At 39.9% G+C, this 64,472-nt stretch overlaps 2 protein-coding genes across 4 annotated transcripts; one reads left to right on the top strand and one right to left on the bottom strand.

The window, feature by feature from the left end:
* Nucleotides 1-10,927: 10,927 nt before the first annotated feature.
* On the bottom strand, nucleotides 10,928-57,697 carry EIF2A (eukaryotic translation initiation factor 2A). 3 transcript variants are annotated; one of them, XM_053599362.1, is made up of 14 exons: nucleotides 57,542-57,696; nucleotides 51,062-51,131; nucleotides 42,926-43,000; nucleotides 39,028-39,146; nucleotides 37,696-37,795; nucleotides 37,216-37,298; nucleotides 34,367-34,440; nucleotides 34,103-34,247; nucleotides 33,848-33,964; nucleotides 26,026-26,597; nucleotides 22,695-22,808; nucleotides 13,942-14,070; nucleotides 11,888-11,953; nucleotides 10,928-11,313 (listed from the first exon to the last, which is right to left on the bottom strand). In XM_053599362.1, the coding sequence occupies exons 1-14, from the start codon at nucleotides 57,591-57,593 to the stop codon at nucleotides 11,248-11,250; spliced, it is 1,782 nt and encodes a 593-aa protein (XP_053455337.1). In that variant the 5' UTR covers nucleotides 57,594-57,696; the 3' UTR covers nucleotides 10,928-11,247. The 3 variants fall into 3 exon arrangements, with proteins under 3 accessions (XP_053455337.1, XP_053455338.1, XP_053455339.1); XM_053599363.1 differs by lacking the exon at nucleotides 13,942-14,070 and having other exon boundaries at nucleotides 57,542-57,697; XM_053599364.1 differs by lacking the exon at nucleotides 39,028-39,146 and having other exon boundaries at nucleotides 57,542-57,658.
* A 168-nt stretch (nucleotides 57,698-57,865) lies between these two features.
* On the top strand, nucleotides 57,866-60,179 carry SERP1 (stress associated endoplasmic reticulum protein 1). Its single transcript, XM_053599642.1, has 3 exons — nucleotides 57,866-58,321; nucleotides 58,605-58,680; nucleotides 59,905-60,179. The coding sequence occupies exons 1-3, from the start codon at nucleotides 58,238-58,240 to the stop codon at nucleotides 59,943-59,945; spliced, it is 201 nt and encodes a 66-aa protein (XP_053455617.1). The 5' UTR covers nucleotides 57,866-58,237; the 3' UTR covers nucleotides 59,946-60,179.
* Nucleotides 60,180-64,472: the final 4,293 nt, after the last annotated feature.

The following is a 64,472-nucleotide window of genomic DNA, read 5'->3' as shown; positions in this document are numbered from 1 at the left end:
GAAAAAAGAACAGACGCAGCAGAGCAGAGGGATGGTGATCACAGTTTTTTTTGGCCAGGGTTGGGTCTCAGGGCTGGGTCTGAACACGCCACTTCCAGAATATGGGGCTGGCGCTGAAAGACTTGGGGCAGAACCCCCCACTCAGCCCGGAGCTCTGACCACCCCAATCAACCGCAAGAGTCGTCTCTTGATGCAAAAACGCAAGAGGATTTTTATTCCTGTATACGGGGACTTGATTCACAACTCTTTTAGGAGCCGAGAAATCAAGTCCCCCACAGCAGTTTTTTACAAGCTTATAAAGGCAAAAACTACAAAGTAGGCGGGAATAGCAGACATGCCAGGGACTCTAACAAAGTAAGAGAGAATACACACACCTGGGATTCTAATTAGATAAGGAGAACTCTAGTTCACTATTCAACTGTCTTAAGACAAGACTAATAGTCAAATATTTACTTAATAGTAAACATTTGCTGAAGCTCCTGGGGCTATCTCCTGGAACAGTTACAAAAGGTCACATTCCTATGGTAGGGAGCGAGAAGTGGTCACATTCTCGTGGTAATATTTTCTTTCAGCGCCCTACTCCTTTGAGCCACAGGCGCCACCTGTGATCAAGGTTTTGAAGCCAGATCTTCTACTCTTGCTAGCCACGTGGCTGTGAGTTTCTTCACAGTTTTAATAAGTGTTCAAGTAAATAAAATAATAGATGTAAAAATTTAGCCTCATGCCTTAGTAAGTGAAAGTGACTGATTATTGCTTTGTCTAAAGTACTAAGGGGTTGAATAAGGGAGGATAATAACAGTAAAGAGAAAAAAGGCACAGCTAAGAGGCTTTTCAAGGCAAATACAGCTATATGGTGACTGCTGGTAAGGAATCCAGATGAGTCGGATGACTCAATCATTTTTTTTTTTTTTTGTAGAGACAGAGTCTCACTTTATGGCCCTCGGTAGAGTGCCGGGGCCTCACACAGCTCACAGCAACCTCCAACTCCTGGGCTTAAGCGATTCTCTTGCCTCAGCCTCCCAAGTAGCTGGGACTACAGGCGCCCGCCACAACGCCCGGCAAGATGACTCAATCATTATTACTTTAGTGCAGGTGTTCTGATTTAATTGATGTAGGCTGGGGGCTGGGCTGTACTTGAAACATTCCTCGGATAATTCCAGTGTGCAGCTAGTGCACTGCACCTTGAGAGTACAGACTGGGTCTTATTATTATTATTTTTTTTTAAGAGATGGGGTCTTCCTTTGTTGCCCAGGCTGGTCTGGGGCCAAGCAATCCTCCTCAGTCTCCAGAGTAGCTGGGACTGCAGACGTGCACCACCACACCCAACTCCAACTTAAGTCTTATTTGTCTTCTAGTCCCCAGAGAACCTACTACATTTCTGTGAACTATGGAAATTACATAAACTTTCATTGCAATAAATGATAATAACAAATTGAAAGGCAGTAATAGAAGATAATTTGGGCTCGGTGCCTGTAGATAAAGCAGGTAGGGCGCCAGCCACACACACTGGAGCTGGCTGGTTCGAATCCAGCCTGGGCCCGCCAAACAATGACAACTATAACCAAAAAATAGCTGGGCGTTGTGGCAGACACCTGTAGTCCCAGCTACTTGGGAGGCTGAGGCAAGAGGATTGTTTAAGCCCGAGAGTTTGAGGTTGCTGTGAGCTGTGACGCGAAGGCACTCTACCCAGGGTGATAGGTTGAGACTCTGTCTCAAAATAATTATAATAATAATTTGATTGTCAGCATGTTAAATTTCAGCTTTTCACTAGATACTCAAGAACACCTGTGCTCAAAGATAACTGGTAATATGGGATAGACCATTTAAATGTATGTGGTTGCTAAAATCTATGAAAGAACATCTAAAATGTAGTTATACAATATTCAGGATTCCTCAACTAAAAGCATAAGGTGCAAAATAAGCTAATACGATCAGTTAAAATTGAATTTAAAAATGTATCCAGAGAATATAACCTGTATAGAAAAACAATATTTGATCAAATACATCCATTTCACTATCAAAAGTAACAAATAAAATACTCTGTAGAAAAATTGATCAATGGGCAAGTTCAATTGGCAAGTTCAGTCCTGTGGCAGCTTCTTCACAGTATTAACGAAGTGGATATATTTTGTTTTTCTTCCCAGCATCTCTTAGTTTTCCTTCTGGTAATGGCATCATGGTTTCCCTTTGGGGGATCAGCCAGACTCCGCTGCACAGTCTTGGACTGTTGATTGAGACGCCCCAAATTTTCCCCAGAGGTGTGCCTGTGTCCAAAGCCAAAAACTACTGAAGCTGACTAATTCTGGTAGAACAACTCTGAGGAGAGCTCCAGACCCAGCCTACTCTGGTTCTTGTCTTCTCCAGGACCTCATTCTTCATCTTTTCCTTTGATTCTATGAGCTACCACATGTTTTGTTTGCAAACCAAGAACCCTAATTTACATCCAGGTATCATCTTTTTTTCCTTTGTTTAAGTCCACCTTGATTTTTTAACTGCTTCTATTCCTACCCCAAATCTTTTTTTAGAGACACAGTCTCACTTTATCGCCCTCAGTAGAATGCCGTGGCATCACAGCTCATGCAGAGGTCCTCAGACTTTTTAAACAGGGGGCCAGTTCACTGTCCCTCAGATCACTGGAGGGCCGGACTATAGTTTAAAAAAAAATGAACAAATTCCTATTCACACTGCACATATCTTATTTTATAGTAAAATAACAAAACAGGAACAAATACAATCACACCGCCTCATGTGTAGTTTGAGGACCCCTGCCAGCAACCTCCAACTCCTGGGCTTAGGCGATTCTCCTGCCTCAGCCACCCAAGTAGCTGGGACTACAAGGCACCCACCACAATGCCCGGCTATTTTTTTGTTGCAGTTTGGCCGGGACTGGGTTCGAACCCGCCACCCTTAGTATATGGGGCTGGCGCCCTACTCACTGAGCCACAGGCGCCACCCCCTACCCCAACTCTTTTTTTTTTTTTTGTAGAGACAGAGTTTTACTTTATGGCCCTAGGTAGAGTGCTGTGGCATCACACAGCTCACAGCAACCTCCAACTGGGCTTAAGCAATTCTCTTGCCTCAGCCTCCTGAGTAGCTGGGACTACAGGCGCCCGCCACAACACCCAGCTATTTTTTTGTTGCAGTTTGGCCGGGGCCGAGTTTGAACCTGCCACCCTCGGCATATGGGGCCGGCACCTTACCAACTGAGCCACAGGTGCCGTCCCCTACCCCAACTCTTAAACATAGAATTATAAACAGATGAGACTTGCGAGTTCAGACAGGAGACTGTCAGTGTCTGAAGGCCACTATGCAGATGGGATAACCCTAGTCAGCGGGCTGATTAGCCCACCAAACTCAGAAGCAAGGCCAGACCTCTGCACCAGGAAGGGGCTAGAAGAGTAAGAGGCCTCGTATACAAATTCTCAGAACAGAGACTTTAGACATCCAGTGATTTAAAAGTACAAGGCTCAAATAGAAGAGCAAGCAGCACTAACAGTAGTAGCACTTGGGCAAGCACACTCAGACACTGATGCACAGACTACTCTTTGCTCTTCCATGGTGACACAGAAATGTGCCTGGTAGTTAGATGCCCAGCTACAGACAATATTCCCTGCCCCCTTGCAGATAGCTGTGGCCATGTGACTAAGCTGCAACTCTTGTTCAACAGTCCCTTTCTGTGGACCTCCACTTTTTCCCCTTCTCTGCTGAAATGGTAATGGCAAAAACAACCTTAGAGACCTCATGCTGAAGAGGCCTTGTTGTGCCCAGGACGCGGGGTACCCCTCATAAATCACACGAAGAACAAGTCCGATGCAAAAGCAAGAGATAGTTTATTCACAAGCTCGGGCTTGGGCTTCTCCGTTCCTGACGCAGCAGGAGAGCAGAGAAGCCCCAACCGCAGAGGGAAGAGCAGTTTTAAGGATACAGAAAGGAAAAAGGGAGGGGGGATAGGGGCTTAGGGAACTGGACAATGTTTGATGTGGGCTGATTAGCCTAGGGGAAGGATTTACTATTACTGGGGCCGAGGGTGGGTGCCGTTATCTTGGGGCAGACTGGAGCCGGGGGTGGGGGAGGAAGCAGCTTGCCTATCACCTTTGGTATGCAGCTGCAAATTGAAGGCTGTGGGGCCAAGTGGGGTCAGTGAAGGCTGTGAGACAAAATGGAGTTAGTTTTAACAAAATGGAGTTAGCTTGGTCCTTTCAGTCTGGGTCCCTGAAAAACTGAGTGGGGACCTGCCCTCCACTCTGAAACATTCATCTTAGAGCTCTTCTGTGAAATAAACTTTATTCTTTAAGTCTCTGGGTTTTGCATACAGCAGCTTAGACTATGCAAATATGCAATGAGAACAAGAGGGCCTCCAATCAACTGGGGGTAGGAAAAGGAAAGAAAGCTAGCACAGCAGGTCTGCAAGGGAATCTGGAGCCATGATTGACCCTTGGCTGAGCCATGGGAATGTGTTCCTCAGAGTGCTAGTGATTGACGATTTTATTAGTATACCTGCAGCAATGGACCATGCCACACCAGCTTGTCAGGGGTGATGGTTAATTTTATGTGTCAATCTGACTGGATTAAGGCATGCCCAGATAGCTAGTAAAGTAATATTTCTAGGTGTATCTGTGAGAATGTTTCAGGAGATTAGCATTTATATTGGAACACTACAAAAGATCACCCTCACCAAGGTGGGTAGGCATCATTTAATATGTTGAGGGCTTGAATAGAACAAAAATGTGGAGAAAGGGCCAGGTGCAGTGGCTCATGCCTGTAATCCCAGCACTCTGGGATTGGATCTCCTGAGCTCAGGAGTTTGAGATTCAGCCTGAGCAAGAACGAGAACCCCATCTCTATTAAAAATAGAAAAAACTAGCAGGGCATGGTGGTGAGCGCCTATAGTCCCAGCTACTCAGGAGGCTGAGGCAGGAGGATCTCTTGAACCCAAGAGTTGGAGGTTGCTATGATGACACCATGACACTCTACCCAGGGCAACAGTGTGAGACTCTGCTTAAAAAAATAAAAGAAAAAAAAATATGGAGGAAGGGTGAATTTACTCTTCTGAGAGGTGATTTTTTTTTTTTGTAGAGACAGAGTCTCACTGTACTGCTCTCGGGTAGAGTGCCGTGGCGTCACACAGCTCACAGCAAGAGAGGTGATTTTTTTTTTTTGAGACAGTCTCCAGCTGTTGCCCTGGGTAGAGTGCCATGGAGTCACAGCTCAGTGTCACAGCTCACTGAGACAATTCTCTTGCCTCAGCCTCTCAAGTAGCTGGGACTACAGGCGTCCCCCCACCCCCCACAATGCCTGGCTATTTTTCGTTGCAGTTGTCATTGTTGTTTGGCAGGCCTCGGCTGGATTTGAACTGGTCAGCTTTGGTGTATGTGGCTGGTGCCCTAGCCACTGAGCCAGTGATGATCTTTTTATTGTGAGAGTAACATTTGTATCTTTAAAATTTTGTTCTGTTGTCACGTAATACTTATTCGAAAGGTAAATAAACATGTTAGAATGCAATGAAAAATAAAATTCTCAAAATATAGGGGCCGCGCCTGTGGCTCAATGAGTAGGGCGCCGGCCCCATATGCCGAAGGTGGCGGGTTCAAACCCAGCCCCGGCCAAACTGCAACAAAAACAAAAATATAGCCGGGCGTTGTGGCGGGTGCCTGTAGTCCCAGCTGCTCGGGAGGCTGAGGCAAGAGAATCGCTTAAGCCCAGGAGTTGGAGGTTGCTGTGAGCCGTGTGACGCCCCGGCACTCTACCTGAGGGCGGTACAGTGAGACTCCGTCTCTACAAAAAAAATAAATAAATAAAAATTGGTTTATAAAACAGAAAAATTACTACATTTTTATCTACATATTTTTTAAGCACATAAAAAGGAAGATATGGACTGAACTGTTTTGTTTGGCTATATTTTCTACGTTAAATGTATATTACTTTGGTAATAAGAAAAAAAGATAAACAAAACAAGCAAAAATCTCCTCTTTCCTCAGAGGCTCCCAACCCAAAGACTGCCAGCAGTCTTGGTAGGGCTGGCCACTGCCTTTTCCTCCTCTAGGGAACAAGGGGGTGTCCTGGAACAAACCAAAGAGCTTCTTATAAGTCAGAGGGACTTACAAGTTCAGTAGTTTGTCAGCAAAGTTGGCTTTATGGGTCATACAGGGCCCAGTAGTTGGTTTCTGTAACCATTTTGAAATTCTTGATAATTTTGAACATAGACCTTTGTATTTTTATTTTGCACTGGGCACTGCAAATTATGCAGCTGGTTCTGTATCTATGCCCAGGACAGATCACTTCTATACCACCATCAGTATCAACAAATTCTCCACTTGAAATTCCTTGAAAAAGTCTTTCACTGGCTCAGCACCTGTATCTCAAGTGGCTAAGGTGCCAGACCATATACCAGAGCTGGGGGGTTCGAATCCAGCCTGGGCCTGCCAAACAACGACAACTACAACCAAAAAATAGCCCAGCATTGTGGTGGGCACCTGTAGTCCCAGCTACTTGGGAGGCTGAAGCAAGATAATCGCTTAAGCCCAGGAGTTGGAGGTTGCTGTGAGCTGTGATGCCATGGTACTCTACCCAGGGCGACAGCTTGAGGCTCTGTCTCAACAAAAAAAAAAAAAGAAAGAAAGAAAGAAAAAACAAAGTCTTTATTTTTTTTTTAATTTTAATTTAATTTAATTTATTTATTTTTTTGTAGAGACAGAGTCTCACTTTATCACCCTCGGTAGAATGCCATGGCATCACACAGCTCACAGCAACCTCCAACTCCTGGGCTTAAGCGATTCTCTTGCCTCAGCCTCCCGAGTAGCTGGGACAACAGGCACCTGCCACAACGCCCAGCTATTTTTTGGTTTGCAGTTCAGCCGGGGCCAGGTTAGAACCCGCCACCCTCGGTATATGGGGCCGGCGCCCTACCGACTGAGCCACAGGCGCCGCCCCATATTTTTATTTTATTTTTTTTGTGGTTTTTGGCCGGGGCTGGGTTTGAACCCACCACCTCCGGCATATGGGACTGGCACCCTACTTCTTGAGCTACAGGCGCCGCCCGAAAAAACAAAGTCTTTCACCACCAGTGTTTACAATGCAACTATCTGCTTGAGTTTTGTGATTGAAATGTATTATGTTGGCTCGGTGCCTGCCACATACACCTGAGCTGGTGGGTTCGAATCCAGCCTGGGCCTGCCAAACAACAATGATGGCTGCAACCAAAAAACAGCTGGGTGTTTTGGCAGGCGCCTGTAGTCCTAGCTACTTGGGAGGCAGAGGCAAGAGAATCACCCGAGCCCAGGAGTTGGAGGTTGCCATGAGCTGTGATGCCATGGTGCTCTACCCAGGGCGACAGCTTGAGGCTCTGTCTCAAAAAAAAAAAACAGAAAGAAAGAAATGTATGAGGCTATTTTAGTTAAGTTTTTTTATATAAGTAGAACTCTATACAATGTTAACAAGTATAGTAAAATAAACATATAACCAATGACACAACTGTTTATCAGTATTAGCACTATTATTTACTATAAATAACTAATGGGCTATACTGTCATATGACTGGCAGCACCGGTCTGTTTACATTGGCATCACCACAGAGGGATGTGCTTCACCAGGCTGTTACAACCACTAAGGGCAATAGGAATTTTTCAGCTCCATTATGATCTTACAGAACCACTGTGGCCTGTTACTTACTGAAATGTTATGCGGCATGTGATTATAGCTAATTAGAACACTAGCTGTGGCATTGTAAGGCATTGACCTTCTCCACCACCCGTCCCCAGAACAAATGATTGCAGAAGTTCCTTTGTTTGGAGTCCTGCAAATTGCTTTTCTTTTTCTTTTGTAGAGACAGAGTCTCACTGTACCGCCCTCGGGTAGAGTGCCGTGGCGTCACATGGCTCACAGCAACCTCTAACTCTTGGGCTTACGCGATTCTCTTGCCTCAGCCTCCCGAGCAGCTGGGACTACAGGCGCCCGCCACAACGCCCGGCTATTTTTGTTGTTGTTGTTGTTGTTGCAGTTTGGCTGGGGCTGGGTTTGAACCCGCCACTCTCGGCATATGGGGCCAGTGCCCTATTCACTGAGCCACAGGCGCTGCCCTGCAAATTGCTTTTCAAGGATGGCTTGGAGTCAGTACTGATTCAGATCTCTTCAAAGTCCTAAAGAGTGAAAGAAATCTCTACTATCAGAGGTAGAAGAAAGCATTTACATGGAAACTATGGGGTCCCCTGCTATCCTGTCACTACACCAACAGGTCACCTGCCTGTTAACAGGACCAGGCGTAATTAAGCCTCCTCCTGCATGGGGGAGGCTTTCAGCATGAACAGACTTCACAACCGCAGTGCGGCCAATGCCTGCTGCCAGACCTCATCCACTGCAGGGCAGAGCTGTTCCTGTAGAGCTGAAATCTTTATGGGCCCATGATTGACCACTGACTTGATAGTCTCAGCAGGTCTATGGCTGTTAATGGATTGTGTCTCTAGGCAGAATGCTGAAGAGTCAAGAATAAAAGGCTCACCATCTTACCTTTTTCACAGGTTTTTGGATTGAAACACAAACATCACAGACCTTCTGATAAAAAAGTTCTTCTGGAACTTAAGCATGTTATTTTTTATGGCAATAGGTAGAAATTTAGGAAGTGATCAGTTAAAAAATGATACAACAATTTGAAGCAGATCGGTGGCATGATCTCCTTTCATTATTATTATTATTGTTTTTTGATACAGAGTCTTGCTCTGTTGCCCAGGCTAGGGTGCTATGGCTGTGGCATCAGCTTAGCTCACAGTAACCTCAAACTCCTGGATTCAAGCAATCCTCCTGCCTCAGCCTTCTGAGTAGCTGGGACTACAGGTGCCCACCATGATGTCTGGCTAATTTTTCTATTTTTAGTAAAGACGGGGTCTCACTCTCGTTCAGAACTCCTGAGCTCAAGCTTTCCCCCTGCCTCAGACTCCTCGAATGCTAGGATTACAGGCATGAGCCACTGTGTGTCCCTAATTCATGTCCTTCTCACAGGCAAAACACATTTATTTTGCCTAAGCCATTCTGTGTGAAGCTAGTTAAATCATCTTTCACTCAACATATCATTACAAAAAAACAGAAATACAGGAGATGTACTGATGTAGAATGAGCTCCGAATTATCTTAGGAGGAAAAAAGGGTATAGAACACGGTATATATGCCATTATTTTATTTTATTTATTTATTTATTTTTGGCCAGGGCTGGGTTTGAACCCACCACCTCTGGCATATGGGACCGGCGCCCTACTCCTTGAGCCACAGGCGCCACCCCATTATTTGTTTCTTAAAAAAATGTATGTATATGTATACTTGAAAACACACATACTATCTATCTTTATAAAGATACACCAAAAAAACATGGTAATTGTTGCTCTGGAACAGAGGATGGAGACTTGCTTTTCACTGTATGTCTTTTCACACTGTTTTATTTATTTTTTGTAGAGACAGAGTCTCACTTTATGGCCCTTGGTAGAGTGCCATGGCCTCACAAAGCTCACAGCAACCTCCAACTCCTGGGCTTAAGCGATTCTCTTGCCTCAGCCTCCCGGGTAACTGGGACCACAAGCCCCCGCCACAAGGCCCGGCTATTTTTTGGTTGCAGTTTGGCAGGGGCCGGGTTTGAACCCGCCACCCTCGGTATATGGGGCCAGCGCCTTACCGACTGAGCCACAGGCGCTGCCCTTTTCACACTGTTTTAATCGTTTAAAAAATCCTGTGCATGTATTTTCTACTTTTTTTGGGGGGGGGGGTGTGCAGAGTCTCACTCTGTCAACCTGGGTAGAGTGCAGTGGTGTCAAGCTCACAGCAACCTCAAACCCCTGGGCTCAAGTGATCCTCACACCTCAGCCTCCCAGTAGCTGGGATTACAGGCTAGTTTTTCTATTTTACTAGAGATGGGGTCAGGTCTCACTCTTGCTCAGATGGTCTCAAACTCCTGAGCTCAGGAGATCCACCTGCTTTAGCCTCCCAGAGTGGTACGATTACAGGGCTGCACCACTGCACTGGCCTATAATTCTTTTTTTTTAAAGGATTTTATGTGTTACCACTTAAGACCTTCTTACAAACTAATAAGAAAGTCAAACAGGGCGGCGCCTGTGGCTCAGTCGGTAAGGTGCCGGCCCCATATACCAAGGGTGGCGGGTTCAAACCCGCCCCGGCTGAACTGCAACCAAAAAACAGCTGGGCGTTGTGGCGGGCACCTATAGTCCCAGCTACTCGGGAGGCTGAGGCAAGAGAATCACTTAAGCCCAGGAGTTGGAGGTTGCTGTTGAGCTGTGTGAGGCCACGGCACTCTACCGAGGGCCATAAAGTGAGACTCTGTCTCTACAAAAAAAAAAAAAAAAAGAAAGTCAAACAACCAAATAGATAAATGGGCAGAAGAAAAGGAAGAAACTCAAACAACTGTCAAATATGGAAAAGTACATAACCCTTCTCTAATAAAAAGAAATGTATATAACAATAAATTGTCATTTTCCAATTATCAAGGTGACAAAAATTCAAAAGCTTTAGAACTTTTGATACTGGTAAGAGCATGGAAAACTTCCACTGGTAGAAATAAAAGCCTTGAAAGAGGGCAATTTGGCAGCATTCATGAAAATTTAAATGTGCACAGTTTATGATCCAGCAGTTACACCTACAGAGCTCTATCTTTCAGCAACACTAAATGGGGCACTCTGCTTCGTGCTACCTAAAGGTACAGAAGCAATGGATCATAGTGACCTAGAGCACAGGCTCTGGGATCAGACTGCCTATTCAAATCACATTTCCTAGCTCTGAGACACTGGCAAACTTTTATGGCCTTAGTTTCTGCATTTATAAAATATAATAGTATCTACCTCATGGAGTCTTATGACAAATAATTTAATATACGCCTTATAAATTAGTAAGGGACTTTCTAACTAAGGAACTTGTAACCAAGGCAAAATGATTATATTTATAATGTCTTTATTCATATATGGTAAATACTGTCCCCTACCAAAAAACAATGACATTTGTATTTCAACCTGTCAAGTTTAGCCAAAAAATCCATGCATCCTTTTCTATATCACACACTGACATGATATAAGAGGCAGGATGTAAACATCAATTTGCTAGACATTATTAAGTAACTTTCCAAGAATGCAGAATCTTGGATGAATGGTTAAAATGACAGATTAAGTAGGAGCATATGGATACTCTGCACACACAAATGGTTTTAACAGAAGATGTGTCTGTACTGATTTCAGGTCAGCAACTTGCTTTCTTTGAATCTTTAAATACCCAATTCCAAATCTTCTAGCTCTTGAAGAAGGGCTGTCTCTTTTTGAATTTTTTCCAACTACAATAGAAAAAGTTAAAATAACGAAATTATTAAATGAAATAATAATTGGATTGGCAACTAAAATAGCATATGACAAATTTAGAGAAAGAATATTTGATACTTTATCAGATCCACTGGTAAACACAAATTTAAAAATACCAGATTTGTTGTCTTGTGTTAATGGGGGAAGGGGGTAAAGAACAGATACTATTTTACTGCATCCCTTTGGGCCCACTGAGTTCTCCATTCTATATTTAGGCTTAAAAGTGCTGAAGAAAAAAGGAGGGGAAAGGCAAATAGGGAATGCAACCTGAGATATGGGAAGGAAGAGATGTAAAAAACTGCCGTTGTTTTCAGCAACAGCAGCATACTATGACTCTCAGGAACAGTGACTCTGTCACCATGATCATCATATCTTCCCCTACTCAAGTTTAAAAATGTTTAACAGTAAAAACATCAAAAAGAATATGGCATGTGGTTTTCAAAATACATTTATAAAATCTTCGTGCTCTTTTCCCTAATTAAATAATTGCTCACAATAGATAAATGGGCAGTGTTTCCTACCAGCTCAAATGAAAAATGCAGAAAATACCTGATTTTTTTCTAGCTGTTTTCCAGTTGCTGCTTGTTCTTTCAATTGTTCAATTGCTTTCAGTTTCTGCAAGTATCAAATGAATCAAGAGAAAGGGGGAAAAAAATTATTTCTTTTTTTTTTTTTGTAGAGACAGTGTCACTTTATGGCCCTCGGGTAGAGTGCCATGGCATCACACAGCTCAGAGCAACCTCCAACTCCTGGGCTTAAGCGATTCTCTTACCTCAGCCTCCCAAGTAGCTGGGACTACAGGCGCCCGCCACAACGCCCAGCTATTTTTTGGTTGCAGTTCAGCCGGGGCCGGCGCCTTACCGACTGAGCCATAGGCGCCGCCGAAAAAAATTATTTCTAATGCAAATTTTCTTACTAAAAACTCAACATACATGAAACCTGAATAAGGAGCATCAATCATCTTACATTTGTATTTAGAATGGTCTGTTAAAATGCTAGTGTAAACTATTTTGTAAAGCTACATGTAACACTGTATATATCCAAACATAGGATTTTTCAGAAGATTTTCCTAGAAGGAAAAAAAAATAGGCTTTGACAAAATATTTTTCTTAACTTTTAATTAATTTTATCATATATGTATATATACGTATGTAAACATACCACTAATTTCACAATTTATTTCAATGCCCTACTAGACCAGGATGATGATGTTGGCTTTAAGAGAAACCTCAAAACGCAGCTGGGAAGAGCCTTAGAGACCTGTAATACCACCACAAACTGGCTGCAATATTATAAGTTAATAAACTTCTTTACTGCCGCTCTTTCTTTAGTTTAAAAAAACTTATTGCAGAGATGGAGGTCTTGTTATGTTGCCCTCACTGGTCTCAAACTGTTGGCCTCAAGTGATCCCCCTGACTTGACTTTCCAAAGCACTGGGACCACAGGCATGAACCTCTGTGGCTGGCCTGTTTCTTCCCCTTTGAAACTAAGATAAATATCTGTTCCCACTACGTCACAGTTATCTAATGGTAATGCTGGGTATAAGTGTTCAGCTAACTTCTATATGAATGCATATCATTTTTTATTTCTTTAAAAATCAATAATAAAAGTTCTCATGGCCGTTAGACACTTGTGAATAGAACTAAAACCAGTACCATTCCTAAGTTACAGTATTTGACATAGTGAGAAAGCAATAAGGACTGCTACTGTAGGACAGAGCACAGGGCTAAAAGTACCAGGCACTAGGGACAGAGTAATTGGGGGAAAAGCCAAGAATCACTGCTGACCATGAGTACTGAAAACAGGACTCACTAGACACCGCATACTGTCTCACCCTAAATCATTTATTAGCAATGATAAAATTAAGGCAAGATAGAAGTGCAGTAAACAGAAGCTTTTAAGAATTCCATCATGGCTCAGCGTCCATAGCACAGTGGTTACGGGGCCAGCCACATACACCGAGGGTGGCAGATTTGAACCCAGCCCAGGCCAGCTAAACAACAATGACAATTGCAACAAAAAATAGCCGGGCATTGTGGCAGGTGCCTGTAGAATCGCTTAAGCCCAAGAGTTTGAGTTTGAGGTTGCTATGAGCTGTGATGCCACAGCATTCTTTTTTTTTTTTTTTTTTTTTTGTGGTTTTTGGCTGGGTCTGGGTTTGAACCCGCCACCTCCAGCATATGGGACCGGCGCCCTACTCCTTGAGCCACAGGCGCCGCCCAATGCCACAGCATTCTACCAAGGGCCACATAGTGAGACTCTGTCACAAAAAAAAGAAAAAAAGAAAATTCAATCATGCAGTTAAAGAAAAACTACTTGTTTTTTAATCTTGACTCTCTCTTTGAAGCTTTCCACTTGCTGTATTTTCTCATATCTGAGATTTCAGTAAAAGCTAGTGAGGAAAACTACAAGGGTGACACCCTTGTCTCTCCTTGCAAAGGGTTTCTCTGGGTCCCCCAGTTCAATGCAAATGGACTGAGTAGGTGTTACTCATTGCGTGGAGTCACACTGATATGCTACAAACTTCTTAGGCATCCAAGTACTGCCACATTTATATAAGTCTCATGGACTCCTTTCAATATACGCATCTTTTTCTTATTTACCTTCTTTAAGTTCTTGATTTTTTTGTCTACCTCAGGGTCTCCAGAAGTTGACTGAGAGATGGTGTTTCGAGGTGGCCCCTGTGGGGCAGGAGTAGGTGCCAAATCTGGACTCTTGTCACTTCTTGCTTCCTATAGGACATATTTTTTTTTTAATTCAATTTTCAAAATTAAAAACATTAAAGTATTTCAATCAACACAGTCCTGGTATATAAAATACAGAAACCAAATATGTGATTTTTATCACATTTCATAAAAAGAATCTGAATTAAGGCCTCACAAAATATGCTATATATGCTAAGAACAGAAATGAAATGACTCTATGTGAGTAAGCTAGGAGTTATCAACCAAAAAGTATTCCCAAGTTTTAGATATTCTGGAATGTCATTAAATGGATGATCTGAAAATGTGAAAGTGTCACAGGTGTGTCCAACTTGCAGATCCTGAGATGCAAGCTGATCTTGTGATTCCTTTTTTGCTTATCTGTGGAATCGGATAACATAAAAAGTATGTGCAGACTGTTTTTTTGCTAATCAGCTTTCGTTAGGGTTTGTGAATATGATGTGTGGCCCAGGACAACTCTTACTTTTCCAATGTGCAGAAGAGAAAAAAGCTTGGACACCCCAGATAATTTCACTTTCTGCAAAACTATAGAAAGCATGTATGACAAAGGACATGTAATGGATGATGCTACAAGAATAAGAATCCTACAGAGATTTATTTGTAATCAGATCGATTCAGTTCTGCAACAAAGTAGTATGGAAAGCCTTTCCCCTTAAAGGGATGCTGCATTGCTTCCAGTATGACCAGACCTCCTTTCTAGCCTCATCCCTCCTCATTGAAGGACCAATTCTGAACCACTTTTGTTTCCCCTAAAGCAGCAGTTCTCAACCTGTGGGTCATGATCCCTTTGTAACAATGAAAATACATCCTGCATATCAGATATTTACATTATGATTCATAACAGTAGCAAAATTACAGTTATGAAATAACAGTGAAAATAATTTTATGGTTGGGGGTCACCACAACATAAGGAACTGTATTAAAAGGGTCGCGGCATTAGGAAGGTTAAGAACCACTGCCCTGAAGTGTCATATACTCTTGTCTCCTGGCCTTTGTGTACAGTAATCTTATCTACAGTTTTGCTTTCCTTGGTTTAAGTTACCTGTCGTCAACTGTGGTCTGAAAATATTAAATGGAAAATGCCAGAAATAAACAATTCATAAATTTAAAATTGCGTGTTATTTTGAATTGCATGATAAAAATCTTTTGCTGTCCCTCCCAGAACAATACTTATCATTTTATCTAGCATATCTTTGCTGTGTAAGTTCCCCACCCATGTTTCACTTAGCAGCCGTCTTGGTTACCAGATTGACTGTTATAGAATCCCACTGCTTGTGTTCAAGTGACCCTTATTTTAGTTAATGACCCCAAAGCACAAGAGTAGTGATGCTGGCAATTTGGATTTGCCTAAGAGCAGCTATAAAAAGCTTCCTTTCGGTGAAAAGGCGAAAGTTCTTGACTTAGTAAGGAACAAAAAAATGTACACTGATTTGCAAAGGTCTATGGAAACTGTGAAACTGAAGAAGGAAAAAAAAAAATCCATGCTAGTTTTGAAGTCACTCCTCAAACTATGAAAGTTATGGCCAGTCATTCATCTCACTTCCTCTCATCACATCCACACTGTACCATCTCACATCACAAGAAGGGTGAGTACAGGGCGGCGCCTGTGGCTCAGCGAGTAGGGCGCCGGCCCCACATGCCGAGGGTGGCGGGTTCAAACCCAGCCCCGGTCAAACTGCAACAACAAAAAAAAAATAGCCGGGCGTTGTGGCGGGCGCCTGTAGTCCCAGCTACTAGGGAGGCTGAGGCAAGAGAATCGCGGAAGCCCAGGAGTTAGAGGTTGCTGTGAGCCGTGTGATGCCACGGCACTCTACCCGAGGGCGGTACAGTGAGACTCTGTCTCTACAAAAAAAAAAAAAAAAAAAAAACAAAAAAAAGAAGGGTGAGTACAATATAATGGGATTTTTCTGAGAGAGACAGAAAAACTGCCTTCACACAACTTTTATTATAGTGTATTGTTGTATTTGTTCTATTATATTACTAGTTATTGTTATTCATCTCTCACTGTGCCTAGTTTATATATTAAACTTTATTAGCGGGACACATGTATAGGAAAAAACCTAGTTTGGTACCTAGGGTTTGGTACTACCTGTGGAGGTATGCATCCTTTGAGGTTCTTTGAATCTATCCCCTGGAAATAAGGGGGAACTCCCTCACAAGTCACGCGGCTGAACCTTACCTATCCTTTAAATCCCCTGGAAACTTCCCTACCTTCACAGTGGATTAGTGACACTTCTCCCAGGCTCCCATAATACCCATTTAACCTTACTGTAACACCATAACATTATCCCCCATTAGACTTGGGGCCTTGGCATAATACTTGCTTTATTGTATGGAATAAATTAACCAAAGAGCAAAAGAATGACTCTTATTTTGTAATTATGATAAGACACATATTTTGATAAGAGAGGAAAAAGTCATTTAAATCTTTCTTAGCCCCGAAGTAGAGTTTCTACTTCTTCCTTACAGGGGTTCTCAGTGGAGTATACAATGCCCCAGGTTTCTGAACCTTTTTCTCTGAGTTGTGGGTAGGATACTATCAATTCGCGAAGTGTCCCAGGGGGACACAGAGCAGTGGACCACTCCTAGATCTCCAACTCTACAAAAGCGTGCCTAAAAGTTTGTAGAGAGTACAAAATTGGAGTTACTTTTTCTTTTCTTTTTTTTTTTTTTTGTAGAGACAGAGTCTCACTTTATGGCCCTCGGTAGAGTGCCGTGGCCTCACACAGCTCACAGCAACCTCCAACTCCTGGGCTCAAGCAATTCTCCTGCCTCAGCCTCCCGAGTAGCTGGGACTACAGGCGCCTGCCACAACGCCCGGCTATTTTTTGGTTGCAGTTTGGCCGGGGCCGGGTTTGAACCCGTCACCCTCAGTATATGGGGCTGGCGCCCTACGACTGAGCCACAGGCATCGCCCTACTTTTTCTTTTCAAAGTCATATTGGTTTCACTTTTTTGTACATGCCAATTTAACTAACAATTCCTTACTTTCTATATGAAAACACATTACTGGGCACTCTGAGTGTTCAAAAAGAAAATATTTAGTTCCTACTCTTAAAAAAATGAAGTTCTGATAATATGCAGTTTGTTATTTTTCATAATATAAAACTGAAGTAAAAGAGTGTATAAAAAAGATAAGTGGAATATTTTGCCTGTCAAAATTCACTTTTGATATCAAATGAGAAATACAAAATTTTGATTGTAATGAGCTAAAAATATAACCTTTCATCTAGGAAGAAAGATTACTATTGTAATTGTAAAAAAAATTAAAGTAAAGTGAAATATGAAATGTACTTTTCCACCATACACTAACGAAGAATAATTTAAAATGTTTGCATTATTATATGTAAATTCTGCTCACTCTCTAGAAAAGATGTATATATGGTAAAATTAAATTCTTATAGTTCAACTTTTTTTTGGTAAAGTCAACAAACTTCTAAAAATATTACCAGTTTATAAAAATACTTGTTAGAGGCTAGGCACGGTGGCTCACGCCTGTAATCCCAGCACTCTAGGAGGTGGAGGCAGGTGGATTACCTGAGCTCACAGGTTTGAGACCAGCCCGAGCCACAGTGAGACCCCGCCTCTAAAAACAGCCAGGTGTTGTGGATGGTACCTGTAGTCCTAGCTACTTGGGAGGCTGAGGCAAGAGAATCGCTTGAGCCCAAGAGGTAGAGGTTACTGTGAGCTAGGACACCATGGTACTCTACTGAGGGTGACAAAATAAAGACTCTGTCTCAAAAAAAAAAAAAAAAAAACCTAGTTAGATTATATACATCTGACTGTTTCCTCTTTGGTTACTTAATTCAGGTCTGAGATTGAGAAGGCCTGGTCAAGGTGAGATCCTGTCACAGGCCATTTAGCTCTGTTCTATCACATGGTTATGACTTTTATTAATGCTGGCTGATCACCTCAAAAAGGTATATTGAAAGATTTATCTTACAAGTTGAAAACCCTTTGCCATTTCTGGAAAAAAGCAACTTGATAATGATGGATTAGTGGTACCATCTTTTTTTGTTTGTTTGTTTTTGGAGACAGAGTCTCACTCTGTCACCTGGGTAGAATCGCAGTGTTATAGCTCTCAGCAACATCAAATTCCTGGGTTTGAGTGATCCTTTTGCCTCAAGACTCCTGAGTAGCTGGGACCATAGGCACCCACCACAATGCCTAACTAGTTTTTCTATTTTTAGTAGAAACTGGGGTCTTGCTCTTGCTCAGGCTGGTCTTGAACTCCTGAGCTCAGGCGATTCACCTGCCTTGGCCTCCCAGAGTGCTAGGATTACAGGTGTGAGCCACCATGCCAGCCAGTGGTATCATCTTTAGTAAACAATATATGTGGATACTTGTATGATCGTATAGGAGGGGTTGATTTTTTTTGAATTATTATGGGGTTTTTTGGTTTATTGTTTTAGAGACAGAGTCCAACTTTGTTGCCCTCGGTAGAGTGCCATGGCGTAACAGCTCATAGCAACCTCCAATTCTTGGGCTTAGGCAATTCTCTTGCCTCAGCCTCCCAAGCAGCTAGGACTATAGGCGCCCACCACAATTTCCAGCTATTTTTTTATTGCAGTTTGGCTGGGGCCATGTTCGAACCTGCCACCCTCGGTATATGGGGCTGGCACCCTACTCAGTGAGCCACAGGCACTGCCCTGTAATTATTATGTTTTATTTATTTTTATTTATTTATTTTTTTTGTAGAGACAGAGTCTCACTGTACCGCCCTCAGGTAGAGTGCCATAGCATCACAGGGCTCACAGCAACCTCTAACTCTTGGGCTTACACGATTCTCTTGCCTCAGCCTCCCGAGCAGCTGGGACTACAGGTGCCCGCCACAACGCCCGGCTATTTTTTTTTGTTGTTGCAGTTTGGCCGGGGCTGGGTTTGAACCCACCACCCTTGGCATATGGGGCCGGCGCCCTACTCACTGAGCCACAGGCGCCGCCCTTATTTTTATTTTTTTGTAGAGACAGAGTTTCACTTTATGGCCCTGGGTAGAGTGCCATGGCATCACACAGCTCACAGCAACCTCCAACTCCTGGGCTTAAGCAATTCTCTTGCCTCAGCCTCCCGAGCAGCTGGGACTATAGGCGCCCGCCACAATGCCCGGCTATTTTTTTGTTGCAGTTCAGCCGGGGCTGGGTTTGAACCCGCCACCCTCGGTATATGGGGCCGGTGCCTTACCGACTGAGCCATAGGTGCCGCCCAATTATTATGTTTTATATTAACAGTATTGATGGTTTTGTAAAAGGAGCCACAATGCTCTATTTAATCAAGTTGACTATTTTAAAATAGATTTTTCTGGGGTTTTGTTTTGTTTTTTTGAGACAGATTCTCAAGCTGTCACTCTGGGTAGAGTGCTGTGGCGTCATAGCTCACAGCAACCTCCAACTCTTGGGCTCAAGTGATCCTCTTGCCTCAGTTTTTCTATTTTTAGTAGAGACAGGGTCTTACTTTTTGCTTAGGCTTGTCTTGAACTCATGAGCTCAAGCAATCCATCCGCCTTGGCCTCCCAGAGTGCTAGGATTATAGGCATGAGCCACTACGCCCGGCCTAAAATTGATTTTTCTGAATAAGACTTAACAATTCTGTAATTTTCCCAATTTTTACATGCTCAAAAGCATGCAAAGTACACAACTAATATTATATTACTAAGGGATTAGTTCAGTACCAGTGATGGTCATATTAACAATAATCTTCTGATAAAGAGGAAGAAAGCTTGCTTATAAAAACAGAATTCTTAGGCGGCACCTGTGGCTCAATGAGTAGGGCGCTGGCCCCATATACTGAGGGTGGTGGGTTCAAACCTGGACCTGGCCAAACTGCAATAAAAAAATAGCCGGGCATTGTGGCAGGTTTCTGTAGTCCCAGCTGCTCTGGAGGCTGAGGCAAGAGAATTGCCTAACCCCAGGAGTTGGAGGTTGCTGTGAGCTGTGTGATGCCATGGCACTCTACTGAGGGTGATAAAGTTAGACTCTGTCTCTACAAAAAAAAAAAAAAAACACCAGAATTCTAAGTTGTGTGGACTTCAGGCAGGCCATAAGTCTCAATCAGAAGGCACAAGAAGTTATAAGGACACTATTAATCTGTTACAAAATCCAGAAACAGCAAAGGTCCCTAGCCACACTGATGAAGGGATGAGTTTAGCTTTCATACCAATTCATGGAGATCATTGTACCTGGAATAACCTAAACTTGACCAATTAAAAGATACTTCTAAAAATTAATTAAAAAAAAATGTTATTGAGAAGGGGTCTCCCTAGGTTACCCATGCTGGTCTCAAACTCCTGGGCTCAAGCAGTCCTCCTGCCACAGACTCCTATGTAGCTGGGATTAAAAGCACTTTGCACACCACCAACTGTACCTAGCTGGAGATGAAATTTATTAGCTACAAATGAGCACAATGACATTTTTTAAAAAGCCCATATTTTAGCAGAATATGGTTACATAATGTAATCCAACACCTTAAAATAGCAAGTGCCTACCCAAACTCGTAAGCAACCTAGATCTGTCAAAATTTAACAATTGCCAGCAAGCCTATATATGGGTGATACAGCAATCAAGCTGTTAAAAATCTACCTCACTGCTATGGTCTGAATGTCAGCATCCCCCTCAAAATTTATATATTGGAGACTAATACCCAACGTGATAGTATTAAGAGGGGGGCTTTTGGAAGTAAGTCCTGAGGACGCCACTCATTAATGGGATTAATACCCTTGCCGCTCCATTCTGGTACACATAGATGGTACCCCCTATGAGTACCAGATATCAAATCTTTCAGCACCTTGCACTCTCTTCCCGGTTTCCAGAACTGTGAACAATAAATTTCTGTTATTTATAAATTACCCAGTTTAAGGTCTTTGGTAACAGCAGTCCAAATGGACTAAGATAGGCATTGTCTGAATTGCAAAAATGTCATCTCCATGACATCACTAAACCACTTTCCCAGCCCAGCTGATCACATTATCACCACGAGCCATACAATATCACAATTTGTCAATTATTTCACTGACATGTTATTTAAACAATATAATCAAATTAAAAAATTATTTTAGGCTCGGTACAGTGGCTTACACCTGTAATCCAGCACTCTGAGGGGCCATGGTGGGCGGATTGCTTGAGCTCTGGAGTTCGAGAACAGCCTGCGCAAGAGCAATACCCTGTCTCTAAAAACAGCTGGGCGTTGTGGCAGGCGCCTGTAGTCCCAGCTACATGGGAAGCTGAGGCAAGAGAATCACTTGAGCCCAAGAGTTTGTAGTTGCTGTGACCTAGGATGCCATGGCAGTCACCGGGGCAACTGAGTGAGACTCTGTCTCAAAAAAAAAAAAAAAAAAATTTATTTTAGACGAATTCCAATAATCTGACTGCAGTGGCTCATGCCTGCAATCCTACCACTTTCAGAGGCTGAGGTGATAAGATTGCTTGAGGCCAGGAGTTCAAGACAGCCTGAGTGATACTTGGCCACTTACAAAAAATAGAAAAATTAGCTGGGGGTGGTGGCCTGTGTCTATTGTCCATAAGGATGGCTTCAGCCCAAGATTTGAGGCTGCAGTGAGCTAAGATGACACCACTATACTCTAGCCCCGGGCAACAGAGTAAGATGCCATCTCAAAAAAAAAAAAAAAATTAATAAATAAAACTTTTATCACTTGGGTACTTTCAGTATTTATTCATAGATTCCCAGCTGAATAATCTGAGCATTTCATACATTTCATATAGTAATATAATACTTAGTCTCAAATGACTTTATAGTAATGTTATTTCCAGCTTCTACTAACAAATACATTTTTTTTTTTTTTTTTTGAGATAAAGTCTCACTTTGTCGCCCTTGGCAGAGTGCTGTGGCATCACAGCACACAGCAATTTCAAACTCTTGAGCTTCAGTGATCATCTCACCTCAGCCTCCTAAGTAGCAGGGACTACAGGCACCCTCCACAACATGTGGCTGTTATTGGAGACAGGGTCTCACTCTTGCTCAGGCTGTTCTCGAACCTGTGAGCTCAGGCAATCCCCCCACCTTGGCCTCCCAGAGGGCTAGGATTACAGGTGTGAGCCACCCTGCCTGGCCAATATATACTTTAAAGACAGCAAACTATACTACTTCATACACGTTCAACCAAAAAAGTCTAATGGAAGCAACATATTACATAATCCCATGAAACAGTGGGGTCACATTAGGGTGTCAGAAGTCAAGTCCATTTCCTTCATCACCCAGTATACAGACAGGACTGCCTACAACAGTAGGAAGTAGAAGTAGCAACGAAAATCATTTTATGGTTGGGGGTCACCACAACATGAGGAACTGTATTAAAGGGTTGTAGCATTAGGAAGGTTGAGAACCACTGGCCTAGAAATCCATAGGCAAACACAAAAGAAAGATATTCTGGGCGGCGCCTGTGGCTCAGTGAGTCGGGCGCCGGCCCCATATGCGGAGGGTGGTAGGTTCAAACCCAGCCCGGCCAAACTGCAACAACAACAACAACAAAAAATATAAGAAAGATATTCTACCTACTTAAGTCTAACTCCAAATTCATTTTATTACATAACAGTCAAGTCTTTGTTCCATGATTCTTTATATTTAAAGGCTCACAGCTAATTAACTTTCGGTTTTGTTTTGAAGAAATCCTGCCACAAATACCTGCTTTGCAGCTTTCTTAGCTTCATGCTTCCTTTGATTTTTAAGGGCTGTTTTTGATAATGGCTTATCGTTTCCTGGTTGTGGCTTCATATTCTGAGGTGGTTCCTCTTCATGCTATGGAAATGTAAAATAAATAATTTAGAAACAGAGTCCATGTTTTAAAAGACATATGCAAAAAAATTATACACTTTTGCTAGTGTAGGATAAGCTTAGTTTATCATATTTATTTTAGGATAACTGACAAAGATTATTTCAAAACTCTTCTTTTTTTTTTTTTTTTAGAGACAGAAAACTCTTTTTTTTTTTTTTTTTTAGAGACAGAGTCTCACTTTCTTACCCTTGGTAGAGTACCGTGGTATCACAGCTTACAGCAGCCTCCAGAGTAGCTGGGACTACAGGCACCCACTACAATGCCCAGCTATTTTTTTGTTGCAGTTTGGCTGGGGCTGGGTTTGAACCTGCCACCCTCAATATATGGGGCCAGCGCCCTACTCACTGAGCCACAGGCACCACCCCACTTCAAAACTCTTATTAGGAGTGGCACACTCTAAGTGTCAGGATGGATTTTAATAGCATTTCTAGTAGTTGACAGATATTTTTCAATTATATAAGGGCTGGCAAGATTCACTGTAGTATTGTTAAAATATATAATTTTTCTTAGGACTACTGCAGACACATAATTCTTATGAAACTGGATACTAATAATAGTTTCTTCTGAGGTCTTTTTGGTTCTGACTACGGTCAACAGAAGCTCAATTGCCTTGCTTATTTTCTTCACACAAAGGATTACTTACTAGATCTTTATTTGTAAAACCAGAGGTGAGAAGATCAAAAATAAAAGCAAATGAAAAAGCAATATATTATAAGAAAAGATATCAAATAGAAAGAGGTAAGTAACTGCATAATTATAAATCTGAGACTCACATAATGAAGAGGCCAACAAAAAATTAAGTGGTGTATCAAATTATTACAATGAAGAAAATCATTTTTTCCATCAGAACATAACCATGTAACAACTACAGTAGAACCTCAATAGCTGACCACTTCCCTACATTGACCACCTCCTTAAGTTGACCTAGTTTTCATAAATTGGATATGCACCGCATGTACATATGAGTACAGGAGGCCTAGTTCCTTATTTTGACCACCTCTGTATGTCAACCAATTTGTTACAGTCCTTTGGGTGGTCAATTTACAGAGATTCTACTGCATATCTGGAGACAGAAAGAGGGCGGACTAAATATAGTTTCAAGGTATCTCCCAATAGTTTAGGCAACATTTACAGTATTAAGTGATGGCACTATCCAGCTCCTCCTCAGATCCATCTACTCAATGATATCTATCTACATTGCTATTCTTTTAATGTTAACTCTCTCTTGGACTCTGTCATACTTGGCATATAAAAAGTACCAGTTCTTATAAAGTTTCTTGAGTACTATGTCTCAACTATGCATTGGACTTACAAGTCCTTTAAGGAAATGGGCAGGGTTCAAACACTTAAGATACAGAGAAATAACCCATGTTTGTAGAACAAACTTAGAGCACCAGCCTCTTTCATTTCTTTTTTAACCACCTTGTATAAAATGTTAAGGTATACGATATTTATTGAACGTTTGTTTATACATAACATCAAAATTTGTTCAATAGTGGGCTATTCTACAGTACCTTGCTTTGGCTGAAAATGTTTCTGCTTGTGAGAACTTTGATTAAAAACGATGCAAGAAGAAAGTTACAAATCTCTCTCACATTTACAGGCATTAAATACAAATACGAAAAGTAAAAATAAATATTGCAATGGTTAATTTCTTAAATATTTTTATGCAACTTAACTCGAATAATAAAACAAGAGTGTTGAACAGAACATTTCAACAGAAGTTAAGAAGTTACAGGTGACTGCTGCATTTTTAGTTCAGAGAGAGTGGCACAAAGGAAGCGCAGGAACATTTATTCTTTGAAAAAGTATCTACTTGCCTGAGGACCTAAAAATGAAGTAACTATACATTCCCTTTTACTTGGTGCAGTCCCTGTTTACAGTTAATGTATAGTCACTTTTCTGATTACATCAATAATATTGCTCATTCTTAGAGCACCTTTATTCCTTAATGCCATTACAGAAACTCGGAGAATTAATAAATGCTCTCCCCTGAGCTCTGAAATGCAATACTTTTAAAGCAATTTTACCAATACTCTGGTCTTAATTTCATAACGGAAGTGGGAAAATAATATCCTGAAGACAACAAATGTATTGTCTTTGACCGTCAGTATTTTATTTTATTTATTTATTTATTATTATTTTTTTTTTTGTAGAGACAGAGCCTCACTTTACTGCCCTTAGTAGACTGCCGTGGCGTCACACGGCTCACAGCAACCTCCAGCTCTTGGGCTTATGTGATTCTCTTGCCTCAGCCTCCCGAGCAGCTGGGACTACAGGCGCCCGCCACAACGCCCAGCTATTTTTTTGTTGCAGTTCAGCCGGGGCTGGGTTTGAACCCACCACCCTTGGTATATGGGGCTGGCGCCCTACTCACTGAGCCACAGGCTCCACCCTGACCGTCAGTATTTTAAAAATTGAGAAATTTCCCCAAGCATCCAGACTCATTTTGTCTTGAAAATCAAACACTTCAGAAAACTGGACTTAAAATCTCCTATGGAAATAATCAGCTATTGCTATGTAGCTGCTATGGCCTTCAAAGACGGCATAAGCTCTCTCATCCACCTCACTCCCCCATCCACTCACTATTGCCTTATATGACTGGCCTACCCTGACTTGAATTTGAACTCCTGATCCATAAAGCAAATATGTTACAGTTGGTTATCTTTCTCAGAAAATTAAAATGTGAATTGTTTTATGTTAACTACTTTGTCAACAATATGAGCTATTCACCATCTTCAGGAGCAGGTCTCAATGATTTCTGCATTAGGGTTTATATGTATTCTTTTTTTTTTTTGAGACAGAGTCTCACTATGTTGCCCTCTGTAGGGTGCTGTGTGTCGTAGCTCACAGCTACCTCAAAAGTCCTGGACTCAAGTGATTTTCTGGTCCCAGCCTCCCAAGTAGCTGGGATTATATGTGCCCGCCACAAAACCTGTCTATTTTTAGAGATAGAAAATCTCTTGCCCTTGTTTAAGTTGGTCTCGAACTCCAAAGCTCAAGCAATCCATCCATCTCGGCCCCCCAAAGTACTAGGATTACAGGTGTGAGCCAACCGCTCCCAGCCTCTGGTTTGTATGTATTCTAATGAGGTTCTAAGTAACACAAGAGCATAAGAAAGTTCTAAAGAACTCCACAAAACAAAACCCTTTGCCACCGAAGTAGTAAGACATTACTTACCAGTTTGGAATTGGTGACTGGTTTATTTCTTAAAGCTGGGGGTCTATAAGCTGTTGCAACTTTAGGTACCTCACTGGGTACTTCACTTGGAACTGCCTGGTAAGTTATCGTTTTCGCTGGAAACGCTCCATCCAAAAATGGCTGCCAAGAAACCTGCCATAATTCTCCATTTGATGGCACATTGTATTTATGCAAGAGAGAGCCAGTATAATGCCAAATCTTGTACCCATTATTAACACGTAACCTGGGAGCACATGTGGCTGTTAAAATATGCTCACCATCTGGGCACCAAGCAAAATACGTAGAATCACAAGCCACTGGTTTAGAAATAAGTTTGTAGTTTTTAACATCCCATACTTCCATTTGTCCTCTCAGATTTCCAAATCCAGCTAATACTAATATATGTCCATGAGGGCTATAATAGGCTGCATTACGAGGACCAGTTCCGAAGTCAAATACAGGATCACATTTCAAGTTGAAAATTGTCGCTTTGGCAGGCATAAAACCATAAACAACACAAAACTCAGTAGAACTAGAATTCCAAACTACATCATAAATGGGGCCGTTTTTTGCTAAAAAAAAAAAAAAAATTCCAATTAGCAATCAAGAATTATATGAATATACCATCTATTAGTACAGTTATAAACATACAACATTTATAAACACGTGAAACAGTAAAAAAAAACCCTCTAAAAATGTCAAGGAATGTTACAATTAAAATATTCTTACGTGATATGCTATGGAGATTAATATATAATCATAAACTTATCTAAAAGCTCCTACTGAATCTTTTTTTTTTTTTGTAGAGACAGTGTCACTTTATGGCCCTTGGTAGAGTGCCGTGGCCTCACACAGCTCACAGCAACCTCCAACTCCTGGGCTTAAGCAATTCTCTTGCCTCAGCCTCCCGAGCAGCTGGGACTACAGGTGCCCGCCACAACGCCCAGCTATTTTTTGGTTGCAGTTTGGCAGGGGCCGGGTTTGAACCCGCCACCCTCGGTATATGGGGCCGGCGCCTTACTGACTGAGCCACAGGTGCCGTCCCCCCCTTTTTTTTTTTTTGTTAAGACTCTCTGTTGCCCTGGTATCAAATAGCTCACAGCAACCTCAAATTCTTGGGCTCAAGAGATCCTCTTATGTCAGCCTCCTGAGTAGTTGGGACTACAGGTGCCCACCACCACACCCAGCTAATTTTTTCTATTTTTGGTAAAGACAGGATCTCACTCCTGCTCATGCTGGTCTTGAACTCCTGAGCTCCGGCAATCCACCACCTCAGCCCCCAGAGTGCTAGGATAACAAGTGTGAGCCACCATGCCCAGCCATTCCCACCTATTGAATCTTAATTTCTTTTAAATAACTTGGCATTGTGGGCTCAGAGAAGCCCACATGGCATTTTAATAATAATTTATTACTATTAATAAATGCATTTTTGGAAGAGGTAATATATGCACATGAAAATAAATATAAGAATAGAAACTATATAAAAACATGGGCCACAAAATAGGTACCCCAGAGCTAAGTGTGGTAGCTGATGCCTGTAATGCTGGTACTTTTGTAGGCTGAGCTGGGAGATCACTTGAGCCTGGTAGTTTGAGACCAGCTTGAGTACATAGTGACACTCAACCACTACAAAAAATTAAAAAATCAGCCAGGTGTGGTGGGTGCCTGTAGCCCCCGCTACTCGGGAGTCTGAGGCAGGAGGATCGCTTGAGCACGGGAGTTCAAGGCTGCAGTAGGCTATGATCATGTTACTGCTCTCCAGCAGAAAATAGAGTGAGACTTTGTCTCAAAACGAAAAATTTCCCTCTACACAAGACAACCTTCTGTTATATTTCTTGCATATCCTTTTAGAATATTTTTTGTTGAAACAAAGCATCTTAAGCACATAAACAAAGATAAAAGTTCTAGGCCTCTGTTGTTTCATTTAGTACTCCATGTTGGAAATTTTTCCACATAAGAACCTTAAGATCTGCCTCACTCTTTTTCAGATGCACTGTATTCCATTACAACCTTTACTGTGTATTCTCCACTGTGACCATACACAAATAGGTCTGTAGGAGCAAAACTGTAAAGTCAAAAGGCAGAGTCATTTACTTGATAATTTTCTACCAAAATGCTTGTTAAAAAGGTTGTACCGGCTTGGCACCTGTAGCTCAAGCGGCTAAGGCGCCAGCCACATTCGCCAGAATTGGCAGGTTGGAATCCAGCCCGGGCCTGCCAAACAACAACGACAACTACAACCAAAAAATAGCCTTGCGTTGTGGCAGGTGCCTGTAGTCCCAGCTACTTGGGAGGCTGAGGCAAGAGAATCACTTAAGCCAGGAGTTGGAGGTTGCTGTGAGCTGTGATGCCACAGCACTATACCCAGGGTGACAGCTTGAGGCTCTGTCTCAAAAAAAAAAAAAGTTGCACCAATTTATACTCCTATCAATAGTTTCCTCATTTTATTTTATTTTATTTTTTATTTTGAGACAGAGTCTCACTATGTCGCCCTTAGTAGAGTGCCATGGCGTCACAGCTCAGAGCAACCTCAAAGACTTTGGCTTAAGTGATTCTCTTGCCTAAGCCTACCAAGTAGCTGGGACTACAGGCGCCTGCCAAAACACCCAGCTATTTTTTGTGCAGTTGTCATTGTCGTTTAGCTGGCCCAGGCCAGATTCAAACCCACCAGCCCTGGTGCACGTGGCCAGTGCCCTAACCACTGAGCACAGGAGCTGAGCCCCTTATTTTGTTTCTGACTTTAATGGGAATATATATTTTTTTGTAAGAGAAGTTATCCTACTTACACATGTTCAATTCAAAATGAGAATATTAGAGCGCTGCCATTATTTAAAAACTATTATTTTAGAATGTAGGCATTTAATGCAATAAATTTCCCTCTTAAGACTGCTTTTGCTATATCCCACAGGTTTTGGTCACTTGTGTCTTCATTATTGCTATGTTTAAGGAATTTAAAAATTCCCTCCTTTATTTCTTCCTGAACCCAACTATCATTCAGAATAAGGTTTTTTTTTGTAGAGACAGAGTCTCACCTTATGGCCCTCAGTAGAGTGCCATGGCATCACACAGCTCACAGCAACCTCCAACTCCCGGGCCCAAGTGATTCTCCTGCCTCAGCCTCCGGAGTAGCTGGGACTATAGGCGCCCGCCACAACACCCAGCCATTTTTTTTTGGTTGCAGTTCAGCTGGGGCCAGCCTGAACCCGCCACCCTCGGTATATGGGGCCGGAGCCCCGCCTACTGAGCCACAGGCGCTGCCCTTTTTTTTTTTTTTTTGTAGAAACAGTCTCACTATACCGCCCTCGGGTAGAGTGCCGTGGCGTCACATGGCTCACAGCAACCTCTAACTCTTGGGCTTATGCGATTCTCTTGCCTCAGCCTCCCGAGCAGCTGGGACGACGGGCACCTGCCACAATGCCCCGCTATTTTTTCTTTGTTGCAGTTTGGCAGGGGCTGGGTTTGAACCCGCCACCCTCGGCATATGGGACCGGCGCCCTACTCACTGACCCACAGGTGCAGCCCCAGAATAAGGTTGTTTAATTTCCATGCCTTTGTGTGGGGATAAATGTTTTTGTTGGAGTTGAGCTCCACTTTTACTGCCTTTTGGTCTGAGAAGATACAAGGTAAAATTTCTATTCTTTTAATTTTACTGAGGTTTGATTTGTATCCTAGGATGTGATCTATTTTGGAGTACGTATCACAGGCTAATGAGAAAAATGTATATTCTTTAGCTTTGGGATATTGTGCTCTGTATACGTCTATTAATCCCATTTGTTCTAGGGTCACATTTAAGTCTTTGTATCTTCATTTTTTTTTTTTTTGAGACAGTCTAACTATGTCACCCTCGGTAGAGTACCACGGCATCACAGTTCACGGCAACCTCAAACTCTCGGGCTTAAGTGATTCTCTTGCCTCAGCCTCTCAAGTAGGTGAGTTTATAGGCGCCTCCCACAACACCTGGCTATTTTTTTGTTGCAGTTGCCATTGTTGTTTGGCAGGCCTGGGCCTGTTTGAATCTGCCAGCCCCAGTTTATGTGGCCAATGTCCTAGCCGCTGAGCTACAGGCACTGAGCCTCCTTTGTATCTTCAAAAAACAGAAAGAAAGCACATCAACAAACTCATGAACCATCTATGGAAATGGAAAAAGAAGAACAATCTAATCCCAAACACAGTAGAAGAAACGTAATAACCAAAATTAAATCAGAGATTAAAGAAATTGAAAACAAAAAAAAAAATCATTCAGAAAATTAACAAAAGAGAAAGTTGGTTTTTTGAAGAAAAAATAAAATCAATAAACCTTTGACAAGATTAACTAGAAAACAGAAAAGTAAAATTTCTAATAACCTCAATCAGAAATGATAAAGGGGAAATAATAATAGATGCCTCAGAGATAAAAGAGATCATCTCTGAGTACTATAAGAAACTCTATGACCAGAAATTTGACAATGTGGAGGAACTGGATCAATACCTAGAATCACACCCTCTCCCTAGACTTAACCAAGAAGGAATAGATCTCTTGAACAGACCAATTTCTTTTTTTTATAGAGACACAGTCTCACTTTATGGCCCTCGGTAGAGTGCCGTGGCCTCACACAGCTCACAGCAACCTCCAACTCCTGGGCTTAAGCGATTCTCTTGCCTCAGCCTCCCGAGTAGCTGGGACTACAGGGGCCCGCCACAATGCCCGGCCATTTTTTGGTTGCAGTATGGCCGGGGCTGGGTCTGAACCCGCCACCCTCAGTATATGGGGCCGGCGCCCTACCGACTGAGCCACAGGCGCCGCCCGAACAGACCAATTTCAAGAATAGAGATGGAAGAACCAATAAAAATCTCCCAATAAAAAGAATGCCCTAGTTCAAATGGCTTCACACCAGAATTCTATCAAACCTTCAAAGAAGAGCTTAAACCCATACTGCAGAAATTATTCCAAAAAATTGAGAAGGAATCTTCTCCAACATGTTGTAAGAAGCAAACATCACCCTGATACCAAAACCAGGAAAAGATCCAACTAAAAAGGAAAACTTCAGACCAATTTCCCTAATGAATACAGATGCAAAAATTCTCAATAAAATCCTAGCCAACAGATTACAGCTACAAATTTTAAAAAATCATTTATCACAATCAAGTAGGTTTCATCCAGGGATGCAAGTCTGGTTTAAGATACACAAGTCCATAAACATAATTCACCATATCAACAGAAGCAAAAATAAAGACCATATGATCCTGTTAACAGATGCAGAAAAAGCATTCGATAAAATTCAGCATCCTTTTCTAAGTAGAAAACTTAAGAATATAGGCATAGGTGGCACATTTCTTAAACTGATTGAAGCCATCTATGACAAACCCACAGCTAATATTATACTGAATGGACTAAAACTGAAAGCTTTTCCACTTAGAAATGGAACTAAACAAGGTTGTCTTCTATCACCACTAGTATTCAACATAGTGCTGGAAGTTCTAGCCAACATAATCAGGCAAGAGAAGGATATAAAGAACATCTAAATGAAAGCAGAGGAGGTCAAACTCTCGCTCTTTGCTGATGATATGATCTTATACTAGAGAATCTCAAAGACTCAACCCCATGACTACTGGAAGTGACCAGTAATATGTCAGGATATAAAATCAATGTCCACAAATCAGTAGCCTTTGTACATGCCATTAACAGCCAAGATGAGAAGCTAGTTAAGGACATAATTTCCTTCACAGTAGCTTCAAAAAAAATGAAATACCTAGGAACATACATAACAAAAGAGATGAAGGACCACTACAAAGAAAATTAGGAAACCCTAAGAAAAGAAACAGCAGAAGATATTAACAAATGGAAGAACATACCATGTTCATGCTGGGTACAATCAACATTGTCAAATGTCTGTAATTCCCAAAGCAATATACAGATTGAATGCAATCCCTATTAAAATACCATCATCATACTTTCAAGATTTGGAAAAAATAATTCTTTGTTTTGTAGGGAACCAGAAGAAACCCCATATAGCCAAGGCAATTCTTAGTAATAAAAACAAAGCTGGGGTTATCACCCTACCAGACTTTAGGCTATACTACAAGGCCACAATGATGAAAATAGCATGGTATTGGCACAAAAGTAGAGACCTTGATATTTGGAATCAAATAGAAAACCATGAGATGAACTAACATCTTACAGCCATCTGATAAATCAAACAAGAACATACACTGGGGAAAAGAATCCCTATTCAACAGTGTTGGAAGAATTGGATAGCCATATATAAAAGACTGAAACTGGACCTGTACCTCTTACCACTCACAAAAATTGATTCAAAATGGATAAAAGATGTAAATCTAAGGCATAAAACAATAAAAATAGTGAGAGAAAATGTGGGGAAAACACTTGAAGATATTGGCCCGGGGAAAGATTTTTTGAAGAAGACTTCTATGGCAACTGCAATAATAAAAATAAACAAATGGGACTTAATTAAACTGAAAAGCTTCTGTATAGCTAAGGAAACAACAACCAAAGCAAATAGACAAAATTCAGAATGGGAAAAGATATTTGCATATTATGGATCAGATAAAAGCTTGATAAGTAGGATTTATAGAGAATTCAAATTAATCAACAAAAAAAGATCAAATAATCCCATATATCACTGGGCAAGAGATATGAATAAAACCTTCTCTAAAGAAGACAAATGGCTAACAAACATACGAAAAACTGCTCATCATCCCTAGTCATCAGAGAAATGCATATCAAAAATACCCTGAGACTTCACCTACTCCAGTGAGAATGGCCCACATCACAAAGTCTCAAAGCTGTAGATGCTGGCGTAGATGTGGAGAGAAGGGAACACTCTTACACTGCTGGTAGGACTATAAACTAATACAACCTTCTTGGAAGAAAGTATGGAGAATCCTCAAAGAGCTCAAATTAGACCTCCCATTTGATCCTGCAATCTCATTACTAGACATCTACCTAGAAGAAAAAAATCCTTTTATCATAAGGATATTTGCACTAGGCTATTTATCACAGCTCAATTTACAACCGTCAAATTGTGGAAACAACCTAAAAGCTCACCACTCAGGAATGGATTAACAAGCTATGGTATATGTATGCCATGGAATACTATTCAGCCATTAAAAAAGATGGAGACTTTACAACTTTTGTATTAACCTGGATGGAGGTGGGACACATTCTTCTTAGTAAAGCATCACAAGAATGGAGAAGCAAGAATCCAATGTACTCAATTCTAATATGAAGGCAGTAGATGAATTAATACAAGGTGGATGGTAGTGGGGTGAGTGAGCAGGGGTAGGGGTCATGGTGTATGGCACACCTTTTGGAAGAGGGGCACAATTATAAGAGGGACTTTATCTAATAAATGCAATCAGTGTAACTAACTCTTTGTACCCTAAATGAATCCCAAATAATAAAACAAAAAACAAAAACAAAAATTATTATTTTCAAGTTTTGGCTCATCCAAACAACAGATGAAGTGGTAACATTCTTGGGTATGACTAATACTTGTAAAGACAGCACTAAATCTACTATATAACTAACTGTCATAATTAGTTAAGTAAATCCTAGAAGAGCTACCACAGTGGAATCACCTCACTCAGGAATTTCCTTACTAAAGTGCTGGCATAACTTAAAATTAACTAATTGGTTTCTGTGAAAATAAGGGATGTTTGAAGATAATTTTAATTTTCTCAATTAAGAGGAACTTTATCTTAAAGGTTATTAAAGTGTTTGAGTTCTACTACTTGATTAAGAATTTAGATTATATCATCTTTATGGTGCAGTATTTTTCACCATCATTGTTTTTATCATAAGTAATGCTTCTGGAATACTCACGTAATTGCACCACAGCACTTTCTCCATTTGTTGCAATGTAGTGTAGTGTTTGTTCCCCATAGTAGGAAGCGCCTGTCTTGTCAACATCTGTACTAGCTATTACCAACACAGCAGTAGCTGTAATAGTAAAAAACTTTAATTAGATTCACAACACAAATTAAATAAGTATTGATACTCTTTTTTTATACACATAGGAATACAGTCTATAATTAACACTTGATAAACAAAATGAGGGATAAAAAATATACATCATACCTTTTTTATTCCACAGCATTGTAACCTTATCAGCTTTAAAGAAACTTTTATTGGCTAAAGCTGCATTAGGTCCGCCAAAGTTGGGGTATTGATATAATCTAACAAATGAAGGTGCACCTTTACTTCCTGGAACATAGACAGCCACCTAAGATACACAGATAAAGCATTACTTAATTTTCTGAAGCATATATAAACTAAAACCAACAATGACAAAAATATAGGAAAAGTTTATCTCACATAAACAAATAAAAACATAGCGATTACCTTGTGTGGCTGGGGTCCAGGTGATAATACAAAATCATTAACTTTTTGTAAATGCAACTTATTTGCAATTGTGTCTAAAAAGAGAGTAAATGGTGTTAGATTGATGACAAAAACTAATAGGACTATGTTAAGCTGTGAATGTATTATAAAAGGTTATTGTAACTATATATTAATACTGCTCATTGTAGTCTCATATAAATAAGGCAGAACAACTAAAAAAAAAACCATGGAGTAGGAGCAAGAAAGATTTAGGCTTCAGTTTCTCCTCAGTCATTTACTAGCTATGTGAACTTCGGCAAGTAAGTGGATTATACCACCTAATTCCTAGTGATCGACTTTAATGTGCCAGGCACATGTTAGTTCAGGTACATTTTAGTTCTTGTCTCTTCAACTCTGAAATAAAGCAGGCTTAGAACCTATTAGATGGTAGAACAACTTGACCTGCTTCTGTGAAATGTGGATATGGAAATTCTGTAACTAATGTGATAACTATATAATAATGATCACAACAATGGTAACAATTGTTGCTATTTATTAAGTGCCATACTAGACAGTCAAAATCCATGCTATTAATAATATTGCCACCTTAGTTAATGGGATAAAGAGCTAATACTCATTATTTGTTCAGTTTCAGAAATCAGTATCTGTTCAAAAGTAGCAGCATATCAAATGCCAAAGTAGTGAATCTCCTTTGTTTTGCATACTTACAAGAGGCAAGTAAAACAAGAAAGCAAGACAATCCCAAAACAATAGGGGTAGGAGAAAGCGCCAAATGCAAAAAAAAAAGGAAGTGCGTGGTTGTCCTGACCAGATGCTGCACAAAATCAGCCTGCACGTGAACAGACTTACCAATTCCTATTATAACTATAATGTACTCAAAAGTGCACAATCAGTAATGGGACATCCTAATGATAAAAAGAACTACAAACTTGTTGTGTTATTGGAGTTACTGCCGGTATTAAGATTCCACGAATAAATACTTTGTGGATGATGTGAAACTAAGCAAATGAATACTTAGGTGAATGTGATATTCTCAAATTATCATTCCTGATGTACCAGGCAAACAGAATTCTTGGGAAGGTCCAAGCATGGATGAGACAATTTGAGTGTCAGTATGAATAACAATGGAGGAAAGGCCGGTGCAGAGGTTCACACCTGTAATCCTAGCACTTTAGGAGACTGAGGTGGGAGGATAGCTTGAGGCTAGGAGTTCAAGACCAGCCCTAAGCAAGAGCAAGTCTCTATAAAAAATAGAAAAATTAGCTGGGTGTGCTGGCATGTATTCTCAGCCTCTCACAAAGCTGAAGCAGGAGGATCACTTTGGTCCAGGGGTTTCAGGTTGCAGTAAGCTATGATGACATCACTATACTCTAGCAGGGCCAACAGAGTGAGACCTTGTCTCAAAAAAAAAAAAAAAGGAAGAAAGAGAAAAAAACTAATGGGTACAATGAAGGTTGCTAGAGATAAAACACATTATATTAAACTGACAAGAGGAAAAAAAATTTATTCTGCTTTTTCTATATAAATTTATCAGTAGTAACCAAATAGTAGATGGAGAAATTTTTCTTTATGAAAATAGTACAGCTAGTAAATAAGAGAGGAACGAAAAATTACAATATCACCAAACTGCAACTACTGAACAATTAATGCATCTAGGCTTGGAACATTAATGTCAGCTAACCATGTAAGACTAAGAACAACCAGACATGATGTACTTCTTGATAAAAGAACTGACCACAACCTTAGTCTTGCCCTTACTCATCAAAAAATGAAAAGTCTAAAGCTGGAAGCAATTTACAAGGAACAGATGTTAAATTATGCCAAAGGACACAAAAACAAAATTCAAACTATAAGAAAATATGTAAGACAAGCAACCTTGTTTCTTAAAAAAAAAATTACCAGGGAAATAAAGAGATTTAAAAAAAAAACTTAAAAGATATATAAATCAACTACAATGTACAGTACTTGATTTGAATCCTAAGTTTAAAAAATGTATATAACATTGATAATTATTAAAAATTCGAACATTGACTAAATATTTGTTTATTTTCTGAGACAGCGTCTCAAGCTGTTGCCCTGGGTAGAAGGCTGTGCCGTCACAGCTCACAGCAAGCTCCAACTTGGGCTCAAGTGATATTTTTGCCTCAGTTTTTCCATTTTTAGTAGCGGTGGGTGGAGGGGGTGTCTCGATTTTGCTCAAACTGGTCTTGAACTCGTGAGCTCAAGCAATCAACCCACCTCAGCTTCCCAGAGTACTAGGATTATAGGTGTGAGCCACCGTACCTGGCCATGAATAAATATTTAATGATATGTGATGATGGTATTGTGCTAACTTTAAAAAATTAAGTGCCCCAATCTTCAGAAATATATACTGAAGTATTTAAAATTTTATGTGAAATTATATAAAAATTATAAAAAAATTATATTAAAAAATCTGGGATTTGCTTTAGCTTAGTAAGAGAAATGGTATTGGATAGATGTATGAATAAGATAGGATTAGCCACGTGATAATGGTCATGGGAACTAGGTATCTAATTTCCTATTTGAAATTCTACACAATAAAACATTTTTTATGTCATGGAATCTCAAAAGCAATTAAACTCAACAAGAGGTATTCAAATGTCTTAATTTAAGAACAATTAACAGATATTAAAAAGTAACCGTAAAAGAAAACCTTTGTGTTACAGATTTTCACTGGATTTAGACTTATAGTTATGCATACCAATAGAACAGTAATTACTGATTAATAAATTAACAATATTTAAGAGAAACTTATATGCTATAAAAGTTAATGAATACTGTACACAATTATAGTAAATAATAAAATTATTTCATAAATATTTCCATACTAAAATTGTTGTTTTCAAAGAAGTGAACTTCATTGTTAACATTTCGGGCACACAGAGTTTCATCTTCCGACCAGGATGGACACCTATGTCAGAAATAAAGAGTCTTTAAAAAAAGAATTTAGACAGAATGTAACATCACATTAACACATTAACATTTGTGATATTGCTTATTCTTTAAGGAAAAGTAACTATAAATTTGATATCAAATCAGTGACTAACAGTTATAGTCAGCATAATAGAAAAATATTGTTCTTTTTCATTTAAATACTAAACAAAAGAAAGATCAAGTTTTAACTCTGTTATAGTCTTACATACAAAAATCCTTAAAAATCTAGATTTTGGTCCAAGAAGTTATTTTTAAAATTAACACCAGAAAAAAAAAAAAAGAAAAAAAAATTAACACCAGAAAAACAAATACTATACAGTGATGATATTAAAAATATTGTATAAATAAATGGTTAACTTAAAGCATCTATTTACCAATTTTGCATTTTTTTCTGGATGAAAGATTTCAAACATGTCCCAGTTTTCACATCATAAAGTTGTAGGTTGGGTGTCCCAGCTGTACCATCTTTAGAAGCTGCAGTAAAAGCAATTTCATTCTTAGAAAAAACTTGAATGAGATTATAAAAATCAAGTAAAAGAGTTGCCTTAAATCAACTTTTGTCTCTATCTTTTAACTACAGAGTTAATCATCCATTCTAAAAGCCATGACAACAGCTATTTAAGTAAAAACACAGTATCTCTGAAATGAGTTAATTACCTCATATTTTAAGAATATTTAAGAGTTGAAGTGGGAAAGGGGGGGGTGGGTAGAGGGAGGGGGACCGGTGGGATCACACCTGTGGTCTATCTTACAGGGGTATTTGCGAAACTTGGTGAATGTAGAATGTAAATGTTTTGGCACAGTAACTGAGATAACGCCGGAAAGGCTATGTTAACCACTGTGATAAAAATGTGTCAAATGGTTTATGAAGTGAGTGTATGATGCCCCATAATCATATCATTGTATACAGTTATGATTTAATAAAAAAATTAAAAAAAAAAAAAAAAAAAAAAAGAATATTTAAGAGTTTTCTTGAGTTTGACATAGATTTTTGTCAAATGGATTAATTCATACAGTTACATCAAACCACTCATGATTCTCAATTTCCTTTTGTTTACTTGGAAAAATAAGATACGTTAGAGTCCATGTCTCTTGAATGAACAAAACCCAGGAGATTTGTAACTTAACCCTATAGTCATTTACTTATTCAATGATGTCAACACTATTAGAAAATGTCTCTGAAAATAAGACCCTGTACCAGTTTCCAAGATTTTAATTTCTCACTGATGAAGCACGGCTATATAAAATGTTCATTACTATCTTTAGATCTTTGAATGTGATAGAGAATGGTACACCATTCCCTAGTCTTTTTTATCCTTTACATGCCTCTTAGATGTGTCTCTCATACTTCCTTTCACTTATAATGGTCATTTAAAACATTTTAATTTTAGAAGTAATTATTATTCTTAATCTTTGAGATCTCCTCCATCCAGCAGTTATTTACTTTGTAAATTTTTCCTTTAACTTTTTCTTTTCCTCTATCTCATAATGGATTTTTCCATTAGCTTACTAAATACCCTGAAATCATGTTTCAGTATACTGTACTTACAAAGTACAAGATTTGCTCTTGATTATAAATATTCACAAATACTATTTACTATCGTAAAGACTAATTATTTCTTTATAAGGTTATAAGTTTTCTCCTTTTTCCCCCACTAAATTTAATTAGTCCTGTCAGAATATTTTTACAATGGGAAAATACTTACTAGTATAAGGCTGCCACGTTGCCAGGATAGTGTTTTTTGGTGAGAATTCAAGGCAAACTGCCTTTGGGAGGTCGAAGGAGTGCAGTAGTCCCTTGTTAGTGACACTGATAATATTTAATCTGGTTTCAAAAGAGATTACTTCAGCAATGAAATATTGTTTTATAATGGCCAGCACTAACCAACACATTCATACCTTTTTTCAAATACTGATTACTTTACAAGTTCATTTTTTTTCCATTAAACTCAAATTTCAGTAAGTGCTAGAATATGTCCAGGAAATATCTTAACTAAAAAACAGTACATTTTATAAAAAGTTTCTTGTATAAAGTTAGTGTTGGGTAATAAAATAGAATTAACAGAAAGACACATGGATGATTCTACCTTCAGCTACAAAGGAAATGACAAGGTCTTTAAACAAGCACAAAGCTAACCTACAGAGAGGCTGGGATATATCACACCAAAGGGAAGGCAGAGGTGCTAGAAAGAATAGTAAACATGTATTTTTTTTTTTTTTTGCAGTTTTTGGCCGGGACTGGGTTTGAACCCGCCACCTCCGGCATATGGGGCCAGCAGCCTACCCTAGTAAAAGTGTATTTTTAAATTTGAATAAACAGAAGCTGTAGGCACTAGGGAGATTAGTAAAGCAGCTTTAGATGTCTACTAAAATCACAAAAGCAGTCTCCAAAGGCCATGACTCTAAGAATTATTATGGCACAATAATGACAAAAAGGCCTAAAACTGCAATAAAAGCAGCTCCATTTTGGGGATGTTTTCTAAGTACTAGGTAGTGATTTACCCACTTTATCTTTATTTTCTCATTTAATCCTCACAACAGCCTTATAAGTAACCATCATCTCTGTCAAATGGTTAAATTTAGGCTCAGAAAATCAAAGGATTTGATGATTTTCCCAAGTTCATAATATCGATAACTGTCAGAGCCAAGCTTTGAAATCAGTTTGGACGGACTTGCTTTTATGTACTGTACTAAACTCTATAGGGCAAAAAGAACCTCATAATAATTATACTCCATTTTATTCCAGAAATTGCTAAAATTAATTTTGTTTTACTCAGCTTTGAGGAAGATACCAAGGTTAGGATAAGCAGCAACTGGTAGAAATAAAAGATTACTGCCCATTGTTTAAACACACTCCTATGTAACTTTTTACAACCTACTGAAAATATCATATTTTAGAATTGCAAGCAGCTTTCTTGCTTTTGGTTGTCATTGTTGATAACTATTAATTCTTAGTTAAATGAAGGATGTTATTTCTTTAAAAAATACTTAATGATGGGTGGTGCCTGTGGCTCAGTGAGTAGGGTGCCAGCCCCATATACCGAGGGTGGCGGGTTGGAACCCGGCCCCAGTCAAATTACAACAAAAAAAATAGCCCGGGGTGGCGCATGTGGCTCAAGGAGTAGGGCGCCGGCTCCATATGCCAGAGGTGGTGGGTTCAAACCCAGCCCTGGCCAAAAACCTCAAAAACAAACAAACAAACAAAATAGCCAGGTTTTGTGGCGGGCACCTGTAGTCCCAGCTACTCCAGAGGCTTAGGCAAGAGAATTGCCTAAGTCAAAGAGCTGGAGGTTGCTGTGAGCTGTGACAGCACAGCACTCTTCCTAGGGTGACAAAGTAGAAAAAAAAAAACAAAACCAAAACTTACTGAGCTAGGTGTGCTGGCTTATTCCTATAATCCTAGCACTCTAGGAGCTGAGGCAGGTGGATCCCTGGAGCAGGAGTTTGAGATCAGCCTGAACAAGAGAAAGACCCTGTCTCTACTAAAAATAGAAAAACTAGCTGGGCATTATGGTGGCAACCTATAGTACAGGATACTTGGGAGAATGAGGCAAGAGGACTGCTTGAGCCCAAGACTTTGAGGTTGCTATGAGCGATGTCATGGCACTCTACCCAGAGTTACAGAGACTCTGTCTCAAAAAAATAAAAAAACTTTTTAAGGAAAAATCAGTTACAGTTTCTAACTTAACCGGAAACTGAAAAAAGACCACAATCAATACACTACATCTGATTCTAGATGTCGTGTACATCTAGAACAGTAGGGACCATTATGGCTACAGTACTTTAAGGAAATAAATACTAGAAACTAGTATAGAATATATCTACTAAAATAATGATGGCTCGGCACCCATAGCTCAGTGGTTAGGGCACCAGCCACATATACCAGGGCTGGCGGGTTTGAACCAGACCCAGGCCTGCTAAACAACAATGACAACTACAACAAAAAAAAAAAAAATAGCTGGGCGTTGTGGTGGGTGCCTGTAGTCAGTCCCAGCTACTCCAGAGGTAGAGCCAAGAGAATTGCTTAAGCCCAAGTGTTTGAGGTTGCTGTGAGCTGTGACGCCATGGCACTCTACAGAGGATGACACAGTGAGACTCTGTCTCAAAAAAAATAAAAAATAAAATAATGAACATAACATATTAAAAAGGATTTAGGGTTGAACCCAACAGAAGGATAAGTGGAAACATTAAGTATTAACAATAACTGCCGGGCGGCGCCTGTGGCTCAGTGAGTAGGGCGCTGGCCCCATATACCGAGGGTGGTAGGTTCAAACCCAGCCCTGGCCAAACTGCAACAAAAAAATAGCTGGGCGTTGTGGCGGGCGCCTGTAGTCCCAGCTACTCGGGAGGCTGAGGCAGGAGAATCGCCTAAGCCCAGGAGGGTTGGAGGTTGCTGTGAGCTGTGTGAGGCCACGGCACTCTACCGAGGGCAATAAAGTGAAACTCTGTCTCTACCAAAAAAAAAAAAAACAATAACTGCCAAGGTAAAAATAGACTTATTCAACAAACTCTAGGCTAGCAGAATAAAGGATACCTCAAAAAACAATAGATACTGAAAAGTAGTATGGAATATTTATTGACTTATTACTCAAAATAGTATAACTTAAAATATAGATTAAAAATAAAACTTAAATACCCACAATAGATTACACTAAAAAAAACAAGATATACTATCTTTAAGGCTGGGATAACTTAAAAGCTAGCTACTTATATAAGGTGAATTAACTAATTCAAAAAAGATTCTCTGTGGTAGATAATTTTAAAAAATCATATGTTTAATCCAATCTTGCCTGATAGTCAAAAGACTTCAGGACATAGTACTACTGTCAAGAACAACATTAAAATGTACTTTTCAAACTATTGCATACTTTTTCTCTCTTTTATAAAAGCTAGCAGAATTACATGTGGTTAAAAACAATATAACTTTAAACCAAGCAACAGATATTTCGGCATTTTCTTGATCTGTGAAATGAAATGTCACAGTAAATCTTAGAAAATTTAAAAAGACTGGTTTTCTTAGTAAAATATGAGCATTTAATCAAAATACTTATTTTTTACATGACTATTATTTTTTATAATCTGATAATTTGGTATAATGTAGATACACTAAACATTTCTTTATGTACAATAAGACTTATAGTAATAACTGCAGACCGTTGCTACTAATTTAACAGCAAAGATAAAAATACTGAATTTAAGATAAACAAACAAGACAATTTTCTCAGGGTTACTGCAGAACTTAAGAAACCCTAACCAGTAGCTTAGAGCACTATTTAAAACACTCCAGCTTCCTTAATATTAAATTAATCATGTTTTTCATTAATTTAATGAAATGTTAATTTCATATGTTAATTTTTAATTGTAAGTAATTACATAATTCAAACAAATCACGGCATACATAGAAACAAACAACTTTGAAGGTGTTATATGTAATTTAACATTATTAAATTCCATCTTTTACTGTCATGGTGTGGAGATACCATGGACTCTAATGATGGACTAAAGATGGACTTTCATATTTAAATATGTATTATTCAAATAATGCCAATTATGTTTATATTCACGGCACACATAAAATATAATTTTATATAAATGAACACTAACTTTTCTCCATTGTCCCAGGCAAACAAGGTCCCATCCTTACTAAAGGTACAGACTTTGCAATTTTTCCCAGATTCCCTGAAAATGGAAAAAAAAAGTTTAAACAAATAAGCATTAGTATTTTTTAAATCTGATCATAAACTCTACAATCTTTAATAACTAAGAACTTACACAAATTTCAGAAATAATCACAAAATGTTTTAGTCTACTAAAATACTTTATCTTTTAAAATGCAATGCTAACATGCAAAGTAAGCTGAATGTTTGCTGATTCAAAGTAAGCTTATGAATCAAATAGAACTCATTTGAGTGAATTACACGTGTGTGGAAACCCCAAAATATTATAAATTACAAGCATCAGCCCTAATCTTGAGAATGCTGTAGGATTTCAAAATGGGGACTTTGTGGGGAATGACCTAGACCGCCAGCATAACAAAACAATGTAAGCAGAATATCCTCACGTGGCCAAGAAATGCCCCTGAATTTGAAGGATGAAAGTAGAGCCTTCCATAGTTACTCATGTGTAGAGACAGTAAGCCTTAGAAGAAGAGATCTTCCCATTAAATAAATGCTGATGCAGTATTCTGTACAAAAACAGATGTGTGGAAATTAGACTGCTTGGCAATGTTCTATGGAGTAATCAAAACTGTTAAGTACTGGCCAGGCATGGTACATGGCTCACACTGTAATCCTAGCACTCTGGGAGGCCGAGGCAGGTGGACTGCTTGAGCTCAGTTGTTTGAGACCAGCCTGGACAAAAGCAAGATCCCATCTCTATTAAAAATAGAAAAACTGGGGCGGCGCCTGTGGCTCAGTCCATAGGGCGCCAGCCCCATATACCGAGGGTGGCAGGTTCAAACCCGGCCCCGGCCAAACTGCAACCAAAAAAAAAAAATAGCTGGGCGTTGTGGCGGGCGCCTGTAGTCCCAGCTACTCGGGAGGCTGAGGCAAGAGAATCGCTTAAGCCCAGGAGTTGGAGGTTGCTGTGAGCTGTGTGAGGCCACGGCACTCTACCGAGGGCCATAAAGTGAGACTCTGTCTCTACAAAAAAAAAAAAAAAAAAAATAGAAAAATTGGCTGGACATCTTGGTGGGTGCCTATAGTCCCAGCTGCCCAGTTGGCTGAGGCAGAAGGATCACTGGAGCCCAGGAGTTTGAGGTTGCTGTGAGCACTGATGCCACAGCACTCTACCCAGGATGACAAAGTGAGACTCTCTCTCTCAAACAAAACAAAACTAAAGTACTATATCTCTAAGTGGGAAATGGCCACTATGAATATATTTTCCAGTGATAACAAAGACCCGAATAGCAATGTATCTGTGTACATGCAGATGCCCATTAGTACAATCATAACATTACATGAGAACTTCATGGCTAATTATAATTTGAATCGCTAAATAATAGCAAACGCACTGAGAACTGCCCAATACATCCCTATTAAGCTGTACATTCTTTGTATTAATTCATCTGAAGATGACATTGTACTTCTATTATCACACAACGGTAGCTAATACTCAGTTTACAGTCAGTGAAATATTTCTTTTTTAACTTCTCTTCACTTAAATAGCTATGACCAAGATGTTCCCCAACTTATACTTGTATAACCTATTTCTAAACCATAAGGCAGAATTTTACAATTATCCTTATTTAATTCCGCCCAGGTTTGAGCCTATCATTCAAGCCTATTGAGATCTACTTAAATCTTGATTTTCTCTTTTAAAAACATTAGTCATTCCGGGCGGCGCCTGTGGCTCAGTCAGTAAGGCGCCGGCCCCATATACGGAGGGTGACGGGTTCAAACCCGGCCCCGGCCAAACTGCAACCAAAAAATAGCCGGGCGTTGTGGCGGGTGCCTGTAGTCCCAGCTACTCGGGAGGCTGAGGCAAGAGAATCGCTTAAGCCCCGGAGTTGGAGGTTGCTGTGAGCTGTGTGAGGCCACGGCACTTTACCGAGGGCCATAAAGTGAGACTCTGTCTCTACAAAAAATAAAAACATTAGTCATTCCTTACGGATTTATGTAGTATGTAGATTCTAAAACATCATTCCTAAGCTATCGTCTAAATTACTTATAAGAACATTGAATGAGCTCTGAACAAGATCCTGCGGCTTACCAGTCCTTTCTTCAAACTAAAACTTATCAACTGACTTCATAGTTGTAATCAATGACAATTGCATTGTCATCATCCAACCTAAAGACTTTATTTCTAAGATACATTTGTAAGGTTATCTTTACAGTTCTATTTTCCTGATGTGTCTGGAAATTCTACTCAGAAAGAAAATGAGGTAAGTTTAAAACAATGTGCTCTTAGCTCATTCTGACTTCAATAATCAACCCCCTTATCTCAATGATAATATACTGTTCCTTTAGTATACCACTGTAGAACTGTATTTAGGATTGAAAGAAAGCTTGAGAATAGAATCCAGAATTTATTTTCTTTCCCATCATGGAAACCGGGGAATTTCTGTTTCACTTTGGTGTAAATTTTATTTACACAAAAACGGAGAAAACGTATGATAATCCACCCATGCGCCCATCATCCAGTTTAAATAATAATTAACTCAAAGCCAATTTTACCTATTCTTTACCTTTTTTTTTTTTTTTTGAGACATAGTCATACTATGTCACCTTTGGTAGAGTGCCAGGGCATCACAGTTCACAGCAACTACAAATTCTTGGGCTTAAGCAATTCTCTTGCTTCAGCCTCGCAAGTAGCTGGGACTACAGGTGCCACAACGCCCGGCTATTTTCTTGTTGCGGTTGTCACTGCTGTTTCACAGGCCTGGGCTGGACTCGAACCCGCCAGCCTCAGTGCATGTGGCTGGCACCATAACCACTGTGCTACGGGCGTGGAGCCTATTCTTTACTTTTCTTAATGCCATAATATTTTAAAGCAAAACCCAGATGTCATTATCATTTTATTCTATACTTCAGTATGCATCTCTAAGTGATGAGTATTATTTAAAAAGCATAATCACCACCATGCCGCTTCATCTCACAAAATTAACTTCTTATAGTCATCTAATGGCCAGTGTCTGGATTGAATATCTGGGTTTAAAAGCTCCCAAAGTCATTCCAATGTGCAGCCAAATTTGAGAACTACTCATCTGTAAGACTGATTAAATTTAGAGTTTTTTTTTTTCCAGTTGAGCCTTCATAGAACATAAGCATTACATAGTTCCTACTGCAACTCCATAGGGGGCACATAATATTTCTTTGTCCTACTCTTAAGGTATACTGAGATTGTACAGGATTCAATCAAGTGCTTTCTTGGATCCTTTTAACCCTTCCTACTGCCAAACTTCAACTATTCAACCAAGAGAACTGGCCCCCCTCATCTCCTAATGCCACTGGTTGTCCCAGAATCTCCGGGAGTAAGGCCCAGACATCAGCATGGCTTCCACCACTGTATGGAGAGGGGCAGAGAGAGGAGCTCTATCACTCAGATTCAACCCAAACAGGTGAGAAAGCTCTGGCCGCAGATAAATTTTTTACTCTTCCTCCCCACAACCAGTCGGTTTTGAGGGACAATAGTTCCACAGCCTCTGTAGAGATAATCTACACACATGACCAAGCAACTCAGCTATATTTTGTAGATCTATGGTCACCTCGGTGCATCCCCATTATTTTTGCTTTCACTCCTTCCCTGCCTCACTTCCCTTTTTCCCCTCGCTCCTGCTGTCATTGTCTTGGGACTGCACACCCTAATGAAGTGTAGCACATCACTTTGCCACAAACTGTTTTCTAGAGTAGTGCTTCTGAAACATTAATGTGCATAAAAATCATCTGAGGACCTGGTTAAAATACAAATTCTGATTCCGTAAGCTGGGTAGGGCCTGAGATGCATGTCTGTACTGGCACACAGGTGATGTCAATATTGCTGGTTTGGGGCCCACATTTACACAGCAAGGTTCTAGAGAACTGAGCCTAATAAAAATTTGCCAATAGATAGAGATGATGTCAGTCTAATTATAAAGTTGCCCATCAGCAGTCATCAATAGTTCATGTTATCGTTTCAGGATCTTCGATGATCATCTGCCTACATCAGTAATTCTTTTTTTTTTTTTTTTTTGCAGTTTTTGGCCGGGGCAGGGTTTGAACCCACCACCTCCGGTATACAGGGCCGGTGCCCTATCCTTTGAGCCACAGGTGCCACCCTGTATCAGTAATTCTTAAAGTGGAGACCCCAGTCTTGCAGCATTGGCATCATTTAGGGATGTTTTAAAAATGCAAATTATGCCCCATTGCTGATCTAATCAATTAGAAAGTTTGAGAAGAGAGTTGCAATCTGTTTTTATTCTTTCTTTCTTTCTTTTTTTTTTTTTAGAGACAGTCTCACTTTATTGTCCTGGGTAGAATGCCATGGCGTCACAGCTCACAGAAACCTCCAACTTCTGGGCTTAGGTGATTCTCTTGCCAGAGTCTCCTGAGTAGCTGGGACTACAAGTGCCCACCACAACGCCTGGCTACATTTTTGTTGCAGTTTGGCTGGGGCCGGGCTCCAACCCGCCACCCACAATATATGGGGCTGGCGCCCTACCCACTGAGCCACAGGTGCCTACCGCAATCTGCAGGTTTTTTGTTTTTTTTTTGCAGTTTTTGGCCGGGGCTGGGTTTGAAACCTCCATCTCCAGCATATGGGGCCGGCACCCTACTCTTTTGAGCCACAGGTGCTGCCCAGCAATCTGTGTTTTTTTTTTTTTTTTTGTAGAGACAGAGTCTCACTTTATGGCCCTCGGTAGAGTGCCGTGGCCTCACACAGCTCACAGCAACCTCCAACTCCTGGGCTTAAGCGATTCTCTTGCTTCAGCCTCCCGAGTAGCTGGGACTACAGGCGCCCACCACAACGCCCGGCTATTTTTTGGTTGCAGTTTGGCCGGGCCGGGTTTGAACCTGCCACCCTCGGTATATGGGGCCGGCGCCTTACCAACTGAGCCACAGGCGCCGCCCAGCAATCTGTGTTTTAAACAAGTTTTTCAGATGATTTTTGGTAAAGTGTGAGAACTACTTGCCTAGACCCATGATTTCTTTAGGATTATAAAACAATGATTGTCTAATCCCATCATTCCTTCTGCATTTACTAACTAAAACTCTTCAATTAAAAAATGTTCCTCAACTATTTATTTGCTCTGAAAGACAGTTTGTATGGGAAAAGCAAGATAAATGCTTGATTCCATCTATTTATTAATTTTCAAAGTCTTAAGTAAGGATTCCATCAACCACCAATGTTTACCAGTAAGGTTTGGAATAAGAATTTTTTGGATTTTTTTTTTTTTTGAGCCCTTACACATTTAACTTGCTGTAGCTTTTTAGTTATAATTCTTAATGCTCATGTTGTCCCTTCTTAAGTTGGTGTGAATGCCCTTCAAACCAATTCCTACAACCTTTTTTTTTTCCTGAGACACAGTTTCACTCTGTCGCTCTGTGTAGAGTGCTATAGTGTCACAGCTCACAGCAATCTCAAATTCTTGGGCTCAAGTGATCCTCCTGCCTCTGGGACTACAGAAACCCGGCTAGTTTTTCTTTTTTAGTGGAGACGGAGTCGTGCTCTTGCTCAGGCTGATCTCAAACTCCTGAGCTCAGATGATCCTATAACCTTTTAACAAAACCCCATAGTCTTTTATGGTATCCTTGCTTTCTGGCACAAAATGTCCCTAACTCCACATGTACATTTTCTACCCTAGACCTAGAATTGACCACTTCTCAAAGGAACTAATTAATTCCTTTTAGTGAGGAATAACAGCACAATCTGTGAGGCAGGGATATTCATTGCTAATGGGTTATCATGTTTCCAGGCCTTTTCAGTGGACAGAAATAGGAAATACAAACATTTTTATAAAAAGAAATCATGAATTCATATTGATATGGGAAAGTCTACCTCTTTACTCTCATGCTAAAAAGTCTTGGTTCCTAATGATGTTAAAATAATTATTTATTTACTTTATTCTATAATGGATTCAAATGTCAGTATTTTTGGTTAACAATAAAACAATTGGGGGCGGTGCCTGTGGCTCAGTGAGTAGGGCGCCAGCCCCATATGCCTAGGGTGGCAGGTTCGGACCCAGCCCCGGCCAAACTGCAACAGAAAAATAGCCGGGCGTTGTGGTGGGCGCCTGTAGTCCCAGCTGCTCGGGAGGCTGAGGCAAGAGAATCGTGTAAGCCCAAGAGTTAGAGGTTGCTGTGAGCCGTGTGACGCCACGGCACTCTACCCGAGGGCGGTACAGTGAGACTCTGTCTCTACAAAAATAAAAATAAAAAAATAAAAAAATAAAACAATTGGATGCTTTTAAGAATTTTATAGCATGGCTTGTCACCTGTGGCTCAAGTGGCTAAGGCGCCAGCCACATACACCTGAGCTGGCAGGTTCGAATCCAGCCCAGGCCGGCCAAACAACAATGATGGCTGCAACCAAAAAATAGCCGGGCATTGTGGTGGGTGCCTGTAGTTCCAGCTACTTGGAAGGCAGAGGCAGGAGAATGGCTTGAGTTCAGGAGCTGGAGGTTGCTGTGAGCTGTGATGCCCACAGCACTCTACCCAGGGCAACAGCTTGAGGCTGTCTCAAAAAAAGAAAAAAAGAATTTTATAGTGGCTCAGCGCCCATAGTTCAGTGGTTAGGGCACCAGCCACATGCACTGGGGCTGGCGGGCTCGAGCCCAGCCTGGGCCTACTAAACAATAATGACAACAACAAAAAACTAGCTGGGTATTGTGGCCGCCGCCTGTAGTCCCAGCTACTCAAGAGGCTGAGGCAAGAGAATTTCTTAAGTTGGAGGTTGCTGTGAGCTGTGACTTCACAGCACTCTACCAAGGGCGACATAGTGAGACTGTCTCAAAAAAAAAAAAAAAAATAAAGAATTTTATAGGTCTTCATACTGTTATGCCACCAACTAGCTATATAAAGTAAGGATCATTTATTTCAGTTTCCTATTTTAATTGAGAATTGCTTAAGCCCAAGAATTTGAAGTTGCTGTGAGCTGTGACGTCAGAAGGTGACATAGTGAGACTCTGTCTCAAAAAAAAAACAAAAAAAAAATTTTTTTAAACAATTACATGGTCCAAAAGTCAATACTATATATACTAAACTTCATTCACAGATATGTCTTATAATCTTCTCTCTCTCCCCCATAGGTAAGCATTTTTATTAGTTTTTGGTTTACTCTTCCATCAGTTCTTTTTGGGAAAAATATAGCTGGCTAGCTATATATTATGTACATACATGGACAACCACCTCCCTACATAGACCACCTCCTTAAGTTGACCGAATTTTTACAGACTAGACATGCACCACATGTACAGATCAGTACAGTAGGCCTACTTTCGTATACTGACCACCTCTGTATGTTGACCAGTTTTTTACAGTCCCCTGGGTGGTCAATTTACAGTGGTTCTACAATATAGTCATATTTCCTTTTTATACACTTTGGATTCCATTTCACAAAGATTACTGGTGATGGTTTAGCTATAAAATTTATACATTTTTCTCACTCTGTAAAACTCCTTCAAACTACAGGCTTTAACTCAATTATCTAGTGTCTACACTTTTTGTTAGTATTGTTTTCCCAACGCTTCTAAATAGACTTAAGTTACTTTCAAATCTTAAGATACTCCATCTTTCCTTCTCTTACTCCCTGTTCTTTCTCATCTCTTCCCCTACTCTCTTCCCTTTCTCTAATATAAAATAAACTTATACTTTTATATTCTTTTTCTTTTTTTTTTGTAGAGACAGAGTCTCACTTTATGGCCCTCGGTAGAGTGCCGTGGCCTCACACAGCTCACAGCAACCTCCAACTCCTGGGCTTAAGCGATTCTCTTGCCTCAGCCTCCTGAGTAGCTGGGACTACAGGCGCCTGCCACAACGCCCGGCTATTTTTTGGTTGCAGTTTGGCGGGGGCCGGGTTTGAACCCGCCGGCGCCCTACTGACTGAGCCACAGGAGCCGCCCTACTTTTATATTCTTAAAAAAAGTCTGAAGATCATTGTCTTTACTAGAGAATATGTATTCTTTGCATGTTCTGTTATTATATATTCCAAGAAATTCGTTTATCTGTTCTATTTCTTTTTTGTTCAAAATATACCCAGAACAAAAACACTTTAGAATATACTATGTATGTTCTCTACATTATCACTTTACAAAATAAACCATACCTTGGAAACACTGTGCTTTCTGTAAAATGTGGTGGTCCATTCACCATATATAGTCCTTCTGATCCCCGGACTGAAGAAGTAAAATGAAAAGAACCACTATTAATCAATAATCCATGATACTATTATGCATGACGCATTACAACATAGAAAAGGCCATTTTTTTCTTAATATTATAGTTAAGATTTTACCAAAAATTTGAGGGATTAATAAAAAATGGATTACTCAAGTGAGTTCATAATTACCAGATGACATTTTATTCCTACATTACATAAAATTTTGTCAGCATGAGGACCCATCCATAAGCTGTAGCTACAACGTAACAAACTTAAGAGCTCTCTTTCAGAATTTATACACAGGTCTAAGATGGCAAAATGGCACATCATTAATGCAGTCCTAATGAAGATGCAGTGTAACTAGAAAAAGTTGATGTAAGCAAACCATGTTCTTTCTATTACCTTAACCAATGGCCCCAGAACATGGGCCTGAACTGACTGGCAAAGAAGAAAAAGAAAAAAGCTTTTACCCAGCTCATCTTGGCTTCCTGTGTTCTCCTGAAACTTAACTATTAGCCTTGGTTTTCCACATTTGATTTTGCTGTTATCATCAATCATTAGATGTAATTGGGGAAAATAAGTTTTTATACATTACTAAAGTGGCAGCTGTACTCAAGAATGCAAGTAGCCTTTCTGGCTATAGCAGTGGGATCTTTCATGGTATTCAGAGCAACAGGTTTTCTTTTGTAAAATTTGTATTTCTCTTTTCCAAACTAAAATATGTAGAAGACCCCAAAGGAATGGGTGAAGAAAACCCACTTAAGCCAAACTTTTTTCACACAGATACTCACCTCATTTTTTTCCTCTTAAGACAAGGTCTTGTTCTGTCTCTCAGGCAGGAGTACAGTGGCATGACCATAGCTCACTGCCACCTTGAATTCCTGACCTTAAGTGATCTCCCCATCTCAGTTCCCCAAGTAGCTGGGACTACACGTGTATATTTTTGTAGAGATGGGGTTTTGTTATGTTGACCAGGCAGGTCTTGAACTTCTAGGCTCAAGTGATCCTCCCACCTCAGCTCCTCAAATAACTGAGAATACAGGTGTGAGCTACTGGACTCCAGCTAACCCAAAATCTCAGAAGGCAACACTTAGTAGAAAAATCACAGGAAAAGTGCCATCTCTTTCCTGCTCAAGTAATATTCAAAGTCTCAAGTAGTCTCCAATTTCTGTTTTTAGTATGTTTCTGAAGAAGGAAAAATCTAAAGTCAAATTAATCAACTGCTTTTTGAAATGTACACATTCACATTTGAAATAAAGAAAATTTCTAAAAGCAAAACGCTGAAGGCTACATTTTCAATAATTCCATTTACACAACACTCTTGCAATGATGAACAAGGGTAGAGTGGAAGAAGGACATGACTACAGAAGGGTCTACAAAAGGTTTTTGGTAAATGGAGTTCTATATTCTAATAGTGGTAGTTGCATGAATAAAATTTCTTATAGTTACACACACACACACACACACACACACAGAGGTAAAATCTGAATAAGGATTCCAGTTTAACAAATACTATTGTACCAGTGTCAATGTCCTGTTTTTGATAATATACTATGTTTACATAAGATGTTATCATGGGAGAAAACTGCGAAAATACAACTGTTTTTGCAACTTCCATGATTCTTAAATTATATTAAAATAAAAAGCTTTTAAAAATCATTTTTGGTAATGTTTTGTTCATAGTATAACAAGAAATTAAACCAATTGAAAGTTTAAGTTTTTCAATGTTGATTTCCTTGGGAATACTGGATAAAATTACAAAGTTATAATTAAACAGTGAATAGACTAAGATTTTTATACTAAGGTAAAAACATATTTCAAGAGACAAAAATATATACCAAAGCTACTGTGAAGGCTGACAACATTGACGGTCCTTCGTTAAATCAGACAACCTTTTTTATACATGATGCTTTATAATAGATGTGTCCATCTTAAGGTAATCAATTAAAGTAATTACCAATTGAATTCATACTCAAAATCATACTGAGTCATTATAGCTTTGTTCATACATATAAACTACTATTTAAAACAAATATTTTATTTCATACTTCCCTATAGAGAAGCCTAACTAGGAGTAAGTGCTGCAACATTTGTAACTCTAAGATACTTTCCTGGATTTAATCAGTCTGTACAGCTTCCTCTGACACATCTGAATAAATGTATAAACCAAGTTTATTAGCAGAAACACAAAATCAGGTCCATAACAGAATATAAACTATTTCAACAAAATACTAAACATATTGGCTCAGTGCCTGTAGCTCAGTGGTTAGGGCACAAGCCACATACACTGGGGCTGACTGGTTCGAACCCAACCCAGGCCTGCGAAACAACAACTACAACAATAACAAAAAACAACCGGGCATTGTGGTGGGTGGCTGTAGTCCCAGCTACTTGGGAGGCTAAGGCAAGAGAATCACTTAAGCCCAAGAGTTGGCGGTTGCTGTGAGCTGTGACGCTATGGCACTCGACCAAGGCCGACATAGTAAGACTCTGTCTCAAAAAAAAAAAAATAATAATAATAATAATAATAATAAATATGGACTAAAAACAAATTCTTTTCAATACACACACAAAAAAATCTGTTCTATATATAACTTTCTAATGAAGAATCCATTTTAATTAGAAATATCTGACTGTGAAACAGTGATTATGATGTGTAGTTATCTTAATATAGGATATTCAGATTTAATGTGATTCCTATTTTCAACAATTTCCTCCTTTCATCAAAGGGTATTAGCAATATGCTCTCTTAGAAAAAACTAGAATGCAAACAATTCTTTTCGTTACAAGAAGTAAATGCCAGAGTTTCATACAATAACTGTTTAAAAGCAATTACACTAAACTTGTATTACACAGTATCTTTTCTAAACTTATTAGTCTTTTCAGAGACTCATATACTATAATATTTATTCCTCTAGGCTTGAGTTAGAATGAAAAAAAACACTGGAGTATCTACAAATGATAAAGTCCCCTGTCAGGGATATGGTAATATTTAAAATATGATACTTTCCCTAACCTTTTCTTTGCTGAACTACACATCAGTTTAGGAAAATGTCTCAATTTTGAAAAAATTATCTCAATGACCCCAACCAAGAAAGCTGATTAGACAGCCTGAGTTTCATGTAATGGACATTGTTGTTTAGCATGTCTAGCATACAGCTCCTCTTCTCTAGGAGACACTAATTTTCTTTTGAGAACTATCTAGGAGTGAAAATATAATTTGGTCCTGATCATCTGACTAAAAGTTGACTGATGCAAAAATTAGTAAGAGCCAACCAAAGTCACAGACAGCTAGCCTTGAGAATTTTGCTGAAACTACTGGCCAAAAAAAAAAAGTGCTTTTCTCTTTAGAACTGCTAGGCTGACTAAATGTCAGTCTGAGAATGAATTAAATCAAGAAGAAGGCAAGGGCCCATGGATCAAGAAAAAGATTCTTGAGGCATATTAAGTACCTGGATATAGCAGTACCAAAGCTTTAATAAATCAATTTCATACCACTGGGAGGGATAGGGTAGGATGGGGTAGACTCAGAGACCAACCCTAAGAAAGGGGTTTTTGCACATCTGTAGGGGGATAAGAGAACATGTGAAACAAACCAGCCATGGGGTCAGTCCCTGATCCCCCATTGATATGAAATTGGTTATATGAGTTAAAAGAAATCCCTTTTTCATTTGCTTTGACTTTTTTGTCACTTCCAGTTAAGAGCTGTGACTAATACATAAAATTTACTGAATAATCTCCAAATTATTCCCAGCTCTAATATCTTGTTAAGACTAACAAAAAATTATAGAAGTAAAATATCTATTGTTGAGTGAAATACCTACCTTAAGAACGTTTAAAAGATTAAGTAGTGTGTTCTAGTGAAAGAAAAATGAACCATGGAGTTGAATGATCTGAAAACAAATAATTCTTACTTGGAGAATTTGGAGGGTGACTCTGACCACATACATTCTCTAGACCTCTAAGAATATGAGAATGTGAGAATGTGAGGGGTAGAGTGAATAGATAGCATTTAAGCATTTATAAAGTTCTTGATTTTAAGCACTGTAAGAAAATAGTCATTCTTGGTTACTTTGACTATAAAGTGTCTATTACTCATTAATTTGTCACTCCATTAAATATTTAAAGAATCTACTATTTGCCAGGTATTGCACTAGGTAAAGACAAGGATGACTAAGATACCATCCCAACATTAAGGGGCTCACAGTCTAGCATGAAAGAAAAACAATTAAATATGTAGAAAATTATCCTGTGGGACAAATGAAAAAAAAAAACATCAGTCATAAATAAGGTACAAAAACAGACTGGGGAGTGACTAGCTCTAGCAAGACTGAGGAAAGGCTTCACAGAACAATGATATCTGAAATGAAATTTTTTTTTTTTTTTTTTTTTTTGCAGTTTTCGGTTGGGGCTGGGTTTGAACCTGCCACCTCGGGCATGGCATACAGGGCCAGCGCCCTACCCCTTTGAGCCACAGATGCTGCTCTATCTGAAATGAATTTTAACAGATAGAACAGAAGAATCCTAGCTTGAAGAAATAGGTTATTAAAAGGGATCTGGCAAGGAAATAAATGAGTGTCAAAGGCTATTCAAAGATTATGAAAGGTTCCATATGCTGTGCTATATAGAACAGAATTTACCCTGTAAGCAGCGAGGAGCCATTGTAAGTATTTTGAAAGTTTATCGGATTTTTAAATATGCTAATCTTTTATTAGAGTTCAAATAAACATGTAGTGTTCAAAAATTGTGAACATACAAGCTACCTTTATGAAGCTAGGAAAAAAATTCATTTACTAATGTAATTAGTAGCTATGCCTTTAAAAAAATTTTGCAATTTATCTAGTCATCGTTTGATAAATGACGATGTGCAAACTGTAGTAGACAGACTGAATGAGTGGGCATGGTGCTTAATACCAAATACCTTAAAACTGTAGAATGGGGCTCGGCGCCTGCAGCTCAGCGGCTAGCGAGCCGGCCACATACAATAGGGCTGCCGGGTTGAACCCGGAGCGAGCCTGCTAAACAACAACAACAAAAGCCGGGTGTTGTGGCGGACGCTTATAGTCCCGGCTGCTCGGGAGGCTGAGGCAAGAGAATCGCTTAAGCCCAAGAGTTTGAGGTTGCTGTGAGCTGTGACTCCATGGCAGAGTGCCGAGGGAGACATAGTGAGACTCTGTCTCAAAAAAAAATTAATAATAAATAAATAAGTAAAAAAAATACTGTAGAATGGCAACAAGTGAAAAAACTTTTTAAGGTTCCTTTTAAGTCTTTGGGGAAAAATAATCCCCTTCCTACAACATACACACCCTTTCTCTTTATGACTTCTGTTTTCCTTGTGTGTCGTTATTGTGATTTATTGAACGCCTTTTCTCTCGCAAATCCCCTCTCCTCACTTGAAACTCACATACAGTTTCCAACCCATATCCTAGAGTCCGGCGTCTTCCACCGCACTGTCCAAAACTAAGTTTATTATCTTCTCCAACACTACCAGTTGCAATCATCGAGCTGCACCATCCCGTCGTTGTGTTGCGTGATGTTGTGCGGCAAAATCTCAGAAGTTCTACCACAATGTTCATAACCATTTCGTTATCAAATGTTGCTATAATATTCCTATCATGTTCACTGATATTCCCTCAAACTACACCCTCATCATTTGAAATCTGCACTACCACAGCTCCGCTCTCCCTGTTTAGTTCTACAAACCTCATTAAGGCAGGAAGTGCAGCCAGTAGAATTAAATCAGTTCAGACGTATTTAATGTGTGCAGTCATTCTACAGGACTGAACGATTTGCTTATCTTTTGCCCTGATTATAGAGCTAAATGACTTCACAGGGGCCCATACAGCACCAATATTGTACACGCAGAGGTCACAAATTCCACTAGCACTTTCTTCTCCCCCTTCTATTTCCTTTTTTTTTTTTTTTTTTTGTAGAGACAGAGTCTCACTTTATGGCCCTCGGTAGAGTGCCGTGGCATCACACAGCTCACAGCAACCTCCAACTCCTGGGCTTAAGTGATTCTCTAGCCTCAGCCTCCCGAGCAGCTGGGACTACAGGCGCCCGCCACAACGCCCGGCTATTTTTTGGTTGCAATTTGGCCGGGGCCGGGTTTGAACCCGCCACCCTCGGCATATGGGGCTGGCGCCTTACCGACTGAGCCACAGGTGCCACCCTCCCCCTTCTATTTCTGTAGATGAAGGGGCAGGGAAGAATGACGGATGGGTAAGAGGGAGGGGGAATACTGGAGCCCAGGGGCGGAGGCTCCACTTCCGACTGCCACGCGTTATCAAGAAAGCTAAAAAGGCTGGCTCCGCGAGCCACAAGAAGAGGTGGATCAAACTCCAAGAGTCCTCGGGTAGTTGTCAAGGCCAAAGAGAGAACAAAAAGCTGCTCTGAAGAAACAGTCTCTTGCTTGTTTAGAACTCACCTGTCAAGAGCGGCGTGGACGGCGCCATGTTGTCCCGGAAAGACAAACCCATTCGCCCGTGTGAGAGTTCACGTTGGGTCGAACCCGGCCCCTACACGTCTCCTGAAGCGTGGAGACTGAGAGTTGGTGTTTCCGGAGCCATCAGCCTCGGGGCCAATTCACTTCCGGTTTAGGAGAGCCGCGGAAAATGACCCTGAATGCGCACGCGCAGCTCTGGGGCGACGCTTTACAAAGCTTGGGAGGGCCGGGCTAGGGCGGGTACGCCCACTTTCGCCCTCCCTCTCCAGCAGGCGGAGCCCGCACTTCCGCGAGGCGGAGCTCGCCCTGTGCTGACGTTGGCAGCCGAACCCGAAGTAGTTCGAGGCGGCTGGCTGCACCGTCCGGTTGTTGTGTTGCGTTTCCTTCCTCTTTCACTCCACGCTCCCGGCAGCGGCGCGAGGGCGTCTCGGCGGCCTGCTTTCTCCCTCCCGCGCACCCTCCTACCTCGGCTGGTCAGGCGTCGTCCATCAGTCGGCGGCCCGCGCCCCGCTAGCGCTCGCTCCCCGCGCTCGCCGCGCCCAGGCCCATCGGCTGTACTAGCGCCCGGCCTGAGAGCCTCCGCGCCCCGGCAGCGCGGGCACCTGGAGCCGAGCCTCGAAGCGGCTCGAGAGGAGGCGAGTGTGAGTGGTGGCCGGGGCAGGTGGTGGCGCCGCGAACATGGTCGCCAAACAGCGGATCCGTATGGCCAACGAGAAGCACAGCAAGAACATCACCCAGCGCGGCAACGTCGCCAAGACCTCGGTAAGGAAAGAATGGGCGCCCTTCTCCGTTCCACGGCTGGGACTGAGTCCTAGGCCCTGGGGCCGCGTCCAGTTCCCTTCCGCAGACCCGTTCGTCTCTGGGGTCCTGGTGACTTGGTGGGCTGGGAGCCCGAGGCTGCCAGCTGGAAGCTGAGTTGGGGGGCTTGGGGATGGAGGGGAAACCCGTGAGGTGAGACCTGGCAACCTGGCCCGGAGTGCAAACTGTGGAAGCTTGGGATCCCAGTGGTTTCTTTGCATCTGAACGTGGATTTTCGTTTTTGCAGAGAAATGCTCCCGAAGAGAAAGCATCTGTAGGACCCTGGTTATTGGCTCTCTTCATTTTTGTTGTTTGTGGCTCTGGTAAGTGTTCTGGGGGCCCCCATCGGGTAGGGTCTTGGGTGAAGGGTTTGGGATGACGTGGTGACGGGTCAGTGGTGAGTCTTAACCTGCGTATTTCTCAATCCACCTGCTGGAGCCCCATCCACATCATTCTATTTCTTACGAACCAAATTACTTGCCCCACATATGCACAGAGGGTGGTGCTCCAGAAACTTCTCCCAGCTTGGTTTATGCTCACAGGAGATCAGAAAGGAGGTCAGGTCCTTGGTAATGATCAAGTGGGAAGAAATTTAAGACCAAACAAAAACAAAAAAACTCATGGAATGAGAATTTAGAATGTTTTGCAACTACATTATCAGTGCTTTTGCAAAGAAGCTTATAAACTTCACGTGCATATGGAGTTAGAACTTAATTTAACAAGTACCAGAATCTGTTGTCTTTGTGTCAAAATTAGTATGTTTTATGAAGGAAACCTTGTGCAAAGAATGGGTTAACCATAGAGGAAAAGTACCTGATTCACAGTTTAATGTATAAGACAACCGTTTTTAAATTAATAAGAGAAATGGTTGACATGTAGTGAGAAAAATTATTTGTCTAGGCAGCCTGCTGTTAAAATGATAGCTATTTGCCTCTGCAAATGAGTTACAAAATGTCTTTCCTCCCTTCATTTATTAACTTAATATGCAGGCTGTTAAAATTGTACTAGATGTTTCTGTTCATTACATTCTAAAGTTTTTGAGATTTCTGTTTAACGTTTCATTTTCCTTTCTCCTGAACTTACCAATTGGAAGCTTTTCTGATAAATGGCCAAGAGCCAAGTTGTTTATATAACCTAAAGATGATTGAATTTCAGCTTTGTGAGAATGAGGAAGCATGCATATATAATAGGCTAGACCTTAAAAGGATGCTTAATTATTTAGGGATAAACCAAAATAACTCTATGCTAGAAAAACCAATTGGCTTTGGTGCTTTAAGTTCTTTCTGAAATGATTACTTATCTGCAAAGCTCTCTTGGCAGTTAGACATAAAATTCAGGAATGCTGAAATTAAAAAAAAAATAACTTGGGGGTATTTAATTGTTTATTTAAGGTAGGCTTGTTGTTGATTCTTACTCCAATGAAATTAGGTAGCGTTTGCAAATATAAGAGTATCCTTGGATTCTTCAACTACCTTAATAAACATTTGCCAGTTGCCAGAACTATTTTATTTAAAGCTTATGTTAATATGTGCTCTTTCTCTTTACAGCAATTTTCCAGATTATTCAAAGTATCAGGATGGGCATGTGAAGTGACTGACCTTAAGATGTTTCCATTCTCCTGTGAATTTTAACTTGAACTCATTCCTGATGTTTGATACCCTGGTTAAAAACAATTCAGTAAAGCATCCTTCCTCAGAATGACTTTCCTATCCTTCATGTGTCATTCCAAGGTTTCTTCACAAGTCATTCCAAGTTTTCTAGTCCATACCACAGTGCCTTGCAAAACACCACATGAATAAAGCAATAAAATTTGATTGTTAAGCTGCAGCAGTGGACCCTACTTATTTAGTCAGTAAAGAGTAAGAGTATTATGTGGTTATTAAAACAGTATGCAGACTGGGCAATTAGAATAAATCTGTGTAGATAGTGTCTAGATTTCGTTAATCCTGATGTGTAAATACAATTAGCTTAATTTAAAATTTGGAGTCTTGTGGTTTTTATATAGCTAGGCACTTTATTACTTTCTCTTGAATTCAAAGCACACTCCCTTATGGGGTCATGTAACTGTCCTGTACTAAGGTGCTTATAAATGGAACAACTACACAGTTAGCCTAGTTTTACCACAACCTTCAGCGTCTAAAAATTTTTAAAAGATTCTAAATGCCTAATGTAAAAGGAGATGCTTATAGCAACATCCATTTTACAATTTAGTTTCTATTATACTACCTTAGATTTTGCATGAGCGAGTATAGTAACCTAAGATGCCATTTAAAAACAAAAAATCGGTTGAGCATTTTGTGACTTAAATCAGTTTCACTAAAAGCTACCATGATGGAGTGAAGTCAGTCTGGGAAGGTTTGTTTGTTGATTTAATACATCAAAGAGATTTACTATTCTAAACAAAATTTGGGGGAAAATTACTATTTTCCCGTACTGAGTCCAGTGTGCCATAAGACATCTTAGCATGTTAACAGCACTTTTAATAGCAACAAGGCACATCAAGTAAAAAATTATGCTTAGTTTGGAAATGTTTTTTCTAGATTTATAATTGAAATGCCATTAGGGTACTAGATAATATCAGTGACATCTGGAATTAAGTGGATTTACTGATAAGGATCAGTGTTTAGTCTTCCCTTTGTATGATTTTATAGGTTATGATTGATTAAATTTTCTTTTACTAATGGTAAGAGTGAGGGTGATAGGGCAGGTTTTGGGTTTTCTAGTACTGTTGAAAACTTCCAGTAATGGCTGTTGATATACTTAGCCATAACTTAGTGAAAAAAGCCTGAGTAGTGTCTATGTATTAATGAATTGGAAAAAGAAAGCTGCTTATGTTTGCTTTGTTAATTGCCTCAGGATATCTCTTTTAATTTTAAGAGGAACAGAAGGGAAATCTACCTAGTTTATACACAGTGTGAACCTCATAGAGAGCTTCTGATACTCTAAAATATGGAGAAGAGCAAAGGAGAGAAGTGGTTAAGGAGTGTTTGAGAACTTAACTACTCTGGAATAGGAAAGAAGTCAGCTGACCTTGGGCCAGCAGGTTTTTAACTGAATTGTTACCTGCCTTTCTCACCCCGTAAATCAGCCCCTGTACTTGTTTCTCTCTTTGAAACAAGTGTCTTTTGGCTAACTAATGCTATTTTATTGTAACTTTCAAAATGAAAATTATTGTTCTAAATTTATAGCAGGTGCCTTATTCTTTGCTTAGAGTCAAACCATTCCATATCAGAATTTTCCTTGATTTGCTATAGATAATTGGCTTTAAGATTTTTGTTTTTGTTTTTTAGTGCACAATGTTTTGATTAATTCAACTGTTAAATTGCTAACAGCTAGCAATCATTTTACATATGTAAAATTGCATTCCCTTTATATTTCATGTGTAATTTACCAATGGAGTACATTTTATATTCAGGTTGGATTATGCATGTTTGGATAAACGAAAACTGTCTTATTGGACTTCTTTAGAAATAAAGTTTCCTGAATATCTGATGCTTTTCTTCTAAAAGAAAGTGATTTTATGGACTTACCTGAGTGTACTATTTATAGTTAGTAGAAAATAATTGTAAAGAATGCCTAGTATTGCATTGTACTTAAGTTAAGAAATAGTACCCACAGGCACAAATGTAAGATTTATAACTGAAAATGGGTAGTGAGAAAAATATATAAAAAGCACAATGAATTAAATATTTCTTCCCTTAGGATTTATTCATCTCTTCTCTTTATTCATCTCTCTTTGTTACCCTTGTCAGTTTCAAGGGAAAAGCACAATTCTTTGATCTCCCTTTCCCAGTTGACTTTTATACATCACCTAGTTTTGAGCACACTATGAGAATAAATATTTTGTTGCAGTTGTCTACATTATTCATTTACTCTTTGTGGGTAGCTCTGACATTTCAAGGAGTTGTCAATTATTTCATTGTATTTGTTGGGTTGTATATAATGTTGCTCAAAATAATTAAGTGGGCTTCCAAAATAAGTAAAGATTTTCATTGTAACAGAATACATTGTAATGGGCGTTGATTTACATTAAAGAAATGTATGTATTCAAATGCAGGGACATGTCTCTTCTCACTGAAGTTACTGATGTTCTTTTAGCATAAAGAACTATATAGAGCTGGATTATATTCTTGGGCTCAGTAGCAGGTTCACCAACAAAACTTTATTGTGTTTTAACGTCTGTAAAATTTAGAGCATCACTAAATTGCCCTTCTAGAAATTGTTCTTAAGTTTGTCTTTACCTACCTCTTAAGTTCTTTTTTTGAGACAGAGTCTCAGAAGACAAAGTCAAGAGTCACCCTGGTAGACAGAGTACCGTGGCATTGCTCACAGCAACCTCAAACTCTTGGACTCAAGTGATCCTCTTGCCTCAGCCTCCCAAGTAGCTGGGGCTACAGGGGCCTGCCACAACACCTGGCTATTTTTTAGAGATGGGGTTTCTTGTTCAGGCTGGTCTCAAACTCCTGAGCTTAAGCAATCCACCCCGTCCTCCCAGAGTGCAATTATTATAATCATGAGCCACTGCTCCTAGCCTTGACTTAGTTTTTTGATTTATTGTTTTTGGTGCAAACCCTAACTTTCAGAGGTAGAAGATAGTTTCAACAGCAAACCCTACATCACTCACCCAGAGAAGCTTTTTCTGTCTGAACTTAGTTTCACTCCAGCTACTTTTACTGCTTTATTTTCAAATTGAATCAGGACATTTCCTTATTTGGAAGGATTACTAAGAGCAATAAAAAACTAGAAATTAGGAAAAATTAACTAAATAACACTGCACAGAATTCATAAATATAAAGATATAAAGGACATGGGAAATTTAGTCCAACTGTTTAAATTCTCAGATAAATAAAACCATGGATTTACTGGATGAATACTGAATAACTTCTATGTCAGGTATGGAGCCGTGAATATGGAGAGCCCTCATAATACTCAAGTACCTTTCAGTCCGCAAAGGGGGACAGACAATAAAATAAAAGCATGATCATAATTGTGATAAGTGTTTCAAAAGAAAAGTAAAACCAGATAAATGTTTTTTTGACATAACTTAGCTAAATGGAGTAAACCAGAAATTAGAACTGGAGTTTCTTGATTCATTGTACCCTACAGAAGCCAGAGGAAAGATTGCAAAACTTACACTCACTTGTTCTCAAAGAACCCTTTCCTACTTCTTGTACAAAAATTATTTAACTTGCCAGTATTAACAAAAAGGGAATTTTTCTCTCCTAATGCAATTTCTTTCAAAAAATAAATCGTGATAAATTTACTATTGGTGTTCATAGCACAAAAATGCAAAGATCAATTTGATCATGTCACTGACATATTCAAGATTATATTTTTAAAAACTTTTGCTATAATTTTGTTTTAAAATATTTTCACCTGTAATATTAAAAAAATTAAAAGTATTTTATCTTGATTCAAGCAGCAAAGATAAAATTTTTTTTAATCCAGTCATCAAAAAAATACAGTAATGTAATGTGCCCTTTATAGATTCTTTTTATACTGAAAGATCAGTGAATAAATCATGTATGAATTCTTTTACTTTGGGATGTAAATAGAACAAATCTGTAAATTTAAACCAAACTATGATGTCCACATCATTAAGTGGACTCATAACAAGTTTTTCTTTTTTTCTCACTATTATGGAGAAAGCCTCTCAAGGTCATGGCTCATGACTATAATACTAGCACTCTGGGAGAGTGAGGGGGGGTGGATTGCTTAAGCTCAGGAGTTTGAGACCAGCCTGAGCAAGAGACCCCATCTCTAAAACAGCCAGGTGTTGTGGCAGGCGCCTGTAGTCCCAGCTACTTGGGAGGCTGAGGCAAGAGGATCGCTTGAGTCCAAGAGTTTGAGGTTGCTGTGAGCAATGCCACAGCACTCTACCTACCAGGGCAACTCTTGACTTTGTCTTCTGAGACTCTGTCTCAAAAAGAACTAACTTAAGAGGTAGGTAAAGACAAACTTAAGAATGAGAATAATTGATTTTGAACTGGAATAATTGATTTGGGGCCTTAAAAATGATTTTGATTGGCCCCTTTATTTTACATTTGAGGAAATTATGGCCTAGAAGACAGATGATCTCTCCCAACACCAATGAACCAATAGTACAGCAAGGATT

This window comes from Nycticebus coucang, chromosome 8, assembly GCF_027406575.1.
Source record: "Nycticebus coucang isolate mNycCou1 chromosome 8, mNycCou1.pri, whole genome shotgun sequence".
In the NCBI taxonomy this organism is placed as follows: domain Eukaryota; kingdom Metazoa; phylum Chordata; class Mammalia; order Primates; family Lorisidae; genus Nycticebus; species Nycticebus coucang.
This window is presented reverse-complemented; position numbering and strand designations above follow the sequence as displayed.

What these genes read in the sequence shown, in the direction of transcription:
- EIF2A (XM_053599362.1), bottom strand. Translation starts at nt 57,593, where the DNA reads ATGGGTTTGTCTTTCCGGGACAACATGGCGCCGTCCACGCCGCTCTTG. An exon ending in CTTTGAAAACAACAATTTTA is followed by an intron (nt 34,441 to 37,215) that starts GTATGGAAATAT and finishes CTCTCTTTTTAG; the next exon opens with ACACAATTGCAAATAAGTTG. An exon ending in CTGGACCCCAGCCACACAAG is followed by an intron (nt 34,248 to 34,366) that starts GTAATCGCTATG and finishes TGTGTATCTTAG; the next exon opens with GTGGCTGTCTATGTTCCAGG.
- SERP1 (XM_053599642.1), top strand. Translation starts at nt 58,238, where the DNA reads ATGGTCGCCAAACAGCGGATCCGTATGGCCAACGAGAAGCACAGCAAG. An exon ending in GCAACGTCGCCAAGACCTCG is followed by an intron (nt 58,322 to 58,604) that starts GTAAGGAAAGAA and finishes TCGTTTTTGCAG; the next exon opens with AGAAATGCTCCCGAAGAGAA. An exon ending in TTTTGTTGTTTGTGGCTCTG is followed by an intron (nt 58,681 to 59,904) that starts GTAAGTGTTCTG and finishes TTCTCTTTACAG; the next exon opens with CAATTTTCCAGATTATTCAA.